We start from the raw sequence: 72,089 nt of genomic DNA on the forward strand, positions 1-72,089 counted from the left end.
AAAAAATGTCAGTGATGCTCAACTGGTGGCTTTTTCACCGTACTGTTACTATTTTTTAAACAAGCGCTGTAGGCTAGAAAGAGTGCATTTTACATGAATTGTGTATGGCCCTTATTCACATTTTTGTTATGATTTGAAGCATTTTTTAATTAAAAAAAATCAATTCAAAATAGTACAAGTGAAGACACTCAGACGGCCATTGAAAGTATAAAAGGAAAGACTGTACTGTGTAAACATGGCCTAAAGGAAACCCGTAATGAATCTTATGTCATATCTTAACAAAGAAGAAAGAATGCAAATCAGACGCAATCCCTGGAGTGTGACCCATAAGGAAATAAATTGTGCAATGTGTGTAGCAGCCACATTATTTGGGAGCGGTACAGAACACTCCCACTAACAGTTAAACCGTGCTGAGGCCTTAATAAGGCAGCACATGTTGTGGCTCTCCCTCTGTGCCTGAAGGACGACTATTTACTTAGTGCTGATCTCCCTGGCAGCAGTCAGGGCCCCTCACTGCCTCAGCGCACAACAAACTGCCCTCATTTTCTGAAAAGTTATTTACACAAAGACCTCATTTATTGGATCCTACAGCTAAACCGGCCAGTATAATCCTACAGATCACAGCACTTATTTAATCCCCTGACATTTAAGGATCTTCATAAACAACTACGTTTATACAAATAAATGCCATCCGTGTGCAAGGAGTTTTATGAGCATTGGATGAGTTTCCAGCTAAGTGCTTGCATGGTAAAACTAGATTTAATGTAATGTAACACATGTGTTACAGGGATATTTCTGGGTCATTGTTACAATTCATATAGTCTACCCCTGTAGGTGAAGCCCATTCGATCAGGTACACGATGTCTCCAGAGGAGATTAGGCTAGGCTCTTGTTATTTCTATCTTACGGCATGGACTTTTCGGGCTCACTCACATGGGAGTACACAGCAAATACGCAGCGCATACATAGAGGACTACTTGAAGTAGTCCTGGATATTCATGAGTTGCAGGCTAGCTCCACCCACTGCCCTCCAGCCAATGATTGACAGCTGTCTGCCTACTGCTGTGCACAACGATGACAATTATTGGTTGGAGGGCAGGGTGGGTGTGGCCAACCTGCAGCTCAAGAATATGCAGGACTACTTCTATGTCTGTCTGCTACTAATGGAGGTTTCTCCTGCACTACTATACAGATACACACAGCAGACATATCTGTAATCAGTGTGGCAGGCACTACCTTATGGTGCTCTCAGTGAGGGCTGCAAAAACATGCTGACAGATTCCAATTAAAGGCTCACTCACACTCACACATGTGGACTGCATGCAACATGCACATTCGTTGGGCATGTTAAATCCGCATAGCCTATATTATATTTTGATGCGCAATATGCACCAAAATAGCACATGCTGCGAGTGAGCCCTTACTCTGCAACTCATCTAGTAGGATTGCGAGACTGGTGACAAACACGCGGCAGTTTTTACCGGACACGGCATCACTTTGAGTTGTATATCCAGTATTGTAGTTATTTTTGTTCAAAACTCCTTTGTCAGATAAAGGTAAATTAAAGCGAAACTCCATGCAAAGACATAACATTTACCTTGTACTACCCAGCCAAACTGTAAACACAAGATTGCACTCAGAAATCCACATATCCCAGGCAGAATTTGTCAAGATGTAGACCATTTTTAAAGGGATTCTGTCTGCAGGTTCATGCTGCCCAAACCATGGGAAACATGAACCCCGGACAGGTATGCGCATTACCCATGTATGTTTTATTCGTCAGCGTTTCAGAATAAGCACACTTAGAAGCTTGCCTTGAGAGCGCAGCTCCGGGTCACTGAGGCGGGCCACGCCGGCTCTTCTCACCCACATCATATAGTGACAGCTCTCTCCTGTTTTGTGTATAGCGAGACATGTCGCTCGGCATGCTGCAGGTGGGAAGAAGCTGGCTCAGCTCAGAGTCAAACTTCAAAGTGTGTTTATTCTTTAGCACCGCAGGGGGTAATACATCTACCGGTTCCGGTTCCGGGCTCATGCTTTCCGTGATTCAAGCAGCACGGACCTGGTGACTTTAGCGATTAGACGAAACGCGTCTTGTTATTTTTAGGTTATGTTTGGACGACAGAATAAGACGCTGATTTTTTCATGAGGATTCAGTCTCTAAAAACCGCTGCAGAAATTCACAGCGGAGCTGATTGGCGGGTTTCTGAAGTGATCATACAATTAATGTGTGCGCAGAATTGATGGTGTGGTATCTGTGTCAAGAACTAACTTTTTTCCCCCACAAGTACATTTGCAATTCGCATGCAGAAAAATTTTACGGCGTATAGACTACAGTGCAGATTTCCTCTGAAAGCAATGGAATGCAGAGTTAGAGAGGAATATCCACACAGTTCCATGTGCCGCACCCTGGATTAAGAATGCTAATTTTCCCTAATATTTTCTAAGATGCCAAATTCATCCTGCCATCAATTTTGACAAATCTTGCTGTAGCTCATTAACAAAGCCCCCAAAACATCAGAAATCCACCTCCATGCTTTATGGCAGGCATAGTGTGCTTCTCTTAGGTCTTGCTTACAGCTCTGCAAACATAGCATTTATGAAAGGTCAGCTTTGGTTACTTCACTCATGTGAGGCTTCTCTAGGTGCTGTCTGGCCTATTATAAGAGGGAAGCTTTGGGGGTGCTGGTGCAGCAATGGATGTTTCTGATAACAGCCACACTATTATTTTATTTCAGAGAAACATGAATTTCAAAAAATGTTGCTTTTGAGTTGTGCTTTTTACATCCAGCAGTTGTGACTGTTCTTGGCCTACCCGACTGTGGCTTGGTATGAACAGCTGGAATAGAACTGATTGGTAGTTTTATGTCTTTAGATATCTTTTCCATCTTTGCCTGATTTATAAAGCTTCACTACTTTTGCACGCAGATCCTTTATCAGTAGTTTCGCTTTCGTCTGCTGTATTAGCCAATAGTCAGTGCAGTCTGGATTAAACGTACAAGGGTTTGTCAAGAGCGAAGAAACTTATCAAGGTTTTATGTTATTACGATTTCCCAGGTTGGGAATCTTAGGCTCTGTTTTTGGGGAGGGAGAAAGAAAATAAATAAAAAGGGTACATGCAATTCTTAAAGGGGTTGTCCTGCGAAACAAAGTTGGGGTATACACTTCTGTATGGCCATATTAATGCACTTTGTAATGTACATTGTGCATTAATTATGAGCCATACAGAAGTTATTCACTTACCTGTTCCGTTGCTAGCGTCCTCGTCTCCATGGTGCCGTCTAATTTTCAGCGTCTAATCGCCCGATTAGACGCGCTTGCGCAGTCCGGTCTTCTCCGTGTTGAATGGGGCTGCTCGTGCTGGAGAGCTGCTCCTCGTAGCTCCGCCCCGTCACGTGTGCCGATTCCAGCCAATCAGGAGGCTGGAATCGGCAATGGACCGCACAGAAGACCTGCGGTCCACCGAGGGTGAAGATCCCGGCGGCCATCTTCGCAAGGTAAGTAAGAAGTCACCGGAGCGCGGGGATTCGGGTAAGTACTATCCGTTTTTTTTTTTCAACACATGCATCGGGTTTGTCTCGCGCCGAACGGGGGGGCTATTGAAAAAAAAAAAAAACCCCGTTTCGGCGCGGGACAACCCCTTTAAGGATGGAAAGAGTTCTGATGACTAAACTCTACGAAATACTGCTGATGTCTCTTCCTGTGCAAATTTGTATTGTAGGTGAATACCCAATAAGCGTTCTCTTAAAAAAAAAAAACATGCCGCGGCCGGCGAATCCGCGCCGCACCACCGGCTTTTCCGCGGCGGATTTGCCGTCCCGTGTGGACGAGATTCACATGGCTGGCTAACCTCGGGATTAGCGGCCGCAGGCGGATTTTCCACTGCGAAATCCCGGACGGAATTTCCACGGCTAATCCGCCCCGTGTGAACCCGGCCTAAGTGCTTTTTTTCCCCCGTTCAATTGTCATAGTAAATTGTATTTTTTTAAGACGCGGCAGGCTGCATGTTTGGCATTTTTCAGACATTTTTCCATCAATGCTTCTCTGTAGAAAAAGACGCATGGATTTCAAAAATGCCACACAAACACTTATAAAAAGCGTGTGAATTGTATCATGTCTGTTAATGCAATCACTCATAATGTTAAATTATAGCCCAGTAATAAAAAAAAAATGAGTGACCTTCTACAACTACAGGGGGCTCCATGGTAATGTAAGAAGTGTTTTCAAAAGGATTATGACATTCTAGTCACTCCAAAAGTTTGGATCGGCTTTTTCATAGAACTTATTTATCAACTTCAGATACAAAGTCAAGGGGGGTTGCGATCATTCTCTAGGATTCTCTTCCTTTCACAACGGATTCTGATAGGCCATCTTTCATCAGAGGAACAAGCACTAGCTTCTAACCAAGGAGCTCCTAACAGGTCACCTGGAAATAGGGACTTCTCTAAATAGTGACTTATCTCAATTGTGCTTCCAGTAAAGCAACCTGGCAATAATGGCCACTTTGTGGTATTAATGAAGATCTGGTAGCCCCAGCCCCCCAAAAGATTTAGGTTTGGATCAGACTGTTTTTGTAATCCAAGATCTGCCAAATGTATCGGTGAGGGCGGTATGGAGAATCTGAAAATAGCCAGACGACACATGTTGTGGAAACGGTTTGGAATAGGTATACAAAATGAGGTACTATACCCATTTTTATTACATTCACATAGCCATACCAGAATTAATGCTTAAAGGGGTTGTCCCGCGAAACAAAGTTGGGGTTCAGCAATTCTGTATGGCCATATTAATGCACTTTGTAATGTACATTGTGCATTAATTATGAGCCATACAGAAGTTATTCACTTACCTGTTCCGTTGCTAGCGTCCTCGTCTCCATGGTGCCGTCTAATTTCAGCGTCTAATCGCCCGATTAGACGCGCTTGCGCAGTCCGGTCTTCTCCTTGGTGAATGGGGCCGCTCGTGCCGGAGAGCTGGTCCTCGTAGCTCCGCCCCGTCACGTGTGCCGATTCCAGCCAATCAGGAGGCTGGAATCGGCAATGGACCGCACAGAGCCCACGGTGCACCATGGCAGAAGACCCGCGGTGCATCGTGGGTGAAGATCCCGGCGGCCATCTTAGTAAGGTAAGGAAGAAGTCGCCGCAGCGCGGGGATTCGGGTAAGTACTAAACGTTTTGTTTTTTTTTAACACATGCATTGGGTTTGTCTCGCGCCGAACGGGGGGCCTATTGAATAAAAAAAAAAAAACGTTTCGGCGCGGGACAACCCCTTTAAACGGTAGTTGTCCGGTGTAAATGCATGCAGAGACTGAACGACTAGCTGTTCAGTGTAAACAGCAGTCGTTCAATTCTGAACTGCCGCCTGCTTACAGTGAATGGAGGCGGCGGGGGAAAAGCGCTCCCTGGTGTTCGTCTCTTTATTTTATATGCAAGTCAGGTCTGCAGCATATACTGCCCTACTTCATATATGAGAGAAGGAGCTGGACCCCCATCCTTCCAGATTCATGCACTTGGCAACAATAAATCTTTAAGATATCAAACAAATCTCAGATTTGGTGGTTCTGCCCAATTGTACGCTCTCATTAGAAGAAGACTGATCCATTCCAGGATAGAAATGAATATGCCATAGCCAACACTGTTCGCCTGTTAGAAAATTGGTTAGCCACATACTTTCCACGGCTAAATGGATTATAGCTATTAGTTGGAAAGAGAAGTATTATTGAAGATAAACTTGCCAATCCTGAAAACCTATGAGCCACACAGATCCCTATCCACAATACCTAGAGACCTTCACCTAGAAGGAAATTATATCCTTTCCCCTCGTTTAATTCTTACTGGAAATTATGTTTTTGATATTTAGTTTACTCAATTATAGCTATACTCCTCAGGCCCAATGTTCACGGGCGGATTTTGATTATAAAATCCACATGTGGCCCCTGCACAGGAGATCCACAGGTCTAACTGCCCATAGGGATGCTTTAGCATCCATAGGGCAACTTCATGCATGCGGATGTGATTTTTTTTTCCCGGCGTGCGGGTCGCACACATGGGAAGAAATCACAGCATGCTCTATTTTCCTGCAGATCCTGCAGGGATAGCTTCCATTCAAGTCAATGGAAGCCATCCGAGCCGCGACACAGCTGCAGCTGTCACTGTGGAGGTGCCGCGGATCCGCAGGAAATTAAAAAAAGAAAAACGAGCACTACGCATGCGCCAGGCTCGTCGGCCGGCGCACCCAGACACATCCGCCATGCTGAAGAAAGATGATACAGCCGGCTCAGAGGCGATCCACACTGGACCTGGAGAGCTAAGAAACAGTCTTTTCCTCTCCATGTCTGCGGGGACACACGGATACCAGCCGGCACATGCGCAGAGCGGAGCCAGGAGTGACACAGAGGCCCGCACAGAAATAGAGCATGCCGCGATTTGTTTTCTGCGTGTATTTTCACGTGGACAAATCGCGGCCGTCTGCATAGGATTGCGTTTTGTAACGCAATCCCATGGCAGCTTCCATGGGCGCAAATTCTGCGGGAAATCCCACTGCAAAATTTCCGCTTGTGTGCAGGGGGCCATGGTGATTGCTATAGCTTGATATGCCGTTGTCTGGCATCTAGTTATTTTACCCCCTCTATCCATTTTTTGCTTCCTGTATTTTCTTTCCCACCCCCCATTTTCAGTAGTTTTTTTTTCCCAGTTTGATATTGGCTCGGTTTTATCCTTTTGCTTTGCGAGTTTACGTTTTTCCTTTCAATAAAAAAAAGTTGGAGACATACAGCATGAATTTCATGGCATTTTTTTTAAACAAGCCCAAAAACAACTTTTGAAGCCAAAACCCAGGTGTAAATTATGAAGTGATAAAAATAAAAAAATTTTAAAAAGTCACCACTTCACTTTTTTTGATCGCACTCGGGTTTTGTTTTCAAAATCTTAGGTGCATACAGAGCTTGACACCCAGAGTGGTTGCACACGGCATGTTTTTGCTTTCCTCAAAAATGACACAGTTTTTATGATACTTTTCAATTCAACTTGGTATTTATAGTTCTCCAGTTTAACCCAAAAAGGACCAAGCGCTGTAAATTCACAACACTTGGTCCTGGGCTTTAATCCCGGACGATAGTGAAAATATGGCACAAGCTTAAAGCCTCTGCTCCAGCAATCAAGCAGAAGCAGGTCGGGGTCTCAGGTGTCAGTCACAGCTGATAACCCAAAGGAGAAGGTAGAAGTGGTTTTTAACCACTTCTGCCCCTTTCCTTTCCCTAGTACAAAGCGCTCAAAGAGCACTATGTACTAAAAAGTGTAAGTGTAACTTCCACTTCACAAGTTGGTGGTCATGTGACCGACGGAATCCCCTGTTACAGCAGAGCTGTAGGGTCCTAATGAACCCTGATCAGCTTTGCCAGAGACTATTGTCACTGCAGGGGAATGTTTTCGCCTGTAACTGGGGGTCCTATGTATCAAATGGAAAAAAAACAAAACATGTGAATGTCCCCCAGAGGTCTTATATGATGTCATGGAGGACATAGATGTAAAAAAAAAAAAACAACAACATAAATAAGTAAGAAAAAAAATTTAAATAAAAATATTAACATAAAAAGAAAATAACCCAAAACCGATGCCAATCAAAACAGTCGGCGTATGCGTCCTGTAATCCAAAGCGATACATATTATATGTCAAAATGTCTGAAACAAAACATCTGATCGCTTCTTCCCCGGAGTGATGCAAGATTGTTTTGACTTGGACAGAGATGGTCGGCACAGGTGGAAGGGGAATGTTTTGTACTTCTGTATAACAGTTAAGGCTGGTTTACACAGAGCAATGATCGCTCAAATGACAGCTACTCAGCTACTTAAATACCAATTATGTATGCAAATGAAGCCTTCCTGAATGCAGCTAATAGCCTGAGGCTATTATCTGCGCTCAAATCCTTTATTCTCCATGGGGAAACAATGCTATCAGCACTCCCTGTGGAGAACTACAGATAAAAGTGAGGGACGATTTTTATGTTGGACTGAATTTAACGATTAGACGATTGGCGCAGTTACAGGCACAGATTATCGCTAAAACGATCGCCTATTAGCGATAATTGGCTGGTGTAAATGGGCCTTAATTTCTGGACATTCTGCTGATTTGATACATTACCTTTATTGCTCTCCAGCCTCCAGATATCTTGTCTTCCTCAAAGGAAACATTTACTTTTTGGCCGATGTTTAAAGGCTCTCGACCAATCACAGCATCCTGTGTGAAATAGATCTGGTCATTGATCATGCCATAGTCATTGCAGAAGCGAGTGACCACTCCTTCTGTGTGCCTGATAGCCTCATAGTCTGCAGAGAGATAAATACACACAATGTATTAGTGGCAACAGTAACAATGCAAAGAATCAACTAACTTCTATATGTAATCCTGCTTTACTAACTGGTTGACGAGCCGTAGTGCGATTTGCAGTACTTGCAGCGTGGTAGGGGGGCTTCCATGGGGGACTGATCTCTGCTTTTGACGCATTTCAAACAGCATTTTTGATGAGCATTTTAAATGCGCTCAAAAGAGTCTGAAAAATCACATTGTTTACAGTAGCTTGTGGCGCGGAGGCCAGGTGGGCGTCTCCCGCTGGCGGTTTGTGGCGCAGAGGCCAGGTGGGCGTCTCCCGCTGGCGGTTTGTGGCGCAGAGGCCAGGTGGGCGTCTCCCGCTGGCGGTTTGTGGCGCAGAGGCCAGGTGGGCGTCTCCCGCTGGCGGTTTGTGGCGCAGAGGCCAGGTGGGCGTCTCCCGCTGGCGGTTTGTGGCGCAGAGGCCAGGTGGGCGTCTCCCGCTGGCGGTTTGTGGCGCAGAGGCCAGGTGGGCGTCTCCCGCTGGCGGTTTGTGGCGCAGAGGCCAGGTGGGCGTCTCCCGTCGGTGACGTAATGAATGTGGTAAAACCCCAGTAAGGTCGCACTGAACTGCATTTGTTAACATACCCCATCATTGTGATGGGTGATGAGCTGCATTAAAAAGCGCCAAAATAGAGCAAACAGTGCTGCATTCGAATGCACGTCTGCAAAGCTCTATTGAAATCAATGGAAGTGTTGTACCGTGATTAATCGCAGTAAAAAGAGGGCTGTGTCTCAATGTACCGTGTGGAAACCCAGGCTTAGGCTGAATGCCCACAGACGGGGGAGCCTGAGGCGGAATCCCACTCTGCCTACGGCTGAGGACCCTATGTACTTGTCTAGGTCTTCCCTGCAGATGTGTGCAGAAGTGGCAGCACACATGCGCAGTAGATTTTTTTTCTTTAGGCCTCATGTCCACAGGGAAAATCAGGCCCGCTACGGATTCTCCATGGAGAATCCGCAGCGGGTCCCTCCTGCCCCGCGGACATGAGGCATAAAAATAAGAATAAACTTACCTCTCACCCGCTCCGGATCTTCCCTTCGCCGCGGCGTCATCTTCTCTGCGTCGCGGCCGGATCTTCTTTCTTCGGCCCGGCGGATGCGCAGTGTCAGCCGTCAGTGCACCGCAGTTTGGACGGCTTCCATTGACATTAATGAAAGCCTTCTGTTTGGATTACAGGACGCATACGCCGACTGTTTTGATTGCCATCGGTTTTGGGTTATTTTCTGTTTTATGTTAATATTTTTATATTATTATTTTTTTTTTATATCTATGTCCTCCATGACATGATATAAGACCTCTGGGGGACATTCACATGTTTGGTTTTCTTTTTTGCATTTGATACATAGGACCCTCAGTTACAGGTGAAAACATTCCCCTGTAGTGACAATAGTCTCTCGCAAAGCTGATCAGGGTTCACTAGGATTTAATCCCGCGTCATATTTTTACTATCGGCCAGGATTAAAGCCCAGGACCATGTGCTGTGAATTTAGGCCTCATGTCCACGGGCAAAATAGGATTTAGAATCCGCAGCAGATCGCCTGCATGCGGATCCGCACCCCATAGGGATGCATTGACCACCCGAGGGTAGATAAATACCCGCAGATGGTCAATATAAGGGAATTTAAAAAAATGGAGCATGAAAAAATCCGGACCATGCTCCATTTTCGTGCGGAGACCTAAATCAGAATATACTCACCTGCTCTGGATCTTTCCTTCGCCGTGGCTTCATCTTCTCTCCGTCGCGGCCGGATCTTTTTTCTTCGGGCGGCGCATGCGCGGGGCACGCAACCGACGTGCCGTGCACATCCGCCGGGCCGAAGACAGAAGATCCGGCCGCGACGGAGAGAAGATGAAGCCGCGAAGAAGGGAAGATCCGGAGCGGGCGAGAGGTGAGTTAATTCTTATTTTCAGCCCTCATGTCCGCGGGGCAGGAGGGACCCGCTGCAGATTCTCTATGGAGAATCCGTAGCGGGCCTGATTTTCCCCGGGGACATGAGGCCTTACAGCGCTTGGTCCTTTTTGGGTTAAACTGGAGAATTATAAATACCAAGTTGAATTGAAAAGTAATCACAAAAACTGTCATTTTGAGGAAAGCAAATACATGCCGTGTGCAACCACTCTGGCTGTCGGGTTCTGTGTGCACGGAAGGTTTTGAAACCGAAACCTGAGTGGGATCAAAAAAAAAACATGCGCAGTTTGTTTTTTTTTAAACTCCCACTTTCTTGCGGTCGGTCTGCAGTATCAGCCGTGGGTGTGCCGCGATTTGGGCGGCTTCCATTGACATTAATGGAAACCGTCCCTGCGGGGTCCGCGCTCCAATGCAGCATGCTGCGGTACGTTTTCCAGACCAAAGGGTCCACCAGACACATCCGCATGCTTTCACCTGCGTGCACAAATGTCTCCCCCGGGCCGCTTGAACTGCAGATCGTCCGTGTGCCGTAATTCAGGTGCGCCCGCGGACGCTGGGCCTTAGCGCTCCTGCAGACAGGTGTATTTACAGCGTGTGTATACCGCCGCGCACACCACTGGCCTGCGGGTTTCTGATGGGTTTTTCACACATGTAAAAAACAATGTAAGCTGTTTAAACGGAACGTCGCTAAGCGGGAAATGTAAAGAAGCGCCAGACTGCGCAGAACAGCGAGGAGGAAAAGGGGCTGCCAAACAGTAATAGGCCGGCTCACACTACATTACACACGGGGGCTTTACCACAGGCCTCCTGGCCACCGGCCATGCCCTGTATAAATGGGTGGGGCAGGAAGAAGAGCCATGTGCTGCTGCACCTGCCGCAATGCCACCTACCCTTCCCGGCTCTCGGGCCGGCACACGGCTCCGCTCTCCGCCAGAAGAAGGCGGCCGCATCCCTCAGCAGGCTCAGCATGTCCACACTCCTCCGGCCGCCGTGCGCACCTATCACACCTGGGCCCACGCCACCACTAGGGGGAGCAGTCACGTGACGTCGCCCGCCCCGCGGTAGTTCAGCTGAGGCAGGAAGAAGCGGCCGTGTATGAGCTGTGACCGGCGCCCTTCCTGCCCATCCCACCTACTGCATGGAAGATGTGGGCATGGTGTGGCGCCAGTTCTCAGGCCGCTGACTGGCGGGGTCAGGCTCTCTATGCACAGCAATATAGAAGTGGCAGTAAAACCTGGGCGGACTGCACAGCGCCTGCACATGGCCGGCCGCACTGCTGTCACACAGTGCTAATATATATAATCCCGGATATATATATATATATATATATATATGGCATCTGGATTATCTGATAGCCTGCGAACGTTGGACAGAGCAGACCGGCTCTCACAGACGGGCCCGTCACCGCTCCCAGTCGGCCAAAACGGAGCAGTTCCGCACTGTCAACCCCTTTAAGGATCCAGCTGTTTTCAGGGATTTTACCCATCTGGTGGTTTTACTGCCATATATATATATTATTATTTTTTTCCACTGACTTTTTTCTCTCCCCCCCCCCCCTTTTTATAGGAGGTAAAAAGTTACAAAAACTTTTTTTCAAAGTTTTATATATATATTTTTTAAACTAGTATATTTATGCTACAATAAACTATGGGAACGGGTTCCACATTTTGTTTCAGACGTTTTGATATGTAATATGTTTGTTTTCGGATTACAGCACGCACACAGCAATGTTTTTGGTTGGCATTCGTTTTGGGTCATTTTATTTTTTATGTATATATTTTTATTTTATGATGCAAACTTTTTAAAACTTATTTTTGTAACTATTTTTTTCCTATCTGAGTTCCTCATGCCGTCATATAAGACCGCTGAGGGTCATTCACATTTCCTTTTTTTATTTCATACTTTTCCATAGGAGCTGCATCCATGGGAGCCCCAGTTACAGGGGCAACATCCCCTGTAGTGACAATAGTCCCTGGCAGAGCTGATCAGGGGTCTTCTAGGCCATACCCTGCAGCTCTGCTGTACCAGAGGGCACCCAGCAGTCACATGATCACCAGGTCGTATAGTACAAATAATACTTTCACTCTAGTACATAGTGCTATGTAGTCTGGAAATGAGAAGTCAGAAGTTGTTAGAAATCACTCTTGCCTTCTCCTCCGGGTCCTCAGCTGTGTCTGACAGCTGAGAACACAACATGCTCCTACTTGATTGCAGCACAGAGGTTTTAATCCCAAGCCATGCTTCTCCTATCAGCCAGCATTAAAGCCCAGGACCAAGCGCCGAACATTCCCCGCGCTTTGTCCTTAAAGAGAACACTGTGGCTGGCACTATTTGTGGGGGCGCTCTGGCACTATTTGTGGGGGCGCTCTAGCCCATTTTCTGGCTTAGGACCCTGCTCTAGTAAAGTGCCCAGATAAATCATATATAGAATATGTGGATACACTGTATATTTCTTTCCAGGATAGATAGTGCCACCCAATGTCAGAGTTCAGGAAATACCAAATACGTATTAATAAGGGCCCATTCACATCAGTGTTGAACCTCCATTACTAGAGATGAGCGAACCTACTCGACCACGCCCCTTTTTCGCCCGAGCTCCGCGATTTTCGAGTACTTCCGTACTCGGGCGAAAAGATTCGGGGGGCGTCGGGGGGGGGGTTGCAGCGAGCAGTGGGGGGGAGGGAGAGAGAGAGGGCTCCCCCCTGTTCCGCGCTGCTACCCCCTGCTCCGCCACGCCTCCCCCCGGCGCTCCCCGAATCTTTTCACCCGAGTAGTGAAGTACTCGAAAATCGCGGTGCTCGATCGAATAATTACTCGAAACGAGTACGTTCGCTCATCTCTATCCATTACTGATTTCCACACAAAAAAAAAACCATGCAGCACTATTTCATCCTGTCAAATCCAAAATAGACCCCCCGTTATAGTCAATGGGGTTCATTCAGTGCCAGTCGTTTACTTCATATAACAATCACTTCGGCCAGGGGTTTCTCGAATGGAGCAGGAAAACGCCCCCCCCCCCCATGTAGATGTGAACAAGGCCTATATAATGCCATACTGTCACAATGTCAGGCTTCATCTCTGACACTGGCAGTAGCACTAGTGAACTGGTGTATTATTTCCGTGTGTGTCCCCTTATGGTATGTTTACACGGAGCGGAAATGCTGGGAATGTCCACAGGGGGAAATTCCGTGGCAAATTTCACAGCATTTCTGCATCCTAAACAGAGTCAAAATCCATACAAATTGGTGCGGATTGTGACTTCGCTGTACCCGCAGCTGATTTCAGAAGTTACAGCCCTCGCCTCCCAAGTATTTGGCTGTTAGTGCATACCTTCACCCGGTACCTGACTGCCTGTACTACATGCCGCTGGTCAGGTGATGCGGAAGAGCCATCAGCAGACCGGCAGCACTACACTCACTAGAGGCCGCCGGGGGCCTGGTGAAGACTGCGGAGGTAAGAGGGAGCATGGGATCTTCTGTGAAATCAGCTGCAGAAGCACAGCAGATTACAAGTCAAAATCTGCAACAATTTGTACGGATTTTGACTCTGTTTCGGATGCGGAAATTCTGCAAAATTTGCAGCGGAAATTCCGCAATATTTCTGCTACCTGCAAACATACCCTTAGGCTACATGCACACAAGCACAAATCTTGCGTGAGTTTTGTGCGTTGCAAGACACACAAAAGTTGCGCAAATGTGAACTCCATTCTTGTCAAAGGAATTATTCATATGAACAATTTTATCCCTCACAGCAATGCTGCAAGGTCAAAAATTGCTGCATGTTCTAATTTTTGGTGTTTTCTCGGAACGCATCACCCATTGTTTTCAATAGGACCCTTAAAGACGTCACATGGCACTCGCATGCCGTGAGATGTGATATTTCCTATTGAAACCAATGGAAAGCCAGCACTCGATGAATGGCTGTGATTGATTCATCGAGCGTTGGCTGTGATTGGCTAAACATCAGCCAATCAGAAGCAGCACTTCCAGGAGGGAGGGATTTTTCAATCCCCTTCCAGAAGAGAAGAAGAAGAATAGTGCCGGGAAGATGACTCGGGCGGGCTGACAGCATGCTTGTCACATACTACAAAACATCGCATGTGTGAATTAATCCATTGGAAAGCATGGGCTGAACGAACACGCGATTTGTCGCCTGTGTGAACGAGGCCTTAGGTAGATGTCTACCACCTCCTACTTATTTAGCACACATATATTGCCCAACACTACACAGATTATCATCACTCGTATTGGTGCTCACAATCTAAATCCACCTATTACTATGTTTTTGTAGTGTGGAAGGAAACCCCCACAAACACAGAGGGAACATACCAACTCTATGCAAATGTTGCCGGTACTATTGTACCTTGACGCCCCCGGAAGCTAGGGGTTTGACAAGACTTGCATAGAGGAAACACCCCTATCACACCCCTAGCTGAATTATAGAAGGTCCTAGCAGCATGTCCATTGATGTTGTGCCTGGGCTGGAGTGTTAGGGTTTGTTTTCCAGTTAGGCTTACATTATTAGCTGTAGATGCAGAAGCCTTTACAGCTATTAATGTAAGCCTAATAGGAAAAGGAACCCTAACCCTCCAGCCCAGGCACACAATCAATACACGTACTGCAGCTGTCCGTGCGCTGCCCTAGTCACAGGCACTTGGGGGATTCATGACGCCACTGCCGGCGCCCCTCTCACAGCCTCGCTGCTGTCGTCCTGCCTTCTCAGAACGGCACTGCCCGCTGTCCTTTGCTGCCACCGCTCACAGCCTCGCTTCTGTTCTCCTGCCATCTTAGAACAGCAAGGCCTGCTGTCCTCTGCCGGTGCCGGCGCTCCCAGCCTTGCCGCTGTGCTCCTGCTGTCTCAGAACGTCAAGGCCCACTGTCCTCTGGCGCTCCATGCCTCGCCGCTGTGCTCCTGCTGTCTCAGAACGACACTTGGGGGATTAAACACCCCCAGCGAATCAGAAGCTGGGGGCATTAGCAAATTTCTTGACAGCTGTATTATGTCGCCACCCCTTACTTCCGGTGGTGACATAATACAACAGTACCAATATTGCCTTTGGTGAGCTGTGAACCCAGGACTGCAGGACTACAGTGCTAACCACTGAGCCACCATGCAGAAAATATAACAGATCTGCTGCTTCACTGTTGTTCATGCCCACATAGTTTACTCCACCCACCTTTTTGAAAATTGCTGAGAAATTATATAAACAAAAAAAGGGCAAAATTATTGTGCAAATACTGCGCTGGGACTTTTCTACCAGAACACTAGCACAAAGCCCCCCTCTCCCGCTTTATTCCTACAGTACAGAAATATTTTTTATAGACCCAAAAAAACTAGACCAAACTGAACAAATCAGTGAGCAGCTTTTGCTTGAAGATTAATAACCTCAACCAACCATTTTTTTTTTAGTTTCTCCTCCTCATTAAAATTCAAGAGGCATTTGTGTTCTCTGGCCCAAGTACAGTTCTTCCCTGCTTTTGTCTACATATGAATAGAGGCTGTTTCACATAAGGGCAGGAGAGCAAAGTTTTCAAATGCAGCATGAATCTGTGAGCAGAGACTACACCCAGACGGCATACAGCTCCACTCCACACTATTTCATTCTGACCAACCTCCAACGTTAGGTACGTATCAAAGCATTCAGACATCCACTGTTGGTAATATGTAGAGGACTTATTTCAATATATTTAATTCCTTAGACCAGTAAAGTTCTGCCCCGACTGCCGTTCAGTATATTCCACCTCTGTCTGCATTGTAATGTGTATAAAATCTGTCAAAAATAATAAACAAATGTAGCTTTTCTGCTGACGTGTAAATCTGCCACATGATTACGCTTTTCTATTTGATTATTTGCGAATTGCAGTAGTTTTCCTTTTTGTGTGTCTTCGTTCATTTTATAGTTTGTTGCCAGCCCACCATTGTACACACCACCCATGGCTTGTTTGTATCCCTCCCTATAAAGCTCATGCAGCCGGTGGTTGTCCTTGGAGTTTTGTTCCTGTTTTAACACATCGCAGCCTGTAAAGTTAGTGAAACTTTGTTGTGTGAAGGTAGTCTTCACTGACTTCTGTTTCTTCGACTTAGATCAGTATGACTAAAGAAGAGAGGTACAATGAAGAATATAGTTATGATAGGATGGCTACTTTAGAGCTTGGGATGCAAGAAAGTAGAAAGTACCAAGCAGATCTGCAATCTTCAGACATCATACACCCATGTGTGAAATATAAAACCTGGATGTTTTCTCTTCTGATTGGGGTAGGTGGTAATAATGGTCTATTATTTATTCATATTCTGCTGTATCCTGTGTTTGTTTGTTTTTTGTCCTTTTTTAATTTTTTACTTTTCAATAAATGACTAATAAATCTTCAGCAGAAAGCTCATACTGCTCACTCATGTGTATGGGAATGTGGGGGGTTGTCACAAATGGAGAAATGTGAGATAAAGTAGTTGTCATGGAGGCAGATATTCCTTGTCAGTGATCAAAGTGGGACATTACACTTAACGCCCTTTTAGACGGGATGACTGTCGGACAAGCGATGCCCGACACTCGTCCCCACACATACTAGCTCCTGAGCACCTGCACAGGAGCTAGTATCGTTAGCTCTCAGCGGACAGGCTGCAGGAGATTTCTCTCTCGCTCCCCCGCCCCTCTCTATTGAGTTAACATAGCGGCTGTTCAGTACTGAATGCCTGCTATTTACACTGAACGATGAGTGAGCAGCTCATCAGCCATCATTTATGCAGCATGGACGATGAGCTGATCACTCATTGTTCAGTGTAAATAGCGGCTGTTCAGTACTGAAAGGCCGCTATGTTAAGTCAATGGAAAGGGGCAGGGGAGCAGGAGGAGTGAAATCTCCTCCAGCCGCCCTGCCCCCCCCCCCCGCTGGCCGCTCTGTGAGCGAGCCAGTGCTACTATCTCTCATGCAGGAGCACAGGAGCGAGGACACACAGGGACGAGTGTCAGGCATCGTTTGTCCGACATTCGCCCCGTGTAAATGGGACCCTAGGGGCTCCTTCCACGGACGAATTTCCGCCGAGTAATACGCGGCGAAAATCCGCCGCGTTGCCCGCAGCTATTAGGTTCTATTGAACCTAATAGCTCAATTCTCACGGTGTGGAATTCCATCGCGGAATTCCGCACCGTGAAATCACCCGACCTCACCCGCGGCATGCTCTATTTGCCGCGGGTGTACGCGCGGACGGCTTCCATTTCAGTCAATGGAAGCCGTCCGTCACGCTATCTTCCGCTGTGGCACAGCAGAAGATAGCGTGAAACCGCTTCCCCGCCCACCGCCAGCTGCGTCATATGACGCTGTGGGCGTGTCATGTGACGCTGTGGGCGTGTCATATGACGCGAACGGCGCGTCACACGCTCTATTTCGCATGCGCGCCGAAGCGTCATGCGGGACGAAAGACGCCGGATCCGAAGGTAAGCATTGGGGTCTCTGGGGGGCGCCGAGACGGGCTTCGCCGCGGAATTCTGGGGCGGAGCCCGTCACGGCCGTGGAAAGCCTGCCTAAGACTCTCCTCAGCCTGGAGGCTATACGCAACAATAGAAAACTACAATGGAGAAAGATTTAGGTGTAATGACCCTTTTACAATGGACTGCATGAGCACTGACGTCACCGCTAAGGTCGTTAGCGCTGTACAGCATTTACACAGAAAGACTTTACCACTGGATCGCGGGCTTCTCGGCAGCTTCTCGCTCAGCGCTTTATGTGAAGTGTGGCATGTTTAGACAGAAGGACAAGCCCGCGATCCACCGATGGTTTGTAAGCTGACTGAAAAGTTAGCATAACAATCTGTGAACACAAAGCGGGTGATTTTCCGCATTAACACTGCACGATTATCGCTCACATTCATTTGTTCGAACGAATTTTGAGTGATATCGTCCCGTGTAAATGGCCATAAGTGTTAATAATGAACATCATGCAATAGCAGTCTGTTGCATCAATAACCAACGTAATATTGTCCTGGATTTGGAAAGGTATGGATTTCCAAAGAAAGTTTTTTAGTTTACTCCTTCGGGCTTCCTGCATGTATTTATTTTTTTGTGACTTTTTTTAGATTGAAAAAAAACCATAAAATTCATGCATTTTTGAAGCAAAATTTCCTTTTCACACATCTTTTACAACTTTTGAATTTATTTTTCTAGTCCTAAACCCAGGGTCTTGACATTCGTCTGGATGTTACTTTAACACACCTCCAAATATCTGGGGGATGTACTGGAAAAGAAGTCTAATCCACGGAGGCTCCGCAATTTATAGGGTTTAAAGGGGTATTCCCATCTCTGGAATCTTATTTCAGTGTGCTCGAAATCACAAAACAGTGTTCTCACCCAGAAGATGTTTATGTCCAAAATGTTGGAAAAAAATAGCAAAGGAAGTTTGCACACGTCTTTCATCTAAATCTGATGGCCGGTATCTCAGGAGCGCATGCGCACTAGCTTTTGGCCACCAGCTACTGTTGCTATTTCTTTCCATAGAAGGGGTGGTGTGGTTTGCTGGCAGTGAGCAGTAAGCAACCAGAGGGCAGAGGAATCAGTAGCTGCAATATCTGGAGAATGGAGCATAAACATTTTATGGGTGAGTGCATTGTTTTGTAATTTTTGGAATACATTGAATTAGGGTTTACCACAGGACACAATCGCAGGTCTTGTGGAGTGTCATATCTCAATGATCAGAGGACATACACAATATTAACCCCTTAAGGACATGGCCTATTTTGGGCTTAAGGACGCAACGATTTTTGGCGGATTTTCATCTCCATTTTTCAAAAACCATAACTTTTTTATTTTTCCGTCAACGCGGCTGTATAAGGGCTTGTTTTTTGCGTGGCGAGCTGTAGTTTTTATCCGTGCCACTTTTGGGTACATAGACTATATCGTAAACAGGGAGAGAAAACGCATCAATTCTGCCATAATTTTTTTTTTCTTTACAGCGTTAATTATGCAGCATAAATGACACAATACATTTTTTTCTGCGAGTCGGTTTACAACGATACCAAAATTCTTATATTTTTTTTAGGTTTTTCCACTTTTTTGTACTTTTTTTATGCTAATATTAGAAAAAGCACAAAAAGGTTTTTTTTTTACATTTTTCTTTTCTTTTTTTTTTTACACTATTTGAGTCCCTCTGAGGGACTTGCAGCACAGCACTTATGACCGCTGTGATAAGGCATGGCAGGGCTACTGCCCTGCCATGCCTTATCGCTTCTACAGCGATCATAGGCATTGGCACTACCGGACGCCAGTGTCTGGCGTCCTGTTGCCATGGCGACAGGTCGGGCTCTCGCGATAACATCGTGAGAGCCGGCTGGAGACACAGAGGGAGCGCGCTCCCTCTGTGAACTCTTTCCCTGCCGCAATCTACTTAGATCGCGGCAGGGAAGGGGTTAACAGCGGGGGCGCATCTCCGATGCCCCCCCACTGTTGCAGTGGGAGGCCCTCTATCATTGACAGCCAACTCCCGCTGCGGGATAGCACGAGATCAGTCATGATCTCGCGCTTTCCCGATGACGTTAGGGTACGTCATTTTGCGGGAAGTACCAGCCTGCCATGACGTACCCTTACGTCATGTGGCGGGAAGGGGTTAAGCAGATAGTTTTAATTTTATGGCTGTTTTTGCTTTGTCCAAACCACACATCTAGCTTTTAGTTAGTATTTTTAGCTACTCGGTCATACTATCCAATATTTTTGTATTGTTATTTTGTTGCAGAGTTGTCTTCTTGCCACATCAGGATTTTCCATTTACCTCGGAAATGTATTCCCTTCAGAAATGGACTACTTGAGATGTGCAGCAGGGTCTGTAAGTATGACTAATATTAAGTAACATACAATGTTTCAGTACTGGTGCATTATGTCTCTACCGGAACTAGGGGTGGAGACCAGGGCAGAGTGACAGGGAACACCCACATAACGCTCCCCGGGTTAGGGATAGTTTTAGGGATGTGCTCAACTCCAGCGCTGTCCTGTCGGGCTCTGGCACGGATTTACAGCCTCTGTTCTGCTGTAGCGCATGGCGAGTGGTGGGGAGTGGCTTAAGCTGTGCCGGCGGAGGACATAAGAGATACCTGCACTGATGGGAGGCCGGCAGGGAGAGTCAGACCGGGGAACGGACAGCGCTAGACCAGAGAGGTGAGAAGCCAGAGCGCCAGGGACTGTGACAGGTGCCGGGAGGACTGGAGAGAGATTGCAGTGCTGATGGGAGGCCGCCAGGGAGACTCACAGCGGGGAACTGCACAGTGACAGGAGCCGCCAAGGGAGATGATGTTACAGCGGCAACGATGGGAGATCAGGGGACACTGACAGAAGACAGGAGGGAAAATGACCGGCGGTCAAAGTGACAGCGAGGTCAGGAGGGGAAATACATGGCACGGCACCATAACCACACTGACAGTGCCGCTAGCAATAACAGGGCTAGCAGCGCACAGAGCAGCCCAGCGGGGAGCCTACATGGTAGAACGATGGGTGGAGGTCTCACCTTGCGTCTGGGGAGGAATGGGAGGTAGCCAATCGCCAGCTGTGGGCGTTCCCTATAACTCCACCAGGACAAACCCATTATTTCACCCACAGTTCCGGTGGAGACAAGATGCACCAGTACCCAATGCTTCAACTTTGCACACTTCAACTATAATTGGTATAACAGAAACTTGATGGTTGTGATTTCTGATGATTTGCAGATTATATGCCAGTGTTAAGCAGTGTTGTGCTGGAGTAAGATGCACCAAATTTGTTAGGAGATGCACTCCTCATATTAAATTTGACACATCTTTTTTCAGTCAATGCTTTATCTATGAGCTATAATACATTTGTACAATAAGTTACGCAAAGTTATGGTGTAAATTCTAGTTTATCTGGTGGGTGGGAGGCCATGTGTCCCCTGCTAAGCCCTGCTCACTTTTTGAATCATAAAATCAAAAGGCTGCAAATTGTTTATGCAAAAACATGTGCCACAATTAGCTTTTTTTATGCCAGAAAACTGGGCCAAGTGCTTTGATCATTTCTTCTTGTGTAAAAGGCTCACTCACACAAGAGTATTTTGACTGCGTATTAAGCGTGTATTTTTTACATGTCTAATATGCAGTACACAGCAAATACATATGTAACATGCGTGTTCATTGCATATTTTATGCATTCATAGACCATAATTGGTACGTATTAACCCCTTCATGACATGGCCTATTTTGGGCTTAAGGACGCAACAATTTTTGGCGGATTTTCTTCTCCGTTTATCAAAAGTCATAACTTTTTTATTTTTCCGTCGAAGCGGCCGTATAAGGGCTTGTTTTTTGCGTGGAGAACTGTAGTTTTTATCGGTGCCACTTTTGGGTACATAGACTATATTGTAAAACTTTTTTTTTTTATGATAGCAGGGAGAGAAAACGCATCAATTCTGCCATAGATTTTTTTATTTCTTTTTTACAGCGTTAATCATGCAGCATAAATGACACAATCCTTTTTTCTGCAGGTCGGTACGGTTACAACAATACCAAAATTCTTACATTTTTTTTAGGTTTTCCCACTTTTCTGCAATAAAAACCCTTTTTTTGGAAATCTTTTTTCTATTCTAAATTGCTGCATTCAAAGTCCTGTAACTTTTTTATTTTTTGATGTACAGCGCTCTATGAGGGCTTATTTTTTGCAAGACGAGCTGTAGTTTTTACTGGTACCATTTTGGGGTACATATGGCTTTTTTGATCACTTTTATTGCGTTTTTAGTGAGGCAAAATGCTAAAAATTAGCATTTTGCCTCAGTTTTTTTGCGTTTTTTTTAGCGTTTTTTTCCGTGCACAGTCAAAAGCATGTGCAACTTTTTGTATGCGTCGTTATGGATGTGACAATACCAAATATGTGGGGTTTTTGTTTTTTTTTACCTTTTTTTATGCTAATCTGAGAAAAAGCATAAAAAATGTTTTTTTTTTAACTTTTTTTACATTTTTTTTATTCATTTTTTTAATCTTAGTTTTTTTTACACTGTTTGTGTCCCTCTGAGGGACTTTAACCACTGCCCTGATGATCGCTGTCATAAGGCATGGCAGAGCTACTGCTCTGCCATGCCTTATCGCTTATACAGCGATCTCAGGCATAGGCAATACAGGACGCCAGTGTCTGGCGTCCTGTTACCATGGTGACAGGCCGGGCTCTCGCGATGTTATCGCGAGAGCCGGCCAGAGACACAGAGGGAGTCCGTTCCCTCTGTGAACTCTTTCCCTGCCGCGATCTACTTAGATCGCGGCAGGGAAGGGGTTAACAGCGGGGGGCGCATCTCCAGTGTGACTGACAGCTGGTTCCCGCTGCGGGATAGCGCGGGATCATATGTGATCCCGCGCTATTTCCAGGACGTACGTTTACGTCCTGTTGCGGGAAGTACCAGGCTGCCAGGACGTAAACTTACGCCCTGCAGCGGGAACGGGTTAAGCACCAAAATAGGACATGCGTTTTTTTTCACGTACGTAATACGCAAAGGTCTGAATAGCCTAATGTAAATCAAGGGGCTTTTAGCACTGCAAATTACACGCAAAAAAATATGCACGTATTGCACAGCCTAAGGGCTAATACCCATGGCCGGATTTCTGCGGCGTTTCACCGCAGCTATTAGGTTCTATTGAACCTAATAGCTCAATGTTCACGCTGTGGAATTCGATAGCGGAATTCCGCAGCGTGAAATAATCCACGGCATGTCCTATTTGCCGCGGGAATACGCGCAGCTGTCTTCCATTGTAGTCAATGGAAGCTGGCCTTCACTCTATACTTCTGCCCCTCCCACCTCATGAATAATTCACTGCACTTAATGAGCTTTACCTCATTAAGTGCAGTGGTAAAACCCCATTACATTACCTATGTATAATGCAGACCAAAGATGCTCAGTCTTAAGGCCCACTTAGACACAACGATTATTGCTTAAAATTCGCTCAAAAGATGGCTTTTGAGCGATAATCGCTGTGTGTAACTGCACTGACCCTGTGCAGTTTTTGTTAAGTCATCGCTCATGGTTGTCTTTCAGCATGCTGAAAGACAACGATGAGCCTTATCAGGGATTCACAGGGGGACACAGCTGATAATATTGTTTCGGCTGTACTCCGCACCCTTATGACAGGCTTGGTATGAAGAACAGAGCGGTCCAACTCTGTTCTCCATACCCCTCTCGGAGCACTTGGCTGTATAACACTTTGAGCAGCGAACAGCGGGACACCATGCTTGTCTTCTGCATCCTCCGCTCGGAGCGCTTAGCTGTATAACACCCGGGCGCTCTGAGCAGGGAACAGTTGGATGCAGAAGACAAGCTGGGACACCCCACTTGTCTTCTGCATCCTCCGCTCAGAGCGCTTGGCTGTATAATACCCGGGCGCTCCAAGCGGGAAACCGCTAGATGCAGAAGACAAGCGGCCATGCTTGTCTTCTGTATCCTCCTCTCGGAGCGCAAGGTGATCGCTCAAAGTTTGAGCGATGATCTTGCGCTGTAAACGACACAACGATTATCGCTAAAAGTCCCTCAAAAGACATAATTTGAGTGATAATAATTGTGTCTAAATGGCCCTTTAGACATAGAGAACCATGCTAAAAGTAACGACAGGAAAAGTACATCATGCAACTCTATTATGCAATGTGCAAATAGCATAACATAATTGTATTGTAAAGCAATTGTAGCGCCGCTTTAACTTAGCAATAGCAATGTTAATTAAATTGAATTAATAAAAACTCGCATTGATTTCCATTACTGGTGCTTACATTTAAATTATGAACAAAATAACTAACTTCATAGTCGATAACGGTCACCTCGCAGTTGTCCGATTGAGCTAAAATTTTGCACACATTGTTTTTTTGTTGATTGGAATGAGATGGGGGGGGGGCACTAAACTTTTAGAAAGTTGAAAAATAAGAGTGTGTATATATATATATATATATATATATATATTAGTGTTACATTGGTTAGTTGTTACTTACTTTCTGAAACTTGTGGCCCCTTTCTCCTTAGATGGTCATGTGATCTCAGCTCTACTTGGGACTCTGCTGTCTAAAACTAGTCTGTTTCTCAGTGTGAAAGATGCTATTATGTGAGCCTACCACAGACATTTCCTAGAGGGACACAAGAGGCACTCCTGTCACAGCTACTTAAGATGATCACACAGCTCCTGCCACACAGTTATAATAGAGGAGATTACAGCTCATCCTCCTGACTGTATGATTAGGGTCTGTAACTTATTTAGGTGAATATAGAAGGTAATGATTAACCTATCCCTCTAGCAGGCAGAAAATAGTGTAGCCTCTAGCTAATGCTGTTCTGATGCATTATGGGATTGGTGTGAAACCAAAAATCCCACTGTCAAGATGGTGCCTGACAAGTATCAGACAGGAGGCTAAACTGCATGGAAGTGGCTGCATTACTCAGTGGAGACTTCTTGAATGTGACAGTCAGGTGAGGGGGGGGCGTGGATATAAAAATATGTTTGTGCTGGAGTGGCCCTTTTAAAGACGTTGTCCGAGATCAGAAAACGGAAAGGTTTTGCAGCTCAGCCTCTCAAGTTTACACATTTTAACGTATAGATATCAAGTAATGTAAACATAAATGTCTTTGGCCTCCTGCAAATGGGCGGAAATTTCACGGCGGGATTTCCCGCAGTATTTCTCCCTGTGCCCGCTGCCATAGGATTGCATTATCTAATGCAATCCTATGCACACAGCCACGATTTGTCCGCGTGAAAACACGTGCAGAAAAAAGATCGCGGCATGTCCTATTTCTGTGTGGGTCTTGCAGAGCCCCGCACAGAAACGTCACTAGTGACGCGCCGGCTCCGCTCTGCGCATGCACCGGTTGGACAGGAGCCGGCACATAGCAGAGTGGAAAGACGCCGGGAGCAACTAAACCACAGCGGTCACTGCAGGGGCATGGGTAGGATCCCACTGCGAGAATTCTCGCAGCGGGATTCGACCTGGCCATCTGCAGGCGGCCTTTCCTAGAGACTGTAGCAGAAGTAGATATGGAGCATTTCACAGCGATACCACGTGAGGTATATTGTATAATCTAAAACAGAATTTGTTGAAGTTCAAGCTTTACATGTGATTACTTTTTTGCATATTGCAGTTTAGACTTAGAGTATAATCTATTCTGTGGATTTATAGGTAATAGAGATGAGCGAACGTACTCGTCCGAGCTTGATACTCGTTCGAGTATCAGCGTGTTCGAGATGCTCGTTACTCGAGACGAGTACCACGCGATGTTCGAGTTACTTTCACTTTCATCTCTGAGACATTAGCGCGCTTTTCTGGCCAATAGAAAGACAGGGAAGGCATTACAACTTCCCCCTGTGACGTTCAAGCCCTATACCAGCCCCCTGCAGTGAGTGGCTGGCGAGATCAGGTGTCACCCGAGTATATAAATCGGCCCTCCCGCGGCTCACCACAGATGCATTCTGACAGAGATCAGGGAAAGTGCTGCTGGTGCCGGAGCTGCTATAGGGAGAGCGTTAGGAGTTATTTTAGGCTTCAAGAACCCCAACGGTCCTTCTTAGGGCCACATCTGACCGTGTGCAGTACTGTTGAGGCTGCTTTTAGCAGTGTTGCACAATTTTTTTTTTGTATATCGGGCGTGCAGAGCATTGCGTCCGCAGTCTGCAGTCATTGTACAGAGTATAGGGCCAGTACTGGTGAGGCAGGGAAAGAGATATTCAGGCTATATAGCCAGTGGGCTTTTTCCAAAAAATTGGGGAAAAATACTATATTTGGGCTGCCTGTGACCGTCTTCAGTTTACTGCGTATCTGCTGGGGGTAGTAGTCCTAATTAATACGCAGCTAAGCGTTACAGCAGGCTTGCGCAAAATTGTTTCCTGGATCTGCTGTCTCTGTTACATCAGCGCCGTCATCCTGCCAGAGGGAAACAGTATACATAATATACGCTGCCTACAGTATCTATCTGCTGGGGGTAGTAGTCCTAATTAATACACAGCTAAGCGTTACAGCAGGCTTGCGCAAAATTGTTTCCTGGATCTGCTGTCTCTGTTACATGATCACCGTCATCCCGCCAGAGGGAAAGAGTATACATAATATTATACGTTGCCTACAGTATCTATCTGCTGGGGGTAGTAGTCCTAATTAATACGCAGCTAAGCGTTACAGCAGGCTTGCGCAAAATTGTTTCCTGGATCTGCTGTCTCTGTTACATGATCGCCGTCATCCCGCCAGAGAGAAAGAGTATACATAATATTATACGCTGCCTACAATATCTATCTGCTGGGGGTAGTAGTCCTAATTAATACGCAGCTAAGCGTTACAGCAGGCTTGCGCAAAATTGTTTCCTGGATCTGCTGTCTCTGTTACATGATCGCCGTCATCCCGCCAGAGGGAAAGATTATACATAATATTATACGCTGCCTACAGTATCTATCTGCTGGGGGTAGTAGTCCTAATTAATATGCAGCTAAGCATTACAGCAGGCTTGCGCAAAATTGTTTCCTGGATCTGCTGTCTCTGTTACATGATCGCCGTCATCCCACCAGAGGGAAAGAGTATACATAATATTATACGCTGCCTACAGTATCTGTCTGCTGTATCAGCTCAGCATTTAAAAAAAATAGAAGCAAAATACTTAAGGCCTACTACTGGCCTTTGGCCACTTGACTGCTTCTGCGCTGTGAATTCCACTAGCTCAGTCATACACACCTACGTCTCACTACAGGCGTGCGCAAAATTGTTTCCTGGCTCTGCTGTGCGTTCCATAAGGGAAGTCAGCCTCCAACCACAGGCCAATAAGCGGCACATTTAATTACAGCGTTCTGTTTCTGCACTACTGGTAATACAGCATGCTGAGGGGTAGGGGTAGGCCTAGAGGACGTGGACACGGGCGAGGACGCGGAGGCCCAAGTCAGGGTGTGGGCACAGGCCGAGCTCCTGATCCAGGTGTATCGCAGCCGACTGCTGCGGGATTAGGAGAGAGGCACGTTTCTGGCGTCCCCACATTCATCTCACAATTAATGGGTCCACGCGGTAGACCTTTATTAGAAAATGAGCAGTGTGAGCAGGTCCTGTCGTGGATGGCAGAAAGTGCATCCAGCAATCTATCGACCACCCAGAATTCTGCGCCGTCCACTGCTGCAACTCTGAATCCTCTGGCTGCTGCTCCTCCTTCCTCCCAGCCTCCTCACTCCATTACAATGACACATTCTGAGGAGCAGGCAGACTCCCAGGAACTGTTCTCGGGCCCCTGCCCAGAATGGGCAGCAATGGTCCCGAATCCTCTCCCACTGGAGGAGTTGGTCGTGAGGCCTACTGAGGACAGGTCTTCAGAGGGGGAGGCAAGTGCAGCAGCAGGGCAGGTTGGAAGAGGCAGTGCGGTGGCCAGGGGTAGAGGCAGGGCCAGACCGAATAATCCACCGTTTCCCAAAGCACCCCCTAGCGCCATGCCACCCTGCAGAGGCCGAGGTGCTCAAAGGTCTGGCAGTTTTTCACTGAGAGTGCAGACGACCGACGAACAGTGGTGTGCAACCTTTGTCGCGCCAAGATCAGCCGGGGAGCCACCACCACCAGCCTCACCACCACCAGCATGCGCAGACATTTGATGGCCAAGCACCCCACAAGGTGGGACGAAGGCCGTTCACTGCCTCCGGTTTGCACCGCTGCCTCTCCCCCTGTGCCCCAACCTGCCACTGAGATCCAACCCCCCTCTCAGGACACAGGCACTACCGTCTCCTGGCCTGCACCCACACCCTCACCTCCGCTGTGCTTGGCCCCATCCACCAATGTCTCTCAGCGCACCGTCCAGCTGTTGCTAGCGCAAGTGTTGGAGCGCAAGCGCAAGTACGCCACCACGCACCCGCACGCTCAAGTGTTAAACGTGCACATAGCCAAATTTATCAGCCTGGAGATGCTGCCGTATAGGGTTGTGGAAACGGAGGCTTTCAAAGGTATGATGGCGGCGGCGGCCCCGCACTACTCAGTTCCCAGTCGCCACTACTTTTCCCGATGTGCCGTCCCAGCCCTGCACGAACACGTCTCCCGCAACATTGTACGCGCCCTCACCAACGCGGTTACTGGCAAGGTCCACTTAACAACGGACACGTGGACAAGCACAGGCGGGCAGGGCCACTATATCTCCCTGACGGCACATTGGGTGAATTTAGTGGAGGCTGGGACAGAGTCAGAGCCTGGGACCGCTCACGTCCTACCCACCCCCAGAATTGCGGGCCCCAGCTCGGTGGTGGTATCTGCGGCGGTGTAAGCTTCCTCCATTCAACCACCCTCCTCCTCCTCCTCCGACGCAACCTCTGTCTCGCAATCAAGATGTGTCAGCAGCAGCACGTCGTCAGCAGTCGGTGTCGCGCGTCGTGGCAGCACAGCGGTGGGCAAGCGTCAGCAGGCCGTGCTGAAACTACTCAGCTTAGGAGAGAAGAGGCACACGGCCCACGAACTGCTGCAGGGTCTGACAGAGCAGACCGACCGCTGGCTTGCGCCGCTGAGCCTCCAACTGGGCATGGTCATGTGTGACAACGGCCGTAACCTGGTGGCGGCTCTGCAGCTCGGCAGCCTCACGCACGTGCCATGCCTGGCCCACGTCTTTAATTTGGTGGTTCAGCGCTTTCTGAAAAGCTACCCACGCTTGTCAGACCTGCTCGGAAAGGTGCGCCGGCTCTGCGCACATTTCCGCAAGTCCCACACGGACGCTGCCACCCTGCGCACCCTGCAACATCGGTTTCATCTGCCAGTGCACCGTGCCCACACGGTGGAACTCTATGCTCCACATGTTGGCCAGGCTCTATGAGCAGCGTAGAGCTATAGTGGAATACCAACTCCAACATGGGCAGCGCAGTGGGAGTCAGCCTCCTCAATTCTTTACAGAAGAGTGGGCCTGGTTGGCAGACATCTGCCAGGTCCTTGGAAACTTTGAGGAGTCTACCCAGATGGTGAGCGGCGATGCTGCAATCATTAGCGTCACCATTCCTCTGCTATGCCTCTTGAGAAGTTCCCTGCAAAGCATAAAGGCAGACGCTTTGCACTCGGAAACAGAGGCGGGGGAAGACAGTATGTCGCTGGATAGTCAGAGCACCCTCCTGTCTATATCTCAGCGCGTTGAGGAGGAGGGGGAGGAGCATGAGGAGGAGGGGAAAGAGACAGCTTGGCCCACTGCTGAGGGTACCCATGCTGCTTGCCTGTCATCCTTTCAGCGTATATGGCCGGAGGAGGAGGAGGAGGATCCTGAAAGTGATCTTCCTAGTGAGGACAGCCATGTGTTGCGTACAGGTACCCTGGCACACATGGCTGACTTCATGTTAGGATGCCTTTCTCTTGAGCCTCGCGTTACACGCATTCTGGCCACTACGGATTACTGGGTGTACACACTGCTCGACCCACGGTATAAGGAGAACCTTTCCACTCTCATACCCGAAGAGGAAAGGGGTTTGAGAGTGATGCTATACCACAAAACCCTGGCGGACAAACTGATGGTAAAATTCCCATCCAACAGCGCTAGTGGCCAAAGACGCAGTTCCGAGGGCCAGGTAGCAGGGGAGGCGTGGAGATCAGGCAGCATGTACAGCACAGGCAGGTGAACACTCTCTAAGGCCTTTGACAGCTTTCTGGCTCCCCAGCAAGACTGTGTCACCACTCCCCAGTCAAGGCTGAGTCGGCTGGAGCACTATAAAAGGATGGTGAGGGAGTACGTAGCCGATTGCAGCACCGTCCTCGGTGACGCCTCTGCCCCCTACAACTACTGGGTGTTGAAGCTGGACTCGTGGCCTGAACTCGCGCTGTATGCCCTGGAGGTGCTTGCTTGTCCTGCGGCTAGCGTCTTGTCAGAGAGGGTGTTTAGTGCGGCTGGGGGAATCATCACAGATAAGCGTACCCGCCTGTAGACTTCCCCAGACTTCTCTTCTCCACCAGCGGACAGCAGCGATACCTAAACAATACGTAGGCTGCACCCGCGGATGGAAGCATTGTTCTCTATCACCATCAAAAACGTGGACCTTTTAGCTTCATCAATCCGTGTATAATATTCATCCTCCTCCTCCTGCTCCTCCTCCTGAAACCTGACGTAATCACGCTGAACGGGCAATTTTTCTTAGGCCCACAAGGCTCAGTCATATAATTTTTGTAAACAATTTTTATACGTTTCAATGCTCATTAAAGCGTTGAAACTTGCACCTGAACCAATTTTTATTTTAACTGGGCTGCCTCCAGGCCTAGTTACAAATTAAGCCACATTAACCAAAGCGATTAATGGGTTTCACCTGCCCTCTTGGTTGGGCATGGGCAATTTTTCTGACGTACATTAGTACTGTTGGTGCACCAATTTTTGGGGGCCCTCGCCTACAGTGTAATCCAATTAATTTTTTGCCCACCTGCATTAAAGCTGACGTTACATCAGCTGTGCTGGGCACTGCAATGGGATATATTTATGTACCGCCGGTGGGTTCCAGGGAGCCACCCATGCTGTGGGTCCACAGGGAGTTGTAACTGCATGTGTCCACTTCTAAAGAACCCCAGTCTGACTGGGGCATGCAGTGTGGGCCGAAGCCCACCTGCATTTAATCGGACGTTACCTCAGCTGTGATGGGCACTGCAATGGGATATATTTATGTACAGCTGGTGGGTTCCAGGGAGCCACCCATGCTGTGGGTGCACACGGAATTCCCATTGCGGAGTTGTACCTGCCTGTGACTATTTATAAAAAAACGCGGTCTGACTGGGGCATGCAGACACCTTGACAGAATGAATAGTGTGTGGCACATAGGTTCCCCATTGCTATGCCCACGTGTGCAGCTCCTGATGGCGGTGGCACAGGATTATATTTCTCATTGCTTCTGTACAGCATTGTGGGCTATCGCCCCGCCCCTTTTAAAGAGGGTCGCTGCCTAGCCGTGCCAACCCTCTGCAGTGTGTGCCTGCGGTTCCTCCTCATGACAGACGCACTTATAAATAGACATGAGGGTGGTGTGGCATGAGTGCAGCTGAAGGCTGCGCAGGGACACTTTGGTGTGCGCTGTGGGCACTGCGTTGTGCGGGGGGGGGGGGGGGGGCAGCATGTAACCCAGGAGAAGTGGCAGCGGAGTGTCATGCAGGCAGTGATTGTGCTTTGTTGGAGGTAGTGTGGTGCTTAGCTAAGGTATGCATTGCTAATGAGGGCTTTTCAGAAGTAAAAGTTGTTGGGAGGGGGGGGGCCCACTCTTGCCACTATTGTGGCTTAATAGTGGGATCTGGGAACTTGAGATGCAGCCCAACATGTAGCCCCTCGCCTGCCCTATCCGTTGCTGTGTCGTTCCCATCACTTTCTTGAATTGCCCCGATTTTCACAAATGGAAACCTTAGCGAGCATCGGCGATATACAAAAATGCTCGAGTCGCCCATTGACTTCAATGGGGTTCGTTACTCGAAACGAACCCTCGAGCATCGCGAAAATTTCGTGCCGAGTAACGAGCACCCGAGCATTTTGGTGCTCGCTCATCTCTAATAGGTAACTGATAAGGTTCTTGTTTTATTCACAGTGTCTACCTTCCGCTGTTGTACATTTTGCAGTCCTGAAAACCAAAGACAATGTTGTAAGTAATTTTCTACACATCTTAGCTTTTTTTCCTTAATCTTTAGTGTAAAGTGCTATTCCTATCTTAATGCATCTCTAATGTTTCAGAGAGTTTATGCTCATCTAATAGTCTGCGTGTGTTTCATCAATTTTGTAATATACTTTCTTTATTTTTTTGGTTTTGCCACTGTAAATGAAGTCTGGAATGCAGCCCCTCTGCAATCCCATGCCTGTCATTATGCTTTCAGCTTCTCTAGCAACTAGAACCTTAGAACATCTTCTTGGCAGTTGGGGAGGGGATATGTTCACAGGCTTAGCTTCCCTGAACTCATATAGCTCTCAGATCTGCAGTCAGTGTGTACACAATCCCTGCCTGATGTTATACTTACCTAATATAGTATGTTCACTTATCTTTGTTGTAGGCATTATGGGGGAAATTTATTAAGACCAGTATTTCAAAAGATAACTGATTGTGGCACTTACCAGCGGCTGTCAGAAACAGCTGATGGCCACTGGGTATAGAACGGACTCAGCTCCCCAGCTTGCTCCATACACCCTTCACGACCACTTAGGAAGCTGTTAAAAGGGTTATACCACAAAAGATACTTATCACTTATCCATAGGATATATGCTAAAAGTTTTATCAAGGGGGTTTTACTGCTAAGACCCCACCTATCCCAGGAACGGGGGCCCCGTGTCCCCCTCTTTTCATGACAACAGGCTCACCTGCAATGATGTGGAGAATGATTGCAGTGGCAGTTGTACATGTGCAGCACCACTCCATTAATTTCAATGGAGCTGACAGAAATGCCCAAGTACAAGAGCCCGGCAGGCACATTAAAAATGAATGTAGTGGCACCATGCATGCGTGACCACTGCTCCATTCTATCTCCTGCTCATTGATCACCTATCCATAGATTCACGCCTTGCATAGTCAATTTTGGCGCAACACCTTTAAGAACAGTTTCAGTGAATGAACTGTGCCTGGGAACAAAAGAGAATGCGACCTGTTTGATCTGTGCTGAATCTTCGTATACATGGGTGTGAGTATGCCTAAAGCCACTTTCACATGAGCGTATTTTAACACGTCCATAATATGGATCTGTAATACAGACATGTTACAGATGACATTGCAAATGTGTGTCATCAGTATTTCATTATCTGAACAGTATTTGCCTCTTTAATTGCTGTCGTTGGTTTTATTTTCTACTGGGCAAATGCTGATCTGTATTTGTCAGGGTGGATTCAGATGAGCCGATATACGGTGTCCTCATCTGCAGGGGGGGAGGATGGAAGAGCCAGGAGCAGGAACTGAGCTCCCGCCCCCTCTCTGCCTCCTCTCCGCCCCTCTGCACTATTTGCAATGAAGAGAGGCAGGACAGGGGTGGGGCTAATTCTCGGAATTTAGCCCCACCTCCTTTTATTGCAAATAGTGGGGAGGGGGTGGAGAGGAGGCAGAGAGGGGGCGGGAGCTCAGCACTGCTCCTGGCTCTTCCATCCTCCCCCCCTGCAGATGAGGACACCGTATATCGGCTCGGTGTGAAAACCGAGCCGATATACGGTCGTCTGAATCCACCCTCACATAGAAAAAATACCAATAAATGCAAATATGGAAGCATAAACGGACAAGTGCAGTGCACGCTGCATTACTAAAACATGGTCATGGAAAATACACCCATGTAAATAGATACATAGATTTTCATTGGCTCCGTATTACCGTCAGCAAAACCTAGAAGAAATACGGAGTAGAAAGACGCTTATCTGACCTCAGCCTAATGCAGACCATGGATGGACTGGTAGTTTGGCCGATATGACTGACAACAGTCACCTATATCAATTAGTGTGCCTATTTCCTGGACCATGATACCAGTGAAAATATTTACCATATTTGTGTTTTGCAGAGCAGATCCCACTGTATGGCTTTGGCTTATTTTCTATAGATTTTAAAGATTTAACGTTTATATTCTTTTTAAAATATCTTCTAGATATCACATTACCAGATCTTATTTGTGTCCACCTTTTCCATCACTACCACCTGTCTTATATGGTTTGGATGTAAACTCGCAATTAATCCAACAGCAATAAATGTAAGTAACAAATGGGATTATAACCTCACCCTTTGCGGTGAAGAAAAAACTTTTATCGTGTAGATGCATACGGCGGGGATAATCGGATTATAATAGTAATTCATAAAATGCGCGCTACTAGAAGTAATCAAAGCTACAGGAGAATCTATTTAATCTAGCGCCAATGTTAAGAATATTCTCTAGTTGGAAACACAGAATATCTCATAAATCGGAAGAGGCTGCTTGGAATGTTTTGTTGACAAAACATGTCACCTGCCTTATATGAGTGATGATTTTCTTTACAGATCAATTTCAATTTAATTCTTCTTATTCTCATGGAGATTTTTATGGCCACAACAGTTATTGTTTCTGCGCGATCAAGCGTAGACTGTTGCCCAGTCAAAAAGGTAGGTACTAATCATTATTTTTTGTGGTTATTGTAATTCTAGTCTTTAAAGTGTTTGTTATTATTAATATCGGCAGCCTACAGCATATTGCTGAATATCAATACACATATGGTTATAAAACAGTATCAGCGTACCAATTTACTCAATTATTAGGAAATGACAAATCTGCATTTTGAATTCAGACACCCACATGTGGCCTATGGCTACACGGCGACTTTGTTGGCATGACATGAAGATCGTAGTGTTTCACTGCAACATCATATCTAATGATTGTCAATGGGGACTCACATGACTGAGACACGACACTTAGGGCTCCTTTCCACTGGTGATAGCGACATTGCTGCGAGAAAATTGCAATGTTAAAATCGCAACGCTGCAAAATCGCAAGCTTTTGTATTGCGATGCGAGAATCTGTTTTGCCATTTCACTGTATGGGCGACAGAAAAATGCAAAATGCTGAAACAATCCTCCTGCTGCGATTATTAATCCTCACATCGCAGCTTGCCCTTAAACATCGCTAGTGGAAAGGTTGTCATAGAGCAACATGTGTGGGACTTTCCTGCGAGAGCTCGCACATTCGCATCGCACTGAAAACATGCGATTACCTCGCCAGTGGAAAGGAACCCTTACAAAAATTCTGAACCAGTTGGATCTTCAGTCACTAGAGATGAGCGAGTATACTCGTTTTGAGTAATTACTCGATCGAGCACCACGATTTTCGAGTACTTCTGTACTCGGGTGAAAAGATTCGGGGGGCGGGGGAGGCGTGGCGGAGCGGGGGGTAGCAGCGGGGAACAGGGGGGAGCCCTCTCTCTCTTCCTTCTCCCCCCCACTCCCCGCTGCAACCCCCCACTCACCCACGGCACCTCCCGAATCTTTTCGCCCAAGTACAGAAGTACTCAAAAATCGCGGCGCTCGGGCGAAAAAGGGGCGTGGCCGAGTAGGCTCGCTCATCTCTATCAGTCACATGTGACTTTAACCTCATAGACTATAATTTGTGTGCGACTTGCCTGCGATTTGGATGTTTTTTTAATGGCACAATCACAGCTCTAAAACAAATTATGGTCATGGGGCACAGCTTTTTTTGGTTGAGCAACTTTTTGGAGACTCAATGTAGCATGATCAATTTCTTTGTGTAACCTTAGACTTATTAGGCTTATTGTAACTTGTAAAGTGAAGAGAAAAGTGGATGTAGGTTCAGCTGAGAATAGGGTTAGGTATGTACTACTTTGTAACCTATGAATACAAATAGAAGTGTTCTCATTCATTCACAGTAAATGTATATCCTGAGAAGGGTGAAAAAATAGAAATGATAAAGTTGTAGAACATTATTCCTGTAGTGATTATTTATAATGTATTAACCTAATACTGTAAAAATTGTGGATAGGGAATAATTTATTTTTGCAGTGTGGTCCCATTAACCTCTTAGTGACCACCCCATTGCCTTTCTACAACCTGACTTTTTACATCCTTGACGTAAAAACGTGCTTCCTCTGGGGATTAAAACCCTGCTGGCTCTGGATGTGACAGTTACCGGAAGTAGCCGACATCCTGGAGCTGTCAACCCTGGCCGCGGGGCCCCCCTCCCCCCAGTCACGTGATCAACTGTATCCACTAGATACCAGCGATCGCATTTTAGTCAATAGAAAGTAAAAAAAAGTTAGTTTCAGCTCCCCTTATGAATTGGATCCATAAGGGGAGCTTAGAATACTAACCCCCATCCTCCGCAATGTCCCCCGGCGTTCTGCCATATGTCAGTACGTCATGCGCATGCGCAGAGGGCCGGGAGGCTCGAGAAATTTTAAAACTCCCTACTCCCAGCTAGCATAAGTAGCCGAGAGCAGGGAGCTGTCACCGAGAACTGCTGTATGCGGTTCCTGGTCACTTGATCGCTGTTATCCGATGGATAACAGCGATCATGTAAAAGTTTTAAAAAAAGTTTTAAAAAGTGTAAAAAAGCCCTTTTTTTTTGCAGTGTTCTACGCTGCTACAATGCCTCCCCTTCCCTTTTTTTTAAAGCTCCCATAGGAGTCTGTGGGAGTCGTCACCGTTTATAGGTCAAAAGATAGAACCAGCAATATCTTTTTAGCCATGTATATGCATCTGTGCGTATTTCGGGCACGTATTTTTCATTTTTTACGGTGCAACGTTTTTATGTGCCGTATATTCGCCCCCACGAATGATTGCATTAGAAAGCAATGTTTTAGATGGTTGCATAAATCGTATTGGTCGACCGTAAAAACGCGGCATATATGGGCTTGTGTAAATAAAGGCCTAAATGCGTATTCCCTTCTCAGCCATTTATGACTGACATGGAAATATGCTTCTGTATGCCCTGGCCAGGAATATGAAGACCGTCAAGCTGATGGAGTTACACTGTTTCTGTAACTCCCATAAAAGTGAATGGGAGTTACAGAAACAGCATAGCACAGCTAGCTCCTCTGTTTCCGTAATTCCAGACACCTCTTCTGTAAACCTGGGATCAGACATGATGAGGGTCCTGCCTGTTCTAAAGATAGGTGCAGGTCCCACCTCTGGGACCAAGATCTATCAGACATTTATGGCAGATTCAGTTTACACGCCATAAATGTCTGAGATGGATAGTGTTTGTTTTATTTTCTACTTATGTTTAAAACTCTTTTATTTCCTAGGGCACAGCCTGTGGAAGTTCAAGCAATCTATGCAGTGTCCAGTTCCCTTCCCGAATAATAAAGTCCTACTCTGTAAGATCGATCCTTTATGAATGCATTGTACATTTACTAGTAGAAAATAATAATTTTTTCATTTTTTTAGTCTTGGTTTTAACCTCTTAAAGTTCTCTGTTGTTTCGTCTTACTTATTGTTGTATTCAGCGTAAAAAATATATTTTGCAACCTTAAAGTGGTAGACATGTTGTGTGCTTCACTGTAAGGACCACTAAAGTTAACTTTTATTTAAATATTTTTGAAAGTACAGTGGTGCCTTGGGTTAAGAGTTTAATTAATTCAGTGACGGAGCTCTTAACCCAAAACACTCGTAAGTCAAATCAATTTTCCCCATTGAAATGAATGGAAAAGCCATTAATTCATTCCGGATCGCGAAGCTCTCCCACTGATTTCAATGGGGATGGCGTTGCCCATTGAAAACAATAGGACGCTAGCAGCCCCGCAGTGATTTTCGGAGAAGGGCTTTACATATAAGCCCTTCCCTGAAAATCCTTCCTAGCTGTAGTAAAAAAATAAAAAATATATATACTCACCTGTCTGCCAGGGCTCAAGCGCGTCTAGCTGCTTGTTCTCCCTGCACTGCTCTGAAACTTTTCAGCAGGCGTGAATTAAAAATGCAGGGAGAACAAGAGGCGGCTAGACATGCCTGAGCCCCGGCAGCGGCGGACAGGTGAGTATATATTTTTGACCACATCTAGGGATGATTTTCAGGGAAGGACTTATATTTAAAGCCCTTCACCGAAAATCACTGCAGGGGTTGCCGGCAGGCCATTGTTTTCATAGGAGCAAAAGAGCACATTAGAAGTAATTGATTTTTCATCTTCTGTATGCCAGTGAGGTCAATTTTAGGCGTGAGATGGTTATGATAGGTTCCCTTTAAAGAATCACTCCAGTGAAAACACATTTTTCCATTCCAGCTTCCTCACCTGATTGCTGACACACTCTGGAACGCTCCTCTGGGTATTCCAGCCACTTCCCTGCAGTGCAGCCCCCTTATTAGCCATCATTTTGATGCTGAAAGATTTTGGTTTCCCTTTTACATCTATCTCATGATGCATCAGCACATCTATACCATTTCCTTCTGCAGGGGAGGGGAATTAATTATCATTATGTCCTGTAGTCTTCTAAATAAGCTACAGCCCATAAGTATACTGTCAGGAGGGTGATCTATGATCTCCTCTATCACAGCTGTGTGACAGTAGCTGTGTAATCATCAGTAACTGTGATCGGAATGACTATGCCCATCTGCAGCCAGTTTCTGTGTACCAGCATCTTACACACACACAGAAATTGACTAGAAAACAAACACATAACCCCAAGTAGATCTGCGTCGGTCACAACTAAGATCACATGACTATCTGAGGAAAAAGAGGCCATGAGTTTCAGATAGAGAAAAATATTAATCAAGGTAACACTAGCTCACTTATATACTGGGGGGATAGCTACATAATGAATAGGCAAACAGTTTATTTACAATATATATTCATTTTTTATACAATTAAAATGATCTACTTTACTAAATATTTATCCTTATTTTGAATGTTAATTTATAAAAACATGCACAATTTTATTTCTTCATGGAGTTGAACTTGTTCCTATATTTCCCCATTTTACAACATCATTTATGTGCAGCACAGGGTAGATTAATGATAACCGCCAATCACGGCACAGCTTTCATTTTACCAGAAGAAAATACAGAAGGAAAGCTGCGCTGTGATTGGTTGCTAACGAAAATCTAAGGCCTCATGCCCACGGCTGTGGTGGACCCCACTAGCTGAATATCCCAACGGAGTCCACCACGCGGCCCCTCAAAACACCCATACTCACCTCCTGGATCCACCACATGACGCGCCGGCAGTACCGGATAACGTGGCCGGCGGTGGGCGAGGACGCGTGTTCACGTGATACTTCCACTGTGCTACAGCGGAAGTATAGCGTGACGGCCGGCTTCTATTGACTACAATGGAAGCCAGGCACGCGTATTCCCACGGCAATTAGAGCATGCCACGGTTTCTTTCACGCAGCGGAATTCCGCAGCGTGAACATTGAGCTATTAGGTTCAATAGAACATAATAGCCGCGGCATAACGGCCGTGGGCATTAGCCCTAAGGTAGTTTTTCTTTTAGGCTGTTTCATAAATGTATACGTAAATCTCCCCCCATGGTGTCTGAATCCTTACCTGGATTTTCCAGTGTATCAGTGTGTTATTTTTATACTGTGTCTTTTATGTTTTACAGATCGTTGAGGTGGTTGTTGGGATTTCCGCTGTGTTTGGAGGTGTTATTGCATTACACATTGATACCCTGATGTATAGACCCTACCTATATGTTACAATTTTTTGGGTGCTAGCAGCTGTGAGTACGTCATTATTATAGTTGTGCTTCTTGTGTTTGGTTGCATGTTTGGTGTTCATTGTTTTAGTATTTTATACTTTTATGTACATAAGTATAGTAAAATGTCTTTAATCCAGCATCTTCTGGAACACCAAGGTGCTGGATTATTGCAAATGGTGGATCAGACATGTACATACATAGTTCCTTGCTATTTTTGGTGGTGGGTAAAAACATGGACCTTTCACGGTCCTCATATCCATGGACTGTTGGTAGCTTTATTTACTTGCATGTCTACACATTCTGTTCATATTAGATAGGGCAGAGTAGGAGACTTGACATAGCAGATCTTTAGGCCCTCCTTGCTGAGCGAGGCTGAGATATACATGAACTAGAATAACTTGAATAGGCTCATGGGGTTTGGTGTAAAGGTTTGTAGTGGACATTCAGGCTGATTCAATAGTGCATTATTTACATGATGTACAAACCTGGCCAGCTTATAACTACTTGGTACTTACAGCTGAAGACCAGCAGCACAGTTGGAGTATCCATGAAAAGTGATTATGATTAGTAGTGGATCGTGGCTTCCCAAACACAGCATCAGTAGGCCATGGGTGGGTGTAGACTTGGGGTTCCTAAGGGAATGCCAAAAAACATCCATACATGTGCCATGGTAATCTTTACCACCCAGCTCTCTTCCTCTCACATTGCCCGTTTGTCAGCGCCAGCTAGCACTCATGCTTCCAGTCTAGTGGTACATTGTTTAGTATCTATTGTTAGGGGCAGTTGTGGGCCTCCCGAGTTTTGGGATCCTGTGATCACTGTGACCTCTATAACTACGGCCCTGTTATTACCCAAATAGATAATTACTAGCTGTCTATGTGTCTGTCGAGGAAATCTGATAGCTAACAGAGGGAAAGGGGGCAGTGTAGCGTGAACTAGCAGGTTTGTAGATTGGCATCGAGTTCCTGTACAATTAACATTGTGGACTAAGAACACCACAGTCTTTATTCTTTGGTGTCATGTAAAATAGGAAGTATGATCACTTTATGTTAATATTGTTCAGCCCTATTTAGTGTTGCTATAGAAATCCGTACTAAACATTGCTAGATCTTGGTCCTAAGGATAGGCTAATAGTTTACGACTGGACAAGCCTTTTAGATTTGTTTCAAAGTTTGCATGCCTGTTTATAATCCTTCATACTTGGAAAATATGAACCAATCTATTAATTACTTAGGTGTGGTTATGAAACAGCCATAAATCTTTCCATAAAACATCTTGTAATATGATCGTTCATTCATGTTTTTTAAAAATATGGGAAATGTGTCTTCTGGCATTTTCAGATAGAAGTATCTTTGACACATGTTGAAAAGATTTAAGACTGTCATATAAGCCCACATGGTCAAACCTTACTTAGGCCGCCTGCAGACGGCCAGATCGGATCCGGCAGCGAGAATTCTCGCCGCGGGACCCGACCCAAGCGCCTGCAGAGAGCAGCGCGTACTCACCCATGCATGCGCAGGCCGGAGCAGACGGCGGGTGAGTGACGTTTCTGTGCGGGGCTCTGCGAATAGAACATGCCGCGGTTTGTTTGCCGGCCAAACTGCGTCCGTCTGCATAGGATTGCGTTTGTTAACGCAATTCTATGCAGGCTTTCAGTGGCGGAAATCCCGCGGGAAATCCCACCGCGGAATTTCCGCCCGTCTGCAGGCGGCCTTACTCATATATAGGGTCATGATTATTTTAGTGCCCTTTTAAAAAGGCTGCATGTTCTAGGTATGTTTTTTTCCCCACATATTTTCCCAATACATTCCTTTTACAGTAGAAAAAAATCCTGAAAAAATGTCAGAAATGTGTGACCAAAAATACTTGTAAAAAAAAGCATGGGACTTTCATGTCATTTTTGAAAAGCCCCCAAAAACTGTGTGAAGGAAGCCTTTGGGTGGTTTCACACATAGAGTTTTTAGAAATAAAATGTATACTTTTCCTGGTGTTCTTTTTGGCAAAAAAACACTGTGGCCAGTTGATTGCTATAGGTCCATAATATACTTTTTAGTGTTTTTCCTTACTTTGGATGCTTTTTTTCTAGCATTTCTATTGAAATGCAGCATGCTCTTGTAGGTTTGGTAACTATTTTTTTCCAAGCGTTTTCTCTTTGACCTCACTATAAAAAGAAAACCCCGAAAAAAAAGGTGTGTATGTGTTCCAAAAAAAAAAAGAAGAAACCCAAAAATGCTTGTAAAAAATCTGCATAATTTTAGGCTTTTTTTTACATGCCTCAATAATTGCACTAAAAAATTGTGTTTGAGAGCAAACTTACTGTAGTTTCACATACAACTTTTTTCAGATAAAGGCTACTGGAGTGTTTGTTCCAGTTTTTTTATTCAAAGCCAAAAGTGGATCTACCAGGAAGTAGAAGTCCATCCTTTGTTTCCCACTCCTTTTGTATCTAGTTTTGGCTTTGGCTAAAAGAAACTGCATTAAAACATGCTACAAAAATTGTATCAGTTTTCCAAAAAATGTGGTGTGTGAAAATACTCTAAAGCTACTTTCACATTGTGTTTTTGTGATCCATATAGCTTATACGCCAGGAAGGCTCAATTTGAATGAATCCATTTCACATTGCAGTGTACTGGGCGGTTCTCTAGTGACACTGGCGTCATGGCTTTCAGTTGTACGGTATCCTTGATGGGTATTGTAAAACTGTAATGATCATATTGACGTAACTATTATGTTCTGTTCGTCTTTTCCCAGTTACTTCCCTTTTTTATGTTGCTGATTACTGGACAGAATGTGCTACTTTGTACTAATCATACTATACTAATCAGAAAATAATGCCATTTGAGCCATACAAAAGAGAATGAACATAAGCCTGAACAGATAAGCATAACATATAGATTTTATATATATTATTCCATCTCTCTTATTTGCATATATATTTTACGCATTCCAGTACATTAGCCTATGCAATGCATGACATATTAATGAACTACAGTTTGAATGAAGGACATCAGATGTTTCTCTAATCTCACCTGGTCATGCTGGAATGTGGCTATGATTGCCCTCCTCATACTTATTACACGGTGCCCATGCAGGATCGGAGCTATAACAGTATGTCAAAGAGCAGGACTGCACCTCACAACATTTCTATGTAAGGCTGAGTACAGACACAACAGATAATTTCTGCTGTGAATTTGGCCTTAAATTCTCAATGAATCCAAATGTTACATGCTGATTTTATTGGGGATTGGCTGTGCAGAGGCATTGTACCATCTCTCATTTGTATACCAAATTTTCCTGAAGAGCATTGCATAGCTTTATAAGTCTCCTCATGCCTTGGTCTCCGCAAGGAGAAACTGCACCTCCTGAACCACATCATGGACCTCTCGTCCAGCCAGCCTGAAATCAAACTACTAACGACCACTTGTCTGTGAGTATGTATGTGTGTGAGTGATTCTTATGCTCCTCCCTTGGTGATGTCATTGCTCCGCCCCTGTTAACGTAATTGAAGGTCCTACAACATATATAAAACACAGAGTTTGACCGACAGAAGAACAACACAGTTAGGGCTCTTGAAAAGGGGAAGACAAAAACATCAAAATGAGAATACAACTAAACCCCTATTATGTCAGACACAGCTCAGCAGTTCTGACAGAACACCCTGACCTACCTCTACCACAGAGATCCAGTGGGCTGAAGAACTTGTGGTGATGTCACTGCTGTGGGAGGAGCCAAGCTGTGTTTGTCTTGTGTGGTAATCAAGCTATTTTGTGTGTGATGTACCACCAGAAACACTGGTACTAGAATTTCTTAATATTTACTAGTCTACTATATATTGACGAGGGGCAAAAACATCCTGTCGATATATGTTTATCTTTTCCTTTTAGAGAAGACTCTAGTTTTGGCTTATATTCATAGGCCTGTTACAAAACCTTGCAGAAATTTGAATATTGACTTATAGGGAGGCTGCCTTCCTTTGTTAGTGCTGCAGAGGCATTGTACCATCTCCAATTTGCATAACATACATATACTGTAGCATAGGTATATTGTTCAGGACCAGGCAATGGTAAGCTTAATATGCTCCATCATTGTCATGGCTTGATGGCCAAGATAGGTCTTCGATATACAAGCTGAGTCCGAGCCACATTATGACACTTTTGTGGTTGTACATTTGTTATCCCCTTGGGTTCCTCCGTCATTGATAAAGGGTCATTAGAGTCGTATGTTCAAATTCCCCGAAGTGGTTTGTGTTTTCCTTGGCTGGCTAATCTAGTTGAGAGGGGGTTTATATATTTCTACCCCTACTCTTAGAAGTTGCTGATTATTCACCTCTTATGGGTGAAGTTGGTCTAGTCCTTTTTCCCTTGGTACTGCCATCCAGATCAAGCTAAGCAGTTGATGTATTGATTTACATCTTAGTAATGCTTCTACCTTCGCTCTTACTGTCATTAGTTGTTACCACCTTTGTATAGACACTTCTTGTATCCATCCAGGGTCAGTACAGGTGGCCTAGGTTTGGGACATGGGGTTGTCCTAGTTGGGACCATTGCCCCTTCAACTGTTAGGGCTAGATTGCCTGTTTTTTCCTCTTGTTTGTTTGGGTGGTAGTTTTAGTGTTTTATGTGGGATTTTCTGGAGTTTATTTGTACCGTGTGAACACTGTCTTGCACTCGTGCTGAGCGTGGTGCATAAACGCTCAGTAGGGATATAATAAACATTAGATAATAGAGAAGTTCTGTCTACGCTAAGGAACAATAACTGGACAGATTTCCCTGTTTCTACTATGAATGAAGTGTGGAAATCAAGCCAATATTGAAAATTAACTATAGTACAAAACCTTTATTTTACACTTTCCTCTATAAGCACCCAAATTGAGGAAAAGAAGAACATTCCCTGTAATGCAACTTTTCTTTTTTTCTCTGTGGCTTCCTAGACCTAGTCATTAGTATTAGGACTGCCATTGGAATTGCTTATTGTACTGAAATTACTATATTTGTGACAAATGCCATGTAGCTAGTAAGTATTCACTTTTAGTGCAAAGTTTTAACAATGTGTTTTTCTTTCAGTGTTTTCCAAGTGCTATTGCCAGTCATGTTGCGGCCGAGTATCCAAGTAAATGTTTGGTAAGAGTATTCCAGCACTAAACTTTGATATCATAAGCATTAGTTATGTAGTCATTTTTTTTTAATTCCATTACTTTACTTACAGTGATCAATTTGTATTGTTTTGTGTACTTCCTGGAGATGGTCCTAAGAGGAATTAAGGCTTCTCCTCTCATTTATTGGAAAGAGAGACTTGAGTTTAGCAGTGACATCTCCAGCCTTTAGCAGATAACAGTTTCCCTCATTATGTTCTGCTGTCTGCACTCCTCCTTTTGTGTCCTCCCTGGGTCGGTATGGTACCTCTCATTACTCCCTATGTGACGTGTACAGTATGTTTGTCAGGCGGTGTACAGTATGTTATGTCTCTGTGACAGATATATGTGCCAAAATCATCTCATGGGTACTGCTTCTCTGTTAGGCAAACTGATCTGGATCTATATTGTCACACACCAGCTTGGCGGAGGTGGCAACACCTGGGGACCCTCGTTTTTCATGCTTGACACCTCCAAATAGGATACTGACTTTGCTGTGGGGTCCCCAAGCCATTACACACACAGTCCGAGGCGCAGGACCAGCAGGTCAGAACAGGAACATAGTTGGGAGGCAGGCTTGAGTCGGGTCTGGCAGCACAGGGGTATAAAGGGACTCCAGGCTGTAGATCAGGGCAGATAGCAGACAGTAGCAGAGTCCAGATTACACAGCCAAGGGCAGGGAGCACAGGCATGGGTCAGAACCAATAATACACACAAACTGAGGCTTTGTTAAAATGGCTAATGTGACGAATTGCTTAGACATCCTTCGTAAGGGGGAGATGCATAATATAACCGGAAATGGCTGTTGATAGGTGGGCAACTGAATTAGGAAGCGTGTACTGGCCCTTCAAGAAAGAGAGTAGGAGCACGTATGAACTCTAGGACTGAGAGCAAGCAGTGGTATGATGTGCAGCATGTGACAAGCGGCATCCGACTGCAACCCCAGGAACAGGTAGGCAGCAGCGACGCGCTGTGACACTCTCTACCTATGAGATCAGCGTCAGGAGTGTGGCTGATATACACAACTGGTCTCCTTTTGCAACAGCTAGGATTGGAGATAACTCTCGTAGCTTAACCTCTTAGATACTAGTGTCAATAGCAAATGCTCTATCTAAGGTTTTTGACAATGAGAGGGGGTCCATTGTTGTCCTGTGACACGATTGCAGGCTGTTGAGGGTTTACCATGGTAGCCTGGGCTTGACATAAGTCTGCTATTGGTGAAAGCCCCTCCTCATACGTTGCCTGTCAGTATTTGCAGAGCATTATTGAGTGTCAGCATAAAACTAAGTTCTTTAAATTATTTTCTATAGATATGATCAAAAGCTGGCTGCTTGGACCAAAAACATTAAAATTAAGGTCATAAATTATTTTTGAAAATTGTGAATAAAAGATATATGGTACTGTCATAATTAAAACAACCTATAGTAAGAAACACCTTATTCAACACCTAGAAAACAACTTACATTTTATGTTCCATCTACTGATGCCCCATGCAAGAGTAATAGGCAATCAAAAAAACAAAAAAAAAACTTGGTAGTGCACGTTTCACAATGCTGATGGGTTACAAAAGACTGCTAACCGGATGAGTCCATCTGGCTCTCTATTTCCGAACCAAGTTGAAAAAATACATATTAATGTGTGGGTGGCAAAAGCTCCCAGTCGAAGCTTGTCATCCCACTGCTTAAGGTGATGAAAAAGCCCATCTTCAGCTTCATTATTTCCCAAAAATAAACAAACAACAAAAACTATTAGTCCAACTTCAACCCAGAACTTTACCTTTTCTGTGGGACAACTGACCCTACCCTGAGAACTGCTAATTGGAGGGAAAGGGGGAGATGGGAGAGACAATGGAGTGGAGTAAGATAAGAAAGAAAAAAGGGGGTGGAGGGCTTAGGGAAGAAAATGAACCTATATGTGGTCTTCCCTCCGGTCCTTAAGACCACCTACTCAGAACCCTTCTTTGTGGAAATGGTACTAATTGACCTGTATCTTGGCCCCCCTCTGGGATCTAGTATAATTAGAAGTTGTAGACATTACGGTATTCAATAGAGTCTCGAAACTCAATCCAGTAAAACCACGTTTTCAGGAACCTATCATGTGTACCTTTCATTGATGCAGTCAGGTCTTCCATCTCCATCGTCTCCTCTATTATTGCGAACCACACTGGGACCAAGGAGGGAGCAGTCTGCCGCCATAACCTGGGGATACAAGCTCTTGCAGCATTTACCAGATGTTGAACCACCGAGCATTTGTATGTTGCCAATGGTATGTCGCTGTGGTGCAACAGGAACAGCGCGGGTGATTTGGGTAGGGTGAAATTTGTGAATTTTGAAGTGATTCGCCCCACCTCAGTCCAAAATCTGGTCAACCTTCAGCATTGCCAAAATGAGTGCAGCATTAAACCCTGCTCCTCTCCACATCTCCAACATAATGGGGAGACGGAAGGGAACAAGGCATGCAGGCGAGAGGGCACTCTATACCACCGTGTGATTATCTTGAACTCTGTCTCCGGGAATTTGCTGGAAATAGATGATTTGTGTGTGAGTGTAAGGATCTTCTGCCTCTGTTCTGTTGTAAGCGACACTGACAGGTCTCTTTCCCATTTACTTAGGTATGATGGAGCTAGTGCGTCTGGTTGGAAATTCAACTGTTTGTAAATGCGTGAGAGAGTGTGTCTAGCTGGGCCTTCAACCATGCACATTTGTTCAAAGGTTTTTTTTGGGTGGGTGAAACTTTGAGGGGGACGCCACGTTGGTAGAGGGGTCGCATCCGTGAGCTCACTCAGTCCCTCCACTGACATCCATAACCTATCCTGTATGAAGTGACCTGCTCTAAATGTTTTTGCTTGCTATCCATCTACTGAAGACTCCTATCTCCAGCCCAGGTGGATAGGCGGGGTTTCCTAGAATTGGGAATAATGGAGAAGGCCTGGGGAATATGTCTGGTCTCTTGCGTATTTTAAGAATTATCTCTATAGTAGATCCAATTGTGGGGTGGTCTCTGGCTTCTAGTGCAAGGACACTTTCTATCCATGGTAATGCTGTTGAGGGCATTGACAAAGCTTCTTCTTCTATGGCTATCCATTGTTTGGTGTCCCTGTGTTTATGCCAATCCACTAGTCTGAGTAGGTGAGATGCTTGGTGGTATGTCCTGATGTCCGGAAGGCCCAACCCACCCTCTGATTTAGGTCTCATCAGTATGGAGCGGGCTATGTGAGTCGCTTTGTCTGCCCAAATGAATTTGTCTATTAAGGAGTTTAAGTGTCTGAAGAATTGAGATGGTATTGTGTTCGGGAGGGCTTGAAAGAAATACAGAAGTCTAGGTAGAATGTTCATTTTAAATATTGCACATCTCCTCAGCCAAGAAAATAGACCCTTTGTCCAGGCACTCAGGGCTAATCTTATTTCATTAAGCAGGCCTAGATAATTAGCTGTGTAAAGATCTTTTGTGTTTGCAGTCAATTTAATGCCCAGGTATTTTATGTGATCATTAGCCTATCTGAAGGAGAAGGACTCCTTCAGATCTTCTACTAGGGTTTGGGGTAGAGCTATATTGAGTGCAGCACACTTTTAATAGTTGATTTTAAAGTTAGAGAGTTGTGCGTATTGTCGAAATTCTGCTATTAAGTGAGATGCGTGGCAACGTGAGCATAAATAGAAGCTTATCGGCATAAGCGGCTACTTTGTGCATGGTCCCCCTCGACTGTATCCTCGAAATGTCTGGGTTAGCTCGAACATGTCTCAGGAAGGTCTCCAGACAAAGGACAAAAAGAAGGGGCAAGAGTGGGCACCCCTGTCTCGTGCCATTTGATATGTCGAATGCAGGGGATATGTTTCCATTTGCCTTCACGGAGGCTGAGGGGCATGTATAAATGCTTGAGATTCATGACAACATATGAGACCCCAGTCCGATGTGCCTGAGGGTCTCCCGCATGAACTCCAGGTTTACTCTGTCAAATGGTTGGTCCGCATCTGTGGGCTGGATCCCCGCTCTGCCAGGGCAAGTTGATCTTCTGTCAAACACCCCCCCCCCCCATCACTTCTGTGAAATAGCGATCCCCTGGTGTGGCTTTCAGGTGCATTAGAGGATCAGCAAGTGTTACCCATTGTTTTCAATAGAAAACCTCACATTGCATGGCGTGCAATGTATTTTACTGTCCCATTGAAAACAATGGGGGATGCGTTCCAAGGGAGACGAAAAGATAGGGTGTGTTGTGATTTTTTCCTGCACCGCATCGCTCATGTATATGACTCTATTCAAAAGAATGGGGTTTATATTCGCGCAAGATTTGTGAGTCTCACAACACAAAAATCTCACTTGAGATTCTCGTCTTTGTGAAACTGGCTTTAAAATGTGACATTCCAAAACAGGAAGTTTTTCCTATGATATTCAGGCACTGGAAGTCATTGGGTTAAACTGCATCATGTAGTGTGAAACGAAAATGCAAAAACAAAAATAGTGGAAATATAGCTTTTTTCCCCCTAATCCTCCTGTGAAAAATTAATTGCAGTCAATGATTTTCATGTAGTCCAAAATAGAATTTAACCCCGAGGCAACATATGACGTGTGGTGGATATTAGCTGTCTTTAACAGCCAACATCCGGTGGCAGTGGCCGGTATCAGAGAAAACTTGAATCCTGTCCGTTAATCATTTAGATGTTGCTGTCAATATTGATAGCAACATTTAAATGGCCCAGCAGAGGTAGGGGGCTCCCTATGTCCCCCAAAAGGCACCCCTGTGAAAAGATCATGAGGTCCTGTTCAATTGTGATGCAAATTCAACACTTCAAATGAAATTCAGATGTTTTATTTCCTTATTTGTCATGAAACAACGAGGTAACAGGCCACAACAAACCACAAAACTGCTTATTAGGTCCTCATGGCCAATACACATGGAAGGATTATCATTCAGATTCTCGCTAGATCCTATGAATCTGAACAATAATCCTTCAATGTAAATGCTGCTAGCGATTAAATGAGAAATGAGAATTAATTCGCTTATTGTTCGTCGTTCAGTTTGTGCAGGTATAAAAATGACGAACAGCCTGTGTAAACAGGCAGTCGTTCATCTATGAAGGACTGCATATTTACTGTAAATGGAGGCAGACTTCTGGTAGAGATCTCTGGCCTGCTCCACCTCCATTCACTGAGCGATCATAGTACCTGTGTGAAAGAACAGGAGTGATAATCACTGGGACGCCTCACAAGAACTGGCCTGTGTAAAAGGACCCTTAGGGTGGTTTCACACCTGTGTTTGGGGTCCTTTTAAAACTGATCAGTTTTTAACTGAATGTGGACTGATAACAAACTGAAACAGAACTGATGTATGCATGCAAATACATTTTTTGGGGTAGAGTAGCTGATTGGATATGCAGGTCATTGCAGACTCCACACATTTCACTCTGGGGGGTCTGCCAGAGCTCTTCCTTTAAGCCAGCACAATGCACGCAATACACACTCCTGGCTAGTGGGTGGTGGCTGGGCTTCTCCCTCCCCATCCTCTTCTCTTCCCTCCTCCTCACTGTCCCTCTGAGGTCACCTACTGTTTTGCTTTGCAGTGTACTGATAAAACGGATCCATTCGACACTGAAGGCAGATAAAAGACCAAAAGTTTGCTTCGCTTTGTCATAGACTTTACAGAAACAAAATATAAAGATGCTTTTGTCTTTTTTGGATGGGAAGTATAACGCTGCAAGTTGCACTTTTTTTTCATTCATAACAACTGAAATCGAATGGAACGGAATCAAACTGAAACCCAAACTGAGAGCACAAATATGTATTGATCTCTACGGGCACAGTTTGCTTCAGGTTTTTTTTTTATAAAAGAAAAAAAAAGGCAGACAAAGACTGAGGGACAGACGCAGATGTGAAACCACCTTTAGTCAGTTGTTCAATTACTTTTGAGCCTGTGGAGGTAGTATTTAAAAATGACTGTAATTCCTAAACAGGTAACACTATATTTTTCTAATCAAATCTCTTAAATTCTACATGTAAATCATATAGTTGAAAAAAAAACACACTCAATTCAAAGATATAAATTTCTTTTTAAACTTGTTTTATTTTACACAAGAAGAAATTTGCAACCCTACAGATATATGCATTATACAGATTACCTACAAGCATTGTGGTGAAGATATCTTACCGCACAGAAACATGCAAATGAGATGCTGTAATTGTACCAACCCATCAAATAAAGATAACATATTATTCATCTTGCATGGCATAAAAACAAAATGACAGGTATTTAGTTTTTCTCCCGTTTCTCCTCCTCCCCAAAAAATTAATACAAGTTAACTAATAAATTATATGTACCCCCAAAAAGGTCCAAATAAAAACTATAAAATGTCCCTAAAAAGCAAGCCACTGTACAGATCTGTCAACAGAAAAGTTAAGTCATGGTTCTTGGAATGAGCGGATAAAAAATTGCTTGGTCCTGAAGGCCTAAAATTGGCCTTTACCTTAAGGGGTTACTCATCTGCCTATAGCTTATAGTGAGATCATAATTTTGATTTAATCACTTTCTACTAGTAGTCACCATTTAAATGCAAAATGTTTTCCACGGAGAGATTAATGGCATGTCAAAAGAATATGTCTTAAATGTCTGACTGATGGATATTGAATGACTATGAAAGATGTCAACCTCCAAAGAGAAATAATGTCTACTAATGGCCTGTTACGACCATCTCCAGTGTGACAAACGTACTTATTTATCTGACAGCCATTTATCCCAAATCCACAATAAGCATGCCGATTCCTCTGGCAGCAGCTTATCTCCTATCCAAAAAACATAAAAAGAGGGATTGGGCATGTTGAATTTCAACATGTCTGATCCCTCTTACCCCTCTGAAATCTGCTGTGTTTGACTGTTGCAAAAGCCAGCTCACCTCTGTTTACGTTGGATAACTTTACTTGTTTCTGATTTCCAATAGGTGGAAGTTCTGATTGCTACTAGCAGTGTTACATCGCCAGTCTTATTTACTACATCCGCCTACCTATCTGTTAATATTATGAGGACAATTGATTTTTTTAAAACCTACCCACTCGCTGTTAATGTAAGTCTACTAATATCATTTTTAAAAAAAACAAAACACTGATATTATAGTGTATGTACATGGGGTGGACAAAAATATGGAAACACCGTATGTATGGAATTTTAATCATTAGCATGGAGCTCCCTCTTGACCCGTGCTTGGCTGAGAGCTTTCCCGCCAAATTTATATTTTTTTCACCTCTTGCCCTGCTCTGGGTGGTTTTGGGAGCCAGCTGGTAACAGCATCTAAGTGGCTCAAACCCGTGACCAATGCAATATTGTTACTCGGGCAGATGTTCATTTCTGCCCAGCAGCATTTGCGTCATATTACCTCCACTTAAAATCGGTTTTACATGTCTTATTGAAATATGATTTATAATCTCATGTAACTTAAGGCATACATTTCGTATGGCGTTTCTATATTTTTGTCCACCCCCTGTAATTGTGCATAGATAGAGGGACATATAAAATGTAACCCAGAAATACATGTTACATGCTGTGTACTAGCTTGTCCATTAAATATTTTCTACATAACATGACAGTAGATTAAAAGAGCGTTCGCTCTATTAAATTGTAGGATGATCTGTGCTTTTCTGATTCTATATAATGACTATTATAATTGTTCATTTATATATACTTTACTATATGTATTTGTTCTTCTATCTTCTGTTATATACGATGCGTGTATATCGAATATGCATATAATATTTATTTACACATACTATACTGTCACCCTCTCTGCTCCATTTTAAAATGTTAAGAAAAACAATGTTCTAGACATGACTGTTGATTGGTGGATTCTTTCCTGTCATTATTTGAATCCTGTTAATAAATGTTTGAGTCATAATTGGCTAAGTGACTAGAAGAATTTCTCTTTCAGCATTTTCATGAGGTTTTGCTGTTACTCCTGATGCTGATCCTGCTGATACAGGCTGTGCTCACAAATATTACCATCATCCACTGTGTACATTTCAAATCACAAATGAGATTGCGGGATTCATTGTGGAATGTGTCACATTTGGACAAATCTGATTACAGGGGTGTAGAAGTAAGTATCAGGTGAACTGAAGAACGCATATACTGCGCTATTCAAATGCTTCAATTGAAACAATATGTGCAGCTGCAAGTAATAGTAAGAGAATCCTTGGAAATTTCGTCGATTTCTACATTGATTACTAGTAAAACATGGTCTGATTGTTATCCAAGTCATAATTATAGACAAGCACAATCTTAATTAGTAACACACAAATAGTTGCACGGTTCGTGTCTTTTATTTGATCACCAGTGCAGGGAGAAACAGTAAGTAAATCCTTGAGTTTAATAACCTGTAGTTACCCCTTTAGCAACAATCACCTACACAAACATAAGATTTGCACCACATTGAGGAGAAATTTTGGACTGTTCCTCACGCAAATGTCTTTCAGTGCATCAATATTTTTTATAGTTTTCCTTACTGAATACTATATATCAGGGGCGTAACTAAAGGCTCAGGGGCCCTGATGCAAATAGTGAGCTGGGGCCCCCCTCTATCTGTACCTGTACCCATACCTAAACCATGCTGCACAGAGACATAACTTGAAGCTTCTGGGCCCTAATGCAAAACCTGTAACAGGGCCCCCAACTATAAGGCTTTATTCATAGTACAGGGCTCCCTATATGGAGAAGAGAGGCCTTATGGTCCCCCTAAGGCTCCTGGGCCCGGGTGCCACTGCATCCCCTGCATCCTCTATAGTTTTGCCCCTACTATATATCATTCCTTTCTGTATTTTGAATATCATTAACCTACCACTTATTGATATTACTACAGTCTTTACTTCATATTACTGGTAGGTATGAGATTGATGAAAACTTTCAAGATTGACAAACACCTCTAAGGTTAGGACAATGATTTCTCCAAGTATGACGGAACAATATGGCAGACAACATGCTTTGTTCTGGAAGTATACCTCTAGTTTTTGATGTGGGTTTTGGTGTCGGAGTCAAAGCCAGGAATAGATCCAAAAAGAAGGGGAAGTTTAAAGAAGGAATTTCTGTTTCCTTTCTTTATATCAAACTCAAAAAACTACATTTGTCATTCTAGGCTTCTAAGTATTGATCTGCGGAACTACTGCTGTGGTGGCATTTTTTCTTTACAGTTAGCGTTTCCATGCTGATAGCTGGGCTAGCCAGGAATGAAGTATAAAGATCATCATAACCATAACAGGGCATAAAAGATGGAAAGTGCTAGAGTGAGCCAAACAGCTAATAGGAAAAAAAAATGGATTAACTCAAATATCCAAGGAGGAAGAAACCAATTTTGTCCGTTTCATCATTTGTAGGGTTGGAAAGACAAGCTAGGTTTATAATCCAGGAGACTCCAATAGCTGCTTAAAATTAATACGAATGTCCGGGTGTTGGTTTAGTACAATATTCAATGTTTCGTAGACTTTCAAATGTGTGCAGCAAATTTCCAAATAACTAATTCCCAGTCTGTCTTAACTGTGTTCAGTATATACTATGTGAGGGGTTATTCTAACAAGTCAGGAGCAGTGTGTTGAGCCATTGAGGAGTTACAGCATGGTGGATAGGTTACTGCACCTGGTAGGTCATATAGATTTATTTGGTTATTGCTATTGCAAAAGCTACAGGGCTTGTTAAATGAGATTTATACTTCATTTTATTTATTTTTTCCAGGTTTCCAGCAATTCTCTTAGAGACTTTGACAAAGAAAAGGCATGGAAAGCTGTTATGGTACAGATGAGCCAGTAGTCTTGTTTTTCTCCTAATTCTGAGCACTTCCTGTACAGCCAAATTGTATTTCACTGACCCATCAGGCTGACATGTACTTTTATACAAGAAGGCCACTTTTACAAGGCAGAATTTTGCATCTATATTAGTAAGCCAAAACTAGAAGAAGGTCCAGAAGAAGATAGAAGCGCAAATCTTTCCATTACCTTGTAGCTTTTCTATGTGTAGGTTCCACTCCTAGTTTTGGCTTACTAGTACTGATGCAAAAGCTTGACCTAAGTTCTGCCGTGTGAAAGAGGACTTGGGCTTTGTCATTCCTTTAACTGGCTCTGTAGAACCTATTTTTCTCTACTCGACTGCACATCAGTTTGTTTGTATAGTTTTGTGTAATCGCTTTCTAATGTGTCTTAGAATAAAAAATAATTTCCTGTATGTAATGTACAACTATTAGCCCAAGATGTTCTATGTATAAAATAAAATTCCTATGTTGTTATATTTATTTTATCTTTTCTGTCCAGGTCTAAAATTACCGGCAAGAAGTGATGTAAGAAATCTAGTGAGTTTTCCAATCCCACATATTTTTATGAAAGAGGATCTGTCAGCACATGTTATGGGTTTTGGTTCATTTGGATTTTTTTTGTTTTTTCTTCTCTTTTATGAAATGCTATCACTTTGACTGGAACTCATATTTTGGGGGATTTGAACATGGCCTCTAATCATGTAACACAATAACAAACAGTCTATGGCTTGTAGAGCATGGACTCACTTGAGTATGGATTGCATAAACTGGTAGAAAGGCTCCTATTGCATCTCAAATTGTAGCAAATGTTAGTAATGGGATAGTCTTTTCAACCAACAATCAAAACAGAGCCTAATATCATACTACTCAGTCCTGATAGGCTTACCAATCAGCCTAAGAGGACCAAACAGTATGGTCTATAGGTGTAAACCCTTGTCCATGACTGGCTGCCAATTTGTTGAATTCCTGGATAACTCCTTAAGCCCATTAAGGACCAAGCGTTGTATATATACGGTGCTTGGACCTGGGCTTTAATCTCGTCCGATAGCAAATGTATGCACGGGATTAAAGCTCCTGCAATCAAGCAGGAACAGATCAGATTCTTGGCTGTCAGACACAGCTGAGAAGCCGGAGGAGAAGACAGAAGCCGTTTTTAACTGCTTTTGCTTTCTACTATAAAGCTACATTACGCTCAGAGTGCTAGGTAGAAAATGTAGGAAGCAGCATATATATATATATATATATATATATATATATATTATGAGAAGAGAATGACCCAATGATCCAAAGACCATAGAACCACCACATTTTTACTTTTAAAAATGCACCAGTTTTCTGGTGCAAATCGCAGCAGAAAACTTTGCAACATGCTTTTTTTCCCCCACATCTGAAAAGGGAGCATAGTTTCACTGCCAGCGGGTGTGACCTCAATGTGACATCACTAATGGTCCTTTTAGACAAACCGATTCTCGTTTCAACGAGCAAGTGACAGCACAACTAATTTGTTCACACTTGTGCAACCTGTTTGGACAGACAAATGCATCGTGGGCTCGTTCAAATAATAATCATTTAGACTCATTCAGTTTCTATATTCTCTTATGCGTTTAAACCAAACGATAAGCGAACAAGCCAACAAGGATTTTTATGCCGCCATAATATGAATGACGATTGAAAAGCAAACGATTCTCATTCGTTGTTTAGTTGTTGGCTCGCATTTAGATTGAACGATAATTCGCTTTTTACTCGTTTGTGCGTTTTTTTTTTGTTTTTTTTTCTGAACAATAATCTAAAAGCACCTTAAGCTATATAATAGGGGATATAAAATTAGACAAGCCAGTCTAAAGATGTCCCAGATTTATCATTCCTCAGAGTCACTTTGCTAAATCTGGCACATTTTAAGACTGTCTAGTCTAAAGCCCCATTTACACAGGACGACTGTTGGGCAAAAGATGCCTGACACTCGTCCCCGCATGTACTCGCTCCCGTGCTGTTGCACAGGAGCGAGTATCGTTGGCTCGCAGTGGGTCGGCTGGAGGAGATTTCTCTCCTCACTCTCCCACGCCCCTTTCCATTCACTTAACACAGTGGCTGTTCAGTATTGAACGGCTGCTATTTACACTGATCGATAATCATTTAGGATTTTATGCAGCTTAAAATTCTGAACTATGATCGTTTAGTATAAACAGCAGCTGTTCAGTACTGAACGGCCACTGTTAAAGTGAATGGAGAGGGGCGTGGGAGAGTGAGGAGAGAAATCTCCTCCAGCCGCCTAACTGCGAGCCAACGATACTCGCTCCTGTGCAACAGCATGGGAGCGAGTACATGTGGGGACGAGTGTCGTTTATCATTTGCCTGACAATCATCCCGTGTAAATGGGGCTTAAGTTTGCACTGTCTAATTTTTAGACAGTATTAGTAAGTCTGCCCTATGTTCTCTAAGGCGTCCTTTGTGGTTGGCAGGGTAACATAAATGACCTCACTAAATATTACAACCTGTGCGTGATGGTCTTCTACTAAAATGTGGTTTTGATATCGTATGGCTCATGGATTTAATTTCTTGTTACAGCAACAATTGGGGATTAACATAGCTTTGCAAGTAAAACTGTGACCAATGCCAAAAATGCATACGTCTACATGTAATTATACCTTTGTAGTTTTCAGTATTTACAACCTCCCAGCAAGATCTCATATATGCTATAAGTTAACTAATGCTTTGGTGCTACAATATAAACACCATACACATGAAAGACCCTTACGTGGAGCTGAATTGTATCTTAGACTCACAGGCCACGTACCAGCTCAATAGATTTTATCTTAGGGACCTTTCACATGGGACGGAATTATACTGCAAGACGCAGCCAAATCCGCAGCTGTGGAATTCCACACCAAAATCCACATGGATGCAGATACTGTTTACACAGATGCCCTGTAACTTTTTCTCACTATATATTAGGGTAATTCCCGACTATATCTCTGTAAAGTAGTGTCAACATGGAGCTTCACAATAGGGGCCGCTCCGGTGATTTTTTTTCCCCCATTCATTATGTTACTAGTTTCCCAGTATATATAAGTTGGCTAGTATTACGTTGATTAGTCATTCTTTCTTCCATCTTGCCGTTTTCTTGCACAATGGTCCATATGGCTGCTGTACAGACAATTATTGGGCTTAGTGGCCCAAGTGAAAACTGCTAAATATTAGGATTTTATCTAAATACACACAGACATTGAAAACTGTTTTTCCTGATTTTTTTTTTCTCAATGTTTAATAATAACTTGATTGAAACAATAGGTCTGGGGGCAGATTCCCTTTAAAGGGTCAATCGAATGAAAAAAAATCACCACAGATGTAACTAGGCCCCCAGTATATATAAGTTCATTAGTATTACCTTGGTTAGTTATTCCTTTCTATCCAAAGCTTCTCAGGTGGGTCATGTGATCTCATTCTGACTTAGTGTCCTCTGAAGTTAGTTTTTCAGTTGGCACAATTCCTGGGTGATGATATTACATGGACTCTACCACAGAAACTTTTCATGTGGGGAGAGCAGAAACTCATATCACAGTTTCTGCTGATGATTAAAGACTCCTGTTAATTAGTTATTAGTTATTATTACATAGTGAGGAGGATTACAACTCATCCTTCTGACTATAAAATTATGGCCTGTAGTTTATTTAGGTAAATATAAAATACAGAAGGTAATGGCAGTGTCCTCCCTGCAAGCAGAGATGGTACTGGCTGTAGCTGGTCATGTGATGGTGAGCTGATGCATCATGGGATTGCTTGCTGAGAGTATAGACAAAGTGAGCAGGGAGAAATCTCAGAATCAGTATGGCTTTTTTGGTGCAGTTTTCGATGTGATTGGTTTTTGTGGATCTGCTACTTGCTTTGGATTTTACAATGAATTGTTACATGTGTTTTTTTTCTGTATCCAAAACTAGAAATAGATTAAAAGCAGATGAAATACATAAAATAATTATATTTCTACTTTTTTTGGATGAAGACCTGATTTTAGCATAAAGTATGCAAACAATTCACCAAAACTGCACTGTATATATAAAGCCTCACCATTACTATTTTTGCAAATAATGTAATTTGTACAAATTAAATACATGTTGGTCCCCTCTGCATATTCCTCGGATGAATGTTTCTAGAGTTGGCACTTCTCTCAGCCTCTAGGGTGTTTGTGTTAGTTTACCAATAACTCATACTTACATTAGATTTATTGGGAAAGCTATAAAATTTAGCAGGAACAAAAGTATTAAACAATACAAAGCCCATTAAAAATACTATAGTCATAGACATGTGTCAAGTTTGTCTTTGTGGTAAATATGGCATCCATTCAAGATGTAAGATCCCTTCCAATTTCGATATTTTGGGAAATGTTATTACCAGTAGAACCAAGCATCTGTGAGCTATTTAAATTGTGAATGCTAGAGATAAAGGGTTCAATGTGCGTGCATTCTCTGAACTACACATATGTTAATCGTCTTTATATAATGCTCAATAATAAACTCATGATTTTGTTTACGGTCTTGTTCTTTAAGTTCTACATTTGCACCTCCATAATAGTAACGCTTATGTCAAATCTACTCACCCCCTTTGGGGCAATTATATTCACTTAAATCCATGTATTTTGTGCTGACTAATCATTTTTAAATTGGGGTTTAATCCTGCAGTCTAATCCTCACTAGGATATCCCTTAAGCCTCTCTCACACATCAATTTTTTACCACAATTACTGTGACAAACAAATTTGCGCAATAATCGTTACGTGTGACTACAAAGCCATCATGCACTATTCGTTCATTTGTTGTTTATCACTGAGTTTCAGCCTGCAATAAAATGGCCATTAGTTCATTTGCTTTTCACTTCATTTAAATGGCATTCCTTCAGTCTTTGAAAGACTGAACAACTTGAGGGGAGGGGTGATTGTTTGCCTTGCAAAACACAATTGTTGTAGCGGTTCTGGGATCACTTCCTTTCTAAGTGGGCTGGTAACTCCTTAATAGTTCTCAGCACAATGCATTCCAGAAGAGAAATATAAAAAATACTGAATCATTGAAAGGGCCTCATAATAAATCAGATCATTTATCTTCTTATAAGAATTTCCTTTTTTTTTTTAGTTCAATAACTTTTTATTGAGGCGAAGAGGCAAGCAATAAATTAAATAAGAGGTGCATTTCAATCATTAGTACATTTGTAACATATACTTATTTTATGATGCGCCCACTTTCCCACTCCACTACCTCACCACCGTGGAGTCTGTTGCTGGCCTGCCTCCACCCAGCATTTTCTTTTACAGAAGGGGCTCTATCCCACCTCGAGGTAGGGGTCCAGGAAGTGGTAAGAAGATGAATAAAAGAAAAAGCGAAAGAAGAATTAACCAAGGGTAGTGCTCTGGAGAGCTCGTAGGGGAGTTAGGAGGGTGTGGGGATAGGGATAGGGTGTGGGTGATTCGGGAAAGAAATTATGCCAACACTTTGTAGACCTGTTTGCATATGCCACGCGACATACATTGTGTCGCCCAAGGGCAGGAGGGCTCCAGTATGAACATGTCTGCCACCCTCAGCGCCAAAAAGGGGTCAACGCTCCCCAATCGGCTCACGAGGCGGTATCGGGGTGCCACGCGGCTATGTCGAGTTTCCCGACCAGGTGATCCACTCCCCCAATCTGGGAAACGATCTGAAGTCCAGCCAGGGTCGCCATGTTGCATAGAACCTCTCCACCGTAACATCCTCCTCTGCCCTCGTCTCCTCGAATCTGGCTAGCGTGTTCATTGCCTCCACCCAATGGGTCCTAGTGAGAATTTCCTTTTTTATTATGATTTCTTCTCTCGCTGCCATCTTTATTTTGCTCAGATTTTTACTTGATCATTGCTGATAAATCTGTAAAAATTATTTAGCTAGTACAGATTTATTAGTACAACTGTTTTCATATGTTTATGAAATATATCATATGCTAGCTTCCAGTTTTCATTATGATTAAAGTTATGTTTTATTAATCTTTATTCCATATGGCACTTAATATATTGCAATTTCTACTCATAATCATTTAAGCAAAAAGACAACAACTACATGTCAACTTTTTGAGTAAAGTTTTAAAAACATCCCATGGCTCATCTTTATACCAGATGTCCTTTTTTACCCTGCAGCATATTGTGTGGTCTGGCATGGCATAATACATATTATGTCTTCCTGTCTACCTCATCTGTTCTACATTACATCCACTTTTCTTAGAATTTTGTGGAAATGAAAACAATTAAATGTCTTTAATCACATTTGTGGTACTAAGGTACCTATTGTGAGAGGTCTACAAATAACTTTGCTGTATGAATGTCTAAAACTTGGATATGTAAGTCAGCACCTTTCTCTCCAGAATAATCTATTTATTTTTCTGCATTACTATGAGCAAGTATAATTGACTAAAGTTATATATTGGGTTCGAAGAAGTATTTATGATTGTCCAAACAAAAAAAAGTTTGGTACCATGTTAGCCAGTAAAGTTTTATTGTTCTCAGTGAGAGAAACCAAGTAGTCTTGTAGATATGATACCTTTTAATGGCTAGCAAAAGTACATGATGTTATAGCGAGCTTTCAGATCCTCTCAGGACCCTTCCTCTGGCATGGTGAAGCAGATTTAGATGGGGCATACATAAATACAAATGTGTACACACGAAAGGGCACAGAAACTGGAGACTGATTTGTACTCTCTGCTCATCTTGTCTGGTATTGTTTTAAGTACAAATCTGTCTCCAATTTCTGTGCCCTTTCATGTGTTAACATTTGTATTTCTGTATGCCCCATCCAAATCTGAGGAAGGGTCCTGAGAGGATCCGAAAGCTTGCTGTAACATCATGTATTTTTGTTAGCCATTAAAAGGTATCATATCTATAGGATTACGTGGTTTCTCTTACTGAGAACAATTACATTTTGATTGTCCAAAGTTAAAGATTTAGTGTTTTCAAGGAAAATAGTACAGTAGAATAATTGTAAGGGATGATTCGGGTGAAAAAAGGGAAATTGATGTTTTTTGTTTCATAGAGGATATTTATTTTATTTGGTTACAAGTAGAGATGAGCGAGCACCAAAATGCTCGAGTGCTCGTTACTCGAGTCGAACTTCCCGCGATGCTCGAGGGTTCTTTTTGAGTAACGAACCCCATTAAAGTCAATGGGCGACTCGAGCATTTTTGTATATCGCCGATGCTCCCTAAGGTTTTCATTTGTGAAAATCTGGGAAATTCACAAAAGTGATGGGAACGACACAGCAACGGATAGGGCAGGCGAGGGGCTACATGTTGGGCTGCATCTCAAGTTCCCAGGTCCCACTATTAAGCCACAATAGCGGCAAGAGCGCCCCCCCCCCCGCACTGTCAGCATAAAGATCGCTCTCCTCTGCCACAGCTGTAACAGCTGTGGCAGAGAAGAACGATGTTAGCCCATTGAATTCAATGGAGCCAGCAATACAGTGCTCGTTTAATCGAGACGAGTACCGCGTGGTGCTCGTCTTGAGTAACGAGCATCTCGAGCACCCTAATACTCGAACGAGCATCAAGCTCGGACGAGTATGCTCGCTCATCTCTAGTTACAAGCCAATAATCCAATTTTGCCTGTGAAAAAGAGAATGGGTGGAAAGGATGTATCATAAAAACAGAGAAGAAGCAGATACAAATAATGAAAAGGGTAATATGTTTAGAGACTTAGTTTCACTTTTATATAAATTGTTTGAAGCAGACAAAAAAAATTTAAATGAGGTTATTTTTGACTAATAAAAATATGCTTCAGAATCTGAGAAAAATACATATGGGACAATGCAAATGCTCAACATTTTTCATACCATACAAATGATTGTAAAAAAGAGTATTCTTTCACATTCTATGAAATGTCTGTTCATGTTTGCCCTTTTCTGACAAATGTTACAATTCCATACAAAATCTGAATGTTTGCGGTAGTTTGGCTACATCTTTATGTCTATAGCCAAAATATCTCTCTTCACACGTAAGTGAACATTGGGGTCTTTATTTAGTGTATCCTTTCCTGAACCAGTATATACGCAGTATTTAAGATTGAAAGTAGTACTGTACTGTCACACACAGACATGCGGAGAATATGTCTGCAGCAAATCATTGTGATGAACTTTGTATTTTTTTGTAGTAACTAAACGTGTTTCTTAGCTATTGATGATGGCACTATAAAATCACTAGCAAAAAGTCATTTGGTTATCTTTTCCGGTAATTTTTATGTATATTCTTTAAGTGTTTTATAATGGTGGGTTAGGGGTCAAAAATAGTAAGGGTAGGGGGGGGGGGGGGGGGAGGCAATAACATTTTAAAATTCTGTTATTCTAGGTTTACATCTGAGTCAGAGGCTTGGTTCTAAACTTCCAGTGCAGATCTGGCATGAAATCCCAGATGAAATAGTGCAGCATGCTGGCTATCTTGTCAGAGAAAATGTATCTGCTCTTGCTGGAAGCCAAACAGGTCCCATTGGAGTCAATGGGGTCCCTATGGTGACGTCTGGGTCCCGCATATCGTCGTGGTAACTGCAACAGGTTGTATGTCAAATCTATCAAACTTTACAGGAGAGGCAAAAAACATTCCCATTTTGCCCCAGCATCTTGAGTCGTCCTATAGAAAGAGAGGGAATTTGACGGTTTCGTATTGGTCTGTTGACATACGACATATTGCAGTTAGTGTAATTCACTAAAATAGCCACCAGGGTACAATAAACCAAAATTTGACTACAACCTGTTGTATTTACCACAACGATATTCTTGATCTGGCACTTTCAGTTGGTGATGTGAATAGGTTCTTAACTAACGGTTTTACTTAAATATTGAACATTACCTACATGAATTGTAAACTTATTGAAATCATTTACTATTATTTACATCTGCTGCTTATTAACTGTGAACAGTACACATTTAATATTGCACTAGTGAACTCTAACTGGTAATACTGTACAGGAGACGTGATGAGCATTAGCTTGGGATAACCCATTATAGGCTTTATTCGCACAAGCGTATATCGGCCACGCTTTCACACCCGACCGATATACGCTGCCTATCTGATGCATTGGTTTAAAATGCATCAGTTTACATGGGCGTATTACCGCGCCATAAAAGCACCCAGCTGGGCAAGATAGTGCATACGAAAGGATTTCGGCCAGGCGCTTTTACGCTAGCCAGGAAAGATAGTTCAGGATCAGGAACTATCTTCCTGGCTGGAATACAACGGCCGTTACCCATAGACTCCTATGGAAGCCAAACAGCTAAACTCTCTCCCCCCCCCCCGCCTGACGGCAATCCAGGCCTGGCATATATGCGTCAGACCCGGGCAGTCTGAACGGGCGCACAAACGGATTTTACGCATTGGAGAATTGTCCACCTGGACAAATGCATTGAAATCCAATGCTTCAGATAGTCGCGATTTTTGGCCAGCATTTTATCATGGCAAAATAGCCGCAATAAAACGTATGTGTGAAAAAAACCTTAGGGCTCATGTCCACGGGCAAAAAAAGAATTAAAATCCGCAGCGGATTTTAACTCTTCTCCCGCCCGCGGATCCGCATCCCATAGCGATGCATTGACCACCCGCGGGTAGATAAATACCTGCGGATGGTCAATAAAAGTGAATTTAAAAAAATGGAGCATGTAAAAAAAACGCAACATGCTCCATTTTCGTGCGGGTCTCCCGCGGGGACGGTTCCCGCAGGCTTCTATTGAAGCCTATGGAAGCCGTCCGGATCCGCGGGAGACCTAAAATAAGAATAAATTACCCGCAGCGGGCCGGGCACATCTTCTCTTCCTCACGGCCGGATCTTTCTTGCTTCGGCTTGGCGGATGTGCCCGGCACATGCGCGCGGCACGCCGCCGACGTGCCGAGTTCATCCGCCGGCCGTGAGGAAGAGAAGACGTGCTCGGCCCGCTGCGGATGAGTTAATTCTTTTAAATTCTTATTTTAAGCGCTCATGTCCGCGGGGCAGGAGGGACTCGCTACGGATTCTCCATGTAGAATCCGTAGCGGGCCTGATTTTCCCCGTGGACATGAGGCCTTAGGCTTTAATCACACAAGCGTATATACGCAGCTATTTACCCGCATAAATACACCGTCCATCGGCATTATTTGTTGATGGTGGTTCCCTGCAGGAGAGAAACACAAGGTGACTGGACCCACCTCCCGCTCCCACCTCCTTTAATGTCTCCTAGCAGAGTGCCAGCATCACTTAGTAATGGAGCTCTGCTTCCTTCTCAGAGGTGCACATGGGTTTCTCCCTTTCTTTGCCTGAGTCACTAATGCACTCCACAGTCTGTCTGGATGCTGGAGGAAGGCACTAGCTCCTGTGGCATATTATCTGTATGCAGCTTATTAGATATGGGCCCCCTGGCTTAGGGGCCAGGTTGCTACAACACTCCCATGCTTGCCGCCCTTGGCAGCTTTCATATTAGACCCTGCCTGGTCAGCGCTCATATACAAAGTCTAAATATATAAGATCTGACCCTGCACTAGACCTTGAAACTGCTATTGAGCGGCCTATCGCTGTGTATGGCAGCTGTATTGTACTGTGTATGATAGCGTATCTCAAGCATGCTGACATGCGCAGTCTTCCTGTGTTTTTTTTTTTGTTTAAGTTTCCCACGCTGTCACTTTGCAGCGGCACGTATATATGGGCTCTCCTGTGCATAGTACGCGGCAAAATAGAACATGCTGCATTCTTTTTTGCGCTTCCGTGTTATGCAACGCATACCCACAAATATGAGCGAAACAACATAAGGCAATGTATTTGATTGCCTGCGAGTTACTGTGTATCACATGCGTGTACATCCTGCGTGTAATATGCAGTAAACTAACGCTCGTGTGAGCCCGACCTAATATAGATTTCAAGTGACTTTGCAACTAATTCCATGTTTAAGTGAATGAGAACGAGGGAATGATCAGTATTTAAACCGAACGATTAGTGAACGAGCCAATGATGATTTTATGCCTGCATGATGAACGGAAAGCAAACAATTTATCGTTCATCATTTGTTCATTGGCTGCATTTTACACTCAACCATTATCATTCATTTTTGCTCGTTTGAACGATTTTTGGAATAATTGTTCCGTCTAAAAATGCCTTAAAGGTGACTTTCACACTACGTCTGCATTTTGGGTTAGCGTCAAGAGAATTACTGATGAAAACCTCAGTCGTATATGTTTAACGAATGCCAGTCACCTGTAGTCTGCCTTTGTAAAAAAAACATACCGCACAGCATACAGTTTTACTTAATGCCTCTGAATGAATAATGCCGTGTGCTGCAAAATTCCATGCAGCAAAAAAGCTGCAATTCCAACAGATACTTCCTGAATGGAGGCCAAAGTGGCCTCTGTTGGGTAAATGAGGGTCTAAGGATTCATTTACCATATGCACAAGGAGCTTTCCCAACTTATGCAGTAAACCTAAAAGGCTGGTTTAGAAGGGGCGGGTGTCGGGCAAACGATGCACTCGTTCCTGCACATATTAGCTCCCGTGCACCTGCATGGGAGCTACCGTAGTATCATTAGGTCTCAGCAGGGAGGCAGCAGAAGATTTCTCTTCTCGCGCTCCCCACCCCACTCAATTGAGATAACACAGCGGCTGTTCAGTACTAAGCGGCCGCTATTCACACTGAACAAGGAGCGATCAGCTGATCGTCCATCGTTTATGCTGAATAAACGATGGACAATCAGCTGATTGCTCCTCATTCAGTGTAACTAAGGCCTGCTCAGTACTGAATGGCCGCTGTGTTATCTGAATGGAGAGGGGCGGGGGAGCGCGAGTTGAGAAATCTGCTGCTGCCTCCCCGCTGAGACCTAACGATACTAGCTCCTGTGCAGGAGCTAGTATGTGCGGGGATGAGTGTCGGGCATCGTTTGCCCGACACTCGTCCTGTCTAAACCAGCCTTAACTCTGCAGACACTGTGTGATAGTAGGGCTCTCTCACACACATATATCACGCATGCATAATATGCAGTACCAATCTCACATTGACTTTCAATTGTGACTCGCACACAGTACATAAAATGAGTGCGCAAAAAAGATCGTGACATGCACTATCTTGGCGCACATTACGCACGCGTACACGTAAGGATAGTGTCATTTGATACTTGCTACATGCTCTCGCATACGAGTTATGCCTGTGGCGTGCAGCAAAACGATTGTGTGAGAGAGCCCTAACAATTCTGGTAATTCTATTTACTTCCTATGGAATATTTTCTTTGATCAGTAGTATCTCTTCTTCTTTCACAACCCTAATAAGAGAACTATTTATAGTTACTGAGCCGCCCAAGGTAATCTTTTTGTGCTGCACTTCCTCTATAATATAACAGGGTATGTGTAAGGATTTCCATAATTTTTTTATCGTGTTTCCTGAAATACTCTGGTGCTGATAGCCTTATTTGTTAATTACATAATTGTACAATATAAATGGATACTTTTGTTTCTTCCTTAATAATATCACAGTGAATTGTTTCTGTATTTATAAAGCTAAAACAAAAGATTCTCCATTATGTCAGGTGGACCACAGTGGGCTTAATAATAGGAGTGTTTGTATGGAACTGACTGAAATCCACATCAAATTCTGCATGATTGGCTTTACTGAGTGGATTCCACTTTGAACTATGTATAACAGCAGGCACAAAGTTAGAGCCACTTCAGAGGGAGGTCTAAACACATTTTGTTCCTCAAACAGAATTAAAGGGTCTCTCCAGGACTAAGACATTGATGATCTATCCTTAGGATAGATCATTAATATCAGATCGTTGAGGTCCGCTGCTCAGGATGCCCACCTGATTGAAGAGGCGGTGGCACACGAATGAGCACTATGGTTACTTCTCAGACCTGTGACTTTGCATTTATCAGTCACATAGCCTTTACTATTTTTAAACTTTATTTTTACATTTTCTACCATTACCACCAGGGCATGTGACCATGTGATCTCTTAACAGCTTTTATAATGCCCTGCAATGCTGCTCAATTGCAGTGTGTTATGCATTATACGAAGCCCTGCAACTCACATGGGCTAATAGGTGTACTAAATAGGTAAACCTTAGGGTCATTGTTGGCAACCCATTAGGGAAAAGCGATGGGTGAGTTGCTATTGCCTGGAATTAAATGGATGGGATCAGAATTATCTCTGATTCCAGCTGTAGAGTGAGGAAATGGCTGTATAATACAACTGGCACCTGAAATGATGGCAAGGCCAAAGCTCCTATGCCCGCAGTATGCCACATAGTGATTACAGTTTTCACTCGATTGTCCAGAATAGATATTGCAGACTAGATCACCTCCTTGTTTCCCACAAATTAGACCTTCATCTAAACTGTTCTATGGAATAATTCATGTAGTCCGATCATTACCCTGTTTTTGGTGAACTAGCTTGCTTTGATAGGGACCATAGGATTAACGTGTGGAGATTAAACGATAACTTACTAAACAATATTATCTGTGTCCAAAGTATTAAGAAGGCGATTGTTGAATTTGATGACCTACACAAAAACAATGTCTGGGCCTCTATCCAATCAGAAACCCTGAAGTGTGTCCTCAGAGGAATCTTTATATCCCCCGGGGCCTGACTTAAAAGGGAAAGATCAATCAAATCAAAAAATCTCCCAGCTGATCTACGTATCAAGCAAACGTCTAATAAAAGAAAACCCCCTAGATATGTTAAAAGCCGAGATCTCTTCCCTCAGACAACAATTATCAATACTAGACCAATGCTCATTGGGATTCAGAAACAAAATCCATAGAGGTGCATTTGAACACGGGGATACATGTGGGCACTGTCTGGCCAGAACCCTCCACCCAATACTACCTCAATCCTATATACCTTAAATTCACTCTACCCAAGGAGGAACTGTCCACTCGAACTCAGATATACCAGAGACATTTGTTAAGGACCGCTAGGTCACATTAACCTTTCAAGCCTTGGGTTCCAAATCAATTCGCATCCGGTGCACCACGGAGGCCAAGAACCACACAAAGAGTTGGTTTCTAGTTCTCCTCAGATACGTAGAGAGAGCCCCGGCAAGTATATAGCTCACTCTGCTTAAGGCGTACGTACTCTGAGCGTTTATTGACTTGGTATAGTTCTAGTACAGGAAAGGAATACGTCATTAGTCATGGGGTTAATCTTATTGGGTTAGAAAAACATCAAGAATCGTGCATTGTTCAGCAATCAGCGTAGTGAGAATATATCTGTAATCGTCCTCCCTTGTATCCACTCTGTGATTCAGGTGGCTGTAGTACAGTCAGTTCCTTTGTCCAAGTCTGCGAATGTAGGTGTGGGAGGCCTTTTTCTGATAACAACTGTGTCCAGACTTGGTTCTCATGAAAAAAAAAAGAGACACATCATTAGACATTGCACCGAATCTCATGCTCTAAAGCTATTTCTGCTTGAATTATTGTTTCACTACACACAAGCTTATTTACATCTTATAATGCTCCATTTTGTATCTAGCGGCCATTTTGAGACAGATTCTTCCATTTTATGCACCTGTACCTTCTCACATTTAGATCATACTATGATAAACTTTGCAACCTAAAAAAAGATTCTGCGACGGTCCTGTCTTCAGAGGGGAGGTGGGGGGGGGGGGGGGGGGAAGCATAGACACCTACCTATATAATCGTGCCACTAGCAGGATAGATGTAGAGGACACTTGCGTGATGCAGTTGAATTTTTCACCTCCAGAACTATTAGAATGAATCAAAAATGTTAAAAATAGGTAAGGGTCCAGGCCTTGGTGGTTTTTGAGCTAGATTTTATAAGGTGCTTAGGGAGGAGATGTCCCCTCTCATCCTTCGCTCTTTCAACTGAATTTCCCATGGTTGCCTCTTCAAACCACATGCCCTGCAGACTCATATAGTGGTCATTCCAAAGCCAGGAAAAGATGCATTGGTCTATGGCAACTTTAGGCCCATCTCACTTATAAACATTGATGTAAAAAATGTTTTCCAAACTGCTAGCTGATCGGTTACAATCCCTCATTACAGATCCAATCCACAGAGAACAGGTGGGCTTTGTCCTGGGGAAGACAACACTGTTAAATCCATGTCCTTGGTGTCTCAGGCCTTATGGCGGTGGATGTGAAGAAGGCTTTCGATAGTTAGTTGGGATATTGGCACTATACAATCAACCCACTGCTAGAGTCAGAGTTAATGGGTCCCTTTCGGCCCCTCTTTTGATCCAGAATGGCACAAAACAGGGATGTCCTTTGTCTCCATTCCTATATACTTTAACCATGGAATCCCTGGCCAACACAATTAGACAGAACTGTTCCATAAGGGAGGTAGTGGCCAAACTCAACACAAGATGTTGCTCTTTGCAGACGACCTCCTCTTATTTTTGTCCTGTACAAAGGAAAGCCTTCCGGTGATACTACATGAGTTTAGAAAATTCAGTGCAATCAACAACTTTAAGGTTAACCTTCAAAAGTCTGAGATTCTGAATGTCTTGTTGCCGCAGACCAAGGTGTCATTCCTAGAAAGACAGTTCCCCTTTCGATGGAAACATTCCTCTATAAAATACTTAGGGATTCACTTTCCAGCTGATCCCACTGGAGTCTTTCCCTGAACTTTGTTCCATTTGCCTCCAGTGTGGAGAAGGATTTGGATAAATGGGATCTGCTCTTTCTGTCCAGGAGTGGCAGAGTAAACAGCACTAAAATGGACACCCTTTCGAAGTTCCTGTAGCTATGTCAGACTTTTCTGCTGCGAGACACAATATTTCTAATTGGCCCTTAAACCTACTTAAACATCAAACTACCAAGTTATGGGTAGAGATTGAATGTGACATGGACCATTGGTTAATTCAGGGAATTTTCTGGATCTCCGGTAGCTTCCTTGAAAAGTCTTCTTCCTTGTCCCCATTCCTGATTCCGCTGGTAGATGTTTGGTCTAGATTGGCCTCTAAATACAACCTGATTACCTAACCAGGCCCTCTTACTCCCTTAGTGGCTAACCCCCAATTTGAGGCCACCACTAATAGCCCTACTCTCCTATCCCTACCCACTTTTCCCATACCTCGAATTAGAGATGTTGTGACCAAGTCGGCTCTTAGGCCTTTGATGGATTTTTATAGAGACACTACAGTTTCCCCCGGGGCCTGGATGCAATACTTCCAGTTAAGGGGCTTTATAAAATCTCTGACACCTAAGTAGAATATGACGAAAGCCTGGTTTAGACACAACGATTATCGCTCAAAAGATGTCTTTTGAGCAATAATCGTTGTGTGCATTTACAGGGCAAGGTGATCACTCAAACATTGAGCGATCACCTTGCACTCCAAACGGGGTATGCAGAAGTCAAGCAGGGCTGCTTGTCTTCTGCATCCAGCTGTTATCTGCTCGCAGTGCTCGGCTATCATATAGCCAAGCGCTCCGAGCAGGGTATGCAGAACACAGCTGGACTGCTGTGTTCTTCATGCCCTGTCTATTCACGGAGCGCTCAGCTGGTATACAGCTGTGCACTCCGTGTGGAGTATGAAGAACATAGCTGGATCGCTGTGTTCTTCATTCCCCGCCTGTGTTCACTGAGCGAGATACAGCTGAAACAATAGTATCAGCTATATCCTGCTGTGAACTCCTGAGGAGGCTGATCATTGTCTTTCAGCATGCTAAAAGACAATGATCAGCGACTGGTTAACGAAAACTGCGTGATTTCAGTGCAGTTAGACACAACGATTATCGCTCAAAAGCCATCTTTTGAGCGATAATCGTTATGTCTAAATGGGCCTTAAGCCACTTACTACCTTCGAGGAACTGTGTTTGTCCTCGGACTCTCCCAAACACTTGATTTCTGTACTACATAAGATGCTGCTGACCCAGGACACGAAAGATGAAGCTCCGGGGTATGTGGCAGCATAGGAGAGAGAGCTTGGAAGGTGCCTGCCTCGGGAATTCAGGCATGAAGCTCATATTCTAACACACAAGATGGTAGTCTCATGTAAATTACAAAAACTCAATTACCAGATTCTTTCTAGGTGGTATAGAACTCTTGAGAGATTGCATAAAATATCTGATCAGATCTCTCCTCTATGCAGGAGGTGCTCTGGAGCCATTGGCACTATGAATCATATCTGGTGGGAATGTCCCTATAAAGAAGCTTTGTGGCAGGACATTGTGTTCCTATATAATCATACATATAGATCATCTATCAGGCTTAACCCTGAGGCTGCTCTATTATCTCTATTTCCTGGTTCTGTTTCACTTATTAAGAAACTGGCCTACTCTGATTCTTCATCCTTGCCACTTCACAAATTATTCCCAGGATATGGCATTCTTCCACTCCCCCCTCCATGGTGATGTGGGTTGAGGCGATGAATACACTCATGAGGTTCAAGGAAATGAGAGCAGATGAGGTTAACACACACCCATGCTTCTATGCTACCTGGCAACCTTAGATTTCTATGCGGTTGTCTTAGAGATTTGAAAATTGGATATTAACTGGAGAGGCCTAGGCTTTAGTATTCGTATATTGACTTTTCCCATAATAGATCGGACTCATTAGTAGTCTGGTACCAACACTCTGTCCCGCTTTTCCCCCTCCCTCTCTTTCCCTTTACTTTTTTTTCTGCATGCATTGTGTTTAGTTTAATTTTCTTATTTTTTCTTTACTCAAGGTAATATGTGGGGAGGGGTGTTTCTAATAGCCTGTCTTTGCATTCCTTAATTGAGACTGGATAATATAACTTTTTCTTTCATGATAATTGTTTATACATAATTGTTATTTGTATAAATGCCGTCTGAATAAAAACTTTTTTTGAAATGAATATACACAGTGACAAAGAAAATCGAAAAAAAAAAAGTTTACCATTATAAAAGTATAACTTGATTAAAATGATAGGTCTTAAGACACATTCCCCTTTAAAGGATAGG

General features: G+C 44.0%; 1 protein-coding gene across 1 annotated transcript; it reads left to right on the forward strand.

The window, feature by feature from the left end:
* The first annotated feature begins 15,820 nt into the window (after positions 1-15,820).
* Positions 15,821-54,630, forward strand: MLC1 (modulator of VRAC current 1). Its single transcript, XM_066589896.1, has 12 exons — positions 15,821-15,901; positions 16,362-16,532; positions 19,997-20,086; positions 31,752-31,805; positions 33,772-33,873; positions 34,158-34,259; positions 36,911-36,982; positions 39,202-39,318; positions 44,361-44,417; positions 51,358-51,480; positions 52,339-52,506; positions 54,132-54,630. Exons 2-12 carry the CDS (start codon positions 16,368-16,370, stop codon positions 54,204-54,206), a joined length of 1,125 nt encoding a protein of 374 aa, XP_066445993.1. The 5' UTR covers positions 15,821-15,901; positions 16,362-16,367; the 3' UTR covers positions 54,207-54,630.
* Positions 54,631-72,089: the final 17,459 nt, after the last annotated feature.

The sequence above is a fragment of the Eleutherodactylus coqui genome, chromosome 2, assembly GCF_035609145.1.
Source record: "Eleutherodactylus coqui strain aEleCoq1 chromosome 2, aEleCoq1.hap1, whole genome shotgun sequence".
Classification (NCBI taxonomy): Eukaryota; Metazoa; Chordata; class Amphibia; order Anura; family Eleutherodactylidae; genus Eleutherodactylus; species Eleutherodactylus coqui.

Excerpts from the sequence above, each read along its gene's own strand:
- MLC1 (XM_066589896.1), top strand. The coding sequence starts at position 16,368 with ATGACTAAAGAAGAGAGGTACAATGAAGAATATAGTTATGATAGGATG. Across the intron at positions 20,087-31,751 it reads TGAGATGTGCAGCAGGGTCT|TGTCTACCTTCCGCTGTTGT; the intron begins GTAAGTATGACT and ends TTTTATTCACAG. Across the intron at positions 36,983-39,201 it reads GAATAATAAAGTCCTACTCT|ATCGTTGAGGTGGTTGTTGG; the intron begins GTAAGATCGATC and ends TATGTTTTACAG.